The sequence below is a fragment of the Symphodus melops genome, assembly GCF_947650265.1.
Source record: "Symphodus melops genome assembly, chromosome: 6".
In the NCBI taxonomy this organism is placed as follows: domain Eukaryota; kingdom Metazoa; phylum Chordata; class Actinopteri; order Labriformes; family Labridae; genus Symphodus; species Symphodus melops.
Window position 1 is genome coordinate 5,471,277 of NC_136696.1, and position 72,089 is coordinate 5,543,365.

Genomic DNA, 72,089 nt, shown 5'->3' on the forward strand with positions numbered 1-72,089 from the left:
TTTTGAAATGTTTGAGAATAAAGTTTGTATTTAGATCTACACTCATTCACTTTCTCGTCTTGAAAGGGCTTGTCATAATCAATTTGGGATTAAGTTAAGATAATTCAACAAAGCTTTCCCATGTTTATGTTGTGCTACAATAGAAAAAAAAAGATGAGCACAGGTATATTGGGAATAGATAAAATGCTTGAATATTTTTGAGGTTCTGAAAAGGTTCAGAGTTAAAGTTCCTGAACACTTTCTGACTGACATAAGTATCAGGGTGTTCACACTGTGATGGTTTCAATCATCCCTAACGTGGCAGAAAGATGGCTTTGAAAACACAAGGTGTCGAGCAAGTGAAAAAGCTCACTGCTGTCTGTAGGTGTTTCCATTTCAGAGAAGCGTTTATTGGAGTGGTAAACAATCAAACAGAACACCAAAGCTGTGGCTGATCTGAGGGCAGTGCACTGTGTGGGCCTTTAAAAACAACAACCCGCCCACTGCCGCTTCCAGAGTGAGGCCCTGAACAGATTGGAAAGTTGTTGGGCTATTACAAACATTTCCTTAAATAACACGAACTGTATCGGACGAGTTGTGATGTATATGTCTCTGCCTGCAGCACAACCACCTCTGCTGTGTTTTGGTTTTGTTTTGTCTTACACAAGAACTCCAGCTAAATACATTGTACGATTTCTTCTGCAACAGTTTGACATTTGAATTTTTTTGTAATTGTAAAAATAATCTTTTACTCAGTCTGTGAAACCTTCTTTATCTTATCCTTGCATCTGCCAAAACGAAGAGGCAGAACGCTGCAGGGTTGCCAGCATGGATGTGTTATAGAAGTGGACTCTGTAATGGAGTCGGAGCCCTGTTCATTCATTGAGGCAGGAAGAAAAAAAGTTGGACTTTTGCGTGTTACACAGATCTTCTGTGTTATTGGGCCCATAGAGCATGATCACGTAAAGGCACCTGTGGCTCTGACACATTTTCATTAATAAACTCTAGGCACAGTTTTCCCGTACCGTGCTGGCCTGTGCTCACACTGCTAATCAGGCCTGATACACGGTTACCTGTTGTACATAATGTTTTAATACAACACACGGATGGCTTTACATAATTATGAAGTGTGCCTAGTTCACCAGACATACGGACTAAAAAATATAACAAATTAAAAAAAACAGAAAGAGCATTCGCAAAACACAATCAAAATAAATATATCAATAAATAATAAATATCAATTGATAATTAAATTAAATATATTTCTATACAGCTTATTTTTCATTTCATTCATGCAGCCTTTTACTGTCCTTTCTTGTCAGTTTAGAAGTATTCCTTCAGATGAAAATAATTCCACAAGCTCTCTTTCGAGTTAGCAGTCAATGTTTAAATAGAAAAAAAAAGAGAAGATATATTTAAGTGTTGTATTATGACTCAGATGTCTCAAGAGTGAATTTCAAACTTCTAATTTCAAACTAATCTCTTCTGTGACATTTGTAAAATTGTCTTATATACCTAAACAGAGCAGCAGATCGTCATCATTTTCGAGCAGCGTTAGTAGTCAGCAGAGCCAGACTCTATATGAGTTCCAGATCCGGGAGAGACAACGAGCCCCTGACTGACGAAGCGCAGCACTTCAGGGAATAGCTGAGGGAAAATAGAGGACTCAAAAAAAGAAAAGCACTCTCAGGCTAAGTGATGCTGGAGATGCTGCGCTGCTTTGAAAGAGAGGAATGGCGTAGATAAAAACAGCCCCATGTAACACTGTTTTTAACAGCGAACGTAGCAAATAAAATTAAGTTAAGGTCGAGCTAAGGTTACAGAAAAACTAGTGGTTCTTTGATGACAAGCTTTTTTTCTACCACAATCTGAAGCAGCATGATCTTTTTCTTTTCGACGATGTTGTTAGGATGTGATTATGGGCCTACAAACAAGCTTAAAGGGAAGGATGGAAATTCAGATCCAAAGACAGGCCAACAAATAAAATAAAAATAAACCCAAGTTTTCTATAAAATATTCAAAGTCTTTTCTGGATTGAATCAAAAGTTTCGCTCACTGCGTAGGAGTCTAGAGTGCTTCGAGGACAACGTGGCAGCTAAACAAACTAAAGCTGAATTATTTACCCAAGTCAGGCTTTAGGTAACAGCGGACATGAAGGTGGTTGGCATGAAACAAGCTGGTCATGAACAGTTCAACTGTTCACCTCTGACACAAAATTGTGTGGAACTTTTAAGACAGTAAACACCATGGACTCCTAAAATACGTTTGTGCAATCAATAAAAATGCATAACCATGCGGGTTTGTCTTATTAAAATTAGATCATACAATTCACTTTTGCCAGGCTGCCATCATGGATCCACATAAAGAAAGCTATATTTCAGGACAGTTTGTGTATTGTTGTTGTAATAATATTGAAGTTCACATAATTCCAGAGCAGGGAAAAGACAGAGACGATGGACTTCTCTCATAATCTGGGGTTTCTAGGCAGACTAGGGAAACATAGTGTACATAAAACATGGTATAATGAATTTTGCATAACGTGATCTTTAAGTCTCTCGTTGCTGGTGAGACAGTGTCATTTTTCATGTATTTGTTATTTAGGTGGGTCAAGAAAAACAGTAGGCCACTATTTGAAAGCCCTGAGAGACCAACAATCAGTTTGTTTTGTTTCATCTATAGAATATATAAAACATTCATATGACCTTATGGAGACACCCCCCACCCCCACAAAGGACTGTTTTCGCTGCTGGACTCTGGGAAAGGTTCAGCAGCCTCCGAAGAAGAACCTCCAGGTTCTGTAACAGCTTCTTCCCTTCAGGCCATAAGACTTTAGAACACAAAAAAAAAAAATCCCTTCATTCCCCCACAAACCCCTACAACCAGATTACCTCACTGGACTGTAAAAAAGACAATATAACATACATCAAAAAAACATGCAATACATTTATCAGTATAGTAAAGTCACATAACTTCTGTTTTTATATCTGCACCTTATTTTGTATTAGTACTTACTGTATGTAAATACTTGCTGTTGTTTTTTTATCCTACACTTCGGGCCATTGCAACAAAATGTTGTTCTTATCTGCTCTGTAAAGTTCAGGTTTGAATGACAATAAAGAAAGTCTAAGTCCGCGATGTTACCCATTTGTTTGTGGTGCAAAGTTTGGAAACCAAATGATGGCGATGGCCATATTGGAAATGCTCATCAATCAAACTAATTTTCACTCAACCTTGGAAAAAAAGCAAAGGGATAGAATTAGAGCAAACAGCTACAACATGCCCGGCGGTCACTCAGATCTGCCACGCGCTGAATTATGTCTAATCTGAAGCCTTGATAATCAAAACAGAAATGTAACAAATGAAATGGGGCTGTCCAGGTTGTTAAATCAACATTAGCAATATAGAAAAGTTCTTACTAGCGTCTTGGTTTGGAAATCAAAATGAATGCAAACTGTTTTTACTTTATGATCTTGACTGGCATTTGTACCTCTCAGGCGCTCCAGTTTAGTTTCTTTCTCTGTGAGTAACCGAGTTAAGGGTAAGGATTAAGCACAAACTTCTCAATAACCATTCTTTGTTATTCTTTTTATTTGTATTTGTACTAGCTTAAACTGAGAGTACTTAACTTCCTGTAGGAGTAAAAACCTGCAATTATTTTGAAATAAAATAAGGAGCTTTCGGATGATTGAAAGTCACAGATGTACTTAACAGCAGCAAAAGGAACTTGCTACTGGTGAAAAACAGAAAAAATGCAAAAAGAAATGGTCAAAGAAAAGTGAAAGGATTTGGGTCACAAGGTGCATAATTCTTTCGACGTGTCTGGGACTTTTTTCAGATTGAAATGAGCCATTCACAGGAGCGGTGGTGTTTTTTCCCCATCACTGTGGCAGCAGGAAAACACTAGGCTTCACTATGATGTGCTGAAAGATACAAAATAGTAGTTGGACCAAGCTCCAGATAAATGCAAAATTCAGCAGTTTCTCTCCCAGTTACAAGAAACTGCTTATATATAACATAAGATCTAGATAACATCTAAATTTTGATGGCAAGATTTGCATGAACCTTATGAAGGCTGCGAGCCAAAACCCATCAGTCATAAAATCCTTTTTTTTTTTCACTTTTTTTTTAAAGTGGCGGATAAAACCCTTATGAACCTTCGATATCACAGATATCACAGATGTCATGAAGGTATAAGTCAGGCTTATTTCAGCTATCAGTGTGACACTTTTTTAATAGTTTAATACCTGGACCAAAGAGAGCCGTGCCAAACTATTTTATAATAAAATGTAAATACAGTAATGCAAATCTCCTCTAATGTGATTAATCTTCATTGAAAAGGCATTTTTTGCAGAAATGAGAATCACTGGACGTGAGTAAAGTTATACAAACGTATGTGGGAATGTCAGTGTAATTTCAATCAGCAACATATTCATTTTTCAGTATGTTTAGGGTTTTATATTCACACATTTATTATTTGACATTATTACAAAAAAATATTATTATTTTTATGTTATTTTTTTGTCTTTAAAAACAGATCAGAAATACAACATTCCCACACAAAAAAACCACCTTACTTTTTCCATGAATGCACCAGACGAGTTTAACCTTGCAGGTTTTCAAGCATTTGTTGAGGAGATCCTTGTCATCTGCAGACCTCTCACTACTAACCTAAAGACATGACATAGGCAGACAGTCCACCGTACAAGTACAGTTGTCAGTCATATACAGGCTCTTAGACAGCTACAACTGTCAGTGTGCTGGGAGTCACAGTAACACGAAGTAACAGACACAAATCCTCAAAGGCACTGAGGCATGAGTCCATGAAGTGTAATCCTTCCTAATCCACACAAACAGCAAACAGTCAATGTGCGTTAAGTATATGTGTCCAAGAGTGTGAATATGCGTGCATGTGTGTGTGTGTGTGTGTGTGTGTTTGTGTGTGTGTGTGTGTGTGTGTGTGTGTGTGTGAATATATACTTTGCATTATTGTAAGGACAACATCAATTTATAGAATAATTTCATTTTCTGATATTAAAAAATGTTGCTCTGATTTACCAAAGTTTTTTAAAAAGGTTAATTTGCAAAATTGCAAACTGGTAAGTTAATCAAGAGGATAAGGGCAGAGACTTCCCAAATGTATATGCATATAATGATGTGGCCTGTGAAGCCTGTGATATGCAGTCTCCTGTGGTCTAAATGAAACATCTGTGCTGTGTTTGGGGGGGTGATGATTATAAAAACCATCAGCCTCAGATTCTCTGCCATGCTGGATTGCAGTATAGCAGAGACTGCTACAGATAGTAACAGGCAAAGATGTTTTTTTCTGTGAATATTGGATACATGGATTATGTATCAAGCCTGTCCCATGATGTGTGTTGCCATCTAAGCACACTACCTGATTGATAGTACGAATTTCTCTGATTACGTTCAGTTTGGATACATCTTGTAGAGAAGACTTTGCTGTTAGCAGACTATGATCTATTCGGAGAAGCTATGACCATATTTGAAGAGAAACACGATATATGAGGTACCACAAAAGTATAATGTTCGGCCTCAGTTGACAGTACAATGTTGAAGTGCTCCTCAAATAGAGGTCCGACATTTGAAGAGTAAAGGTCATGTGTTTCTTCATACCATGTACAGAAGTATCTAAAGTGGGAAGGAATTTGTGACATCTGTTGTGCTGTATATAAGGGCTCTGCAGCGACTAATAAAATTGTCTACCTTTCAGCCTGCACAGAGTCTCAGTGTGTCTGTCAGAGTAGAACCACGATCGTGATACGCTGCATTAATATTATCCAGTCTGTTGATAGATTCAGCTTTAGGGACAGTTATATTATTCAACCCATCACTGATATTTGTCTAAAGTAATGTAAAAAATAGTTGAAACTACAGAAACACCACTCTAAGAGGACATACATTAAAATGTGTCAAATGTTTACCATTATAATGAGGTAATTTGGTTATTTTCTAGAGATCCAGACCTCATTCTCTCTGGTTAACAATGTTGTTGTTTCCTGTGATAACAACTTGAGTTGAGCCATTTTCTCAAGCTCTCTAGAAATAAAAAATCAATCAATCAATCTTTATTTGTATAGCATCAATTCATAACAGGTGTTATCTCGAGACATTTTACAAAAAGCAGGTAAAGGACCTTACTGTTTGTCTGTTAACATTAACAAAAGAGCAGGTAACAAGAACATGCTCATCGTTATATTTACAAAAAGCAGGTAAAGGACCTTACTTAAGGCTATATTACAAGAGCCCAGCTTAATCCGTCATAGCATGGCAAGAAAAAACTTCCCTTTAACAGACATTTATATCTTCAGCAGACCCGGATCTGCTGAATTGTGCTGGGCTTGAAAATGGGATGGGGATAAATAGCCCACATTGAGATTTGCAGACAATCTCCGCTTAGGGCTTCCATATGAAACAACTATTATGCCTTTCACCTATTCAGTTAATATAATTCATTCACTTCAAGATGACTTTAAATGATGCTCCGAATTTTACTCTCAGAGCACCGTTCCCCTGCATTTCCCTCCATTTCTCACCACTGATAATATTCCATCTATCACTTGCTGACACGGCTCACCATGCTCAGGTCCTCTGGGCTGACTTTTCAAAAATGCAGCGGATGAAAGTAGAAAACAGAAACAGCCTGAACAGGTCTGTCACAAGATTAAAACACACAGGCATAAACAAACAGAAGCATATTCACATTTGGGGCAATTTTTGGAACAGGAGCACCCTGAGGAAAGCCACAAAGACACCGAGAGAACAAGCACACTTCTCACAGACAGAGCCCCACCAGTGGATTCAAATGCAGGACCTTGTTGCTATGTGAGGACACTCACTGAGCCTCTGTGGGTACATTGTCGATGATCACACTGCATACTAATAATTTTGTCCTGATTTCCACCTCACAAACACTCCTTCTGCAGCGTGATCGGTCTGTTCCCAACTTGTTTATCATACACAGACACAAACAGCAACAGGCTGGGTCTAGCCAAGCTCAATGTGTTACGCCTGGTTATTGATGAGAAATATAAACATCCATCCATCCATACATTTTCCACCGCTTATCCGGGGGCCGGGTCGCAGGGGCAGCAGTCTAAGCAGAGATGCCCAGACTTCCCTCGTCAGGCACCAATTAATATTGTTGTCATACATTAAGCACACAGTCATACAGATCCTGGTAATATACTAGCCCATGTTTCTTTGCTAATGAGCTGGTAAGACCACATGTCATTATTGTTAAAAGGAGGAAGATGCCTCTTTCTAAAACAAAAAATAACTTCCATTCATTTATAAATGGATTCTTTTTTCGGTCCTGATCACTCAATGTCTTGATCTTGTCTCGGTCCTGAAGCACTCTGGTCTTGGGTATGTCCTGGTCTCAGTTAAGGTGGTCGTGACTACAACACTAGTAAAAACAAAACTGTATCCAGGCAGCTCTTCAATATACCTGTCCTTCTGGCCAAGCTTTTATGCACCAAACTGGGACAATGAAGATTTTATTGATTCTTTCTTCAGTCAGCCTTAAAGACATTGACAGAAGATGACCCGAAACTTCCACAAACTTAATCGAAATACAACAGAGGTCATTGTGTTTAGAGAACCTGCTGCAGCAGAAATGTTTAGTCCTCTTGCTGCAAATGTGAAAGAAATCTTTAAAGACTCTTGGTGTGCACTTTGACCATGTTTTTAACTTGGGCAAACAGTTATCCACTGTTGTGAAATATAGTTTTTATTAGCTCAGACTTATAGCCAAAATAAAATCATACCTTCCTGCAAAGGATCTAGAAACAGTAATACATGCATCCATAACATCTCGCCTGAATTACTGCAACTTATGTTGGCTTGGACCAGTCATCCATCCAACACCTGCAGCTTGTCTAAAATGCAGCTGCTCGCCTGTTAAACACCTTGCTACTTAAGTGAACTTTTACGTGTTCATGCTCCATCCAGAACACTAAGGTCCTCCAAACAGCTGAATCCAGGACATACTCAAAACGAGGCTCAAAACGTGGGGCGATCGAGCCTTTTCCATTGCAGCTTATTTTTCTTGGCTTTTACCTCTAGTTGAGTTGTTTATTTTATCCTAACAGCAGTGTCCACTACAACTTGTATTATTGTTTAGCATTTTAATCTATGTCTAAATTTGCTTTTACATTTCTCTGTGATATTTTGGATGTAATGTATTTTGCCATACTTAATGTATGGCACTTTGGTCCGCCTTGGCTGTTATAAATGGGCCATATAAATAAAGTTGACTTGACTTAACATGACTTCAGTCTGCCAAATATAGACGGACACTCACTGTTAATAATGGTGAAGAAATCGTCTTTTACCTACTTGTTGTTAAATGAATAAATAGGCAAATCAAGCTATTTATTGAGACTAATACTGCCCCAGTAATGTCGCAATGTATCCTATGTGAAATTCTAAAATGGTCCTTTGTGGCCAAATAATTAGTTATGTGGCAAATCGTTAAAAAGAATCTATCTCTAAATTGAAGGAGCTCTCTGATGTATTAAAGCACGTCGGTAGACAACATCCTGAATCCCCTCTCCTGAGCTCTGTCAAAAAGAAATCAGCCTTCAAACTGAAAATGATTTGGCCTCCACAGCAAAAGCAAAGCAATTCATTCTTAAAGGCTGTCACTTGATCTTTGAGCATGCTGATAATTTTGGCAAACTCTTTGCTCAACAAGCGTGTCAGTCATGTGTTGCAAGGCAAATTACACAAATTAAGACCTGTGCAGATTTCACATCTCTAAACCACAATTTGATGAATGAGTTGTTCTCTGACTTTTACAACAAATCTGGATACCTTAGTGTGTGGGAACAACTTATGTTTGATCAATCTCTGCATTAAAGGCTTAAACTTGCCTCAATTGGATGACACTGAAATAATTTTAAATGATAGCCCTTTATCAGTTGAGGAGGTTCAAAAAACAAAATCAAGAGGATGCAATGAAACAAGGCCCTGGTGGATTTGAACAGAATTTTATAAAGCTCTTTAAAATGAGGTGGCACCTTTCCTTGCTCTTTCATTTTGCCTGTTAACATAGACTCCAAAATTAGCAAAATGTCTTGCCAAACAATTACAAAAAGTGCACCTGTGTTTTATTTCTCGAATTCAGACAGGAATAGAAGCTACTCCTATTTTAATGCTTGAATGCTTTTTAACGTTATATACACTAAGCTTCAATGGGCTATCCCCAGTGGGACTTTCTCTTAAAATCTGTAAAGTAATATATCTTTGGGCAAAGCTTTGTTTCTTGGATCAACTAACTGTAATCCTCTCTGTAGATGTGCGTATACACAACCAATACACAATCAAAGTACCTTCCGCCTAACTGGGGTTGTTAGCAACCCAAGTGGTCACCAATACCCTTCATTCTGTCTAATTTAGATTATTGCACTGTGCACATGCACTGTGTTCACTATATGGCCACTTTCACTTAGTGGGCTACTTTCATTTTTAAATGGAAATACTGATTTGAACTGTCTTAATTGCTGTGGAAAAGTTGTGTTTACTAGATCAATAAAGACAATGTCACTGTGTTAGTATAAACAGAAGGAGTATGCACTTTGTTACAGACTGTTTGACACCATACTAGCAAGCCTGGTTCATTTCACTTCTGCACCTTAATACTGGCTACTCAAAATGTCTTTCAGTAAAGCAAAGACAATTTCATTCAGAGATCAATCACAAGTTTTACATGTGCCTTATTAGATGCCTTTTGCCTACATTGATGCAGCCACACCATAATGTCATAAGCATATGACTCACGATTTGTTGTCCTGTTTTAGATATCTTCTGTTAAATGTACAGTATTGCTGTCTTGCTGTTCCATTTAAACCCCGCTCTCCTGCACACACACCCCTCTGCTCATCCTCTATTCAGCACCTGACAGCTTTTCCCTCCAATTCCTATTCTCCACCCATTTTCTGCATTGTCTCTCCGCCAATCGGCTGTCAGCCTGCTTAATCCTACCGCACAGCTCATTAACCCTCAGTATTTAAACTGACAATTTGTCTTGCTGGTTGCCAGATTGTTGTTTTGTGCTCCTGTCTGCTTCCTCTCCAGCCTGATTATTATTGCCTTTATGGATTTTTCGACCTGTGCTTGTTTAACCTTCGTCTTGTGTTAGGGTCGGCACCGACCCGTTTTAGTTTTTAAATGCATAAAAGAACCACGTAACTTTTTTTTTTTGCATCAAGGCTTTTTGACTTTGTCAGGAATCTCTATTTCAACAAAATAAAACATTTTTTTTGGTTTTCACTAAATTGTAAAATGCTCTGGTTAAAATTATGACCTTGGTGTTGTTAGGGTCGGTTTTGACCCAGTTATAAAAATAAGATTATAAAGCAATAATTAGAGCCAAAATTGAACACACACTGACAGCCAGCTCCTCTCCCAATCATGTGAGCTTTAGGGGATTCTCATTTTACCTTGTTATCCAGTACAAAAACAAAACAAACAACGGCAGGCATTTCCAGACATGTGAGGTCAATTCAGTATAGAGTTGGTGACTCTATACTGACTCTCCAATTTGCAGCATGCAAAAATGAAAAAAAGATTTACAGTGAAAGAAGTTCTGGATAATATTTTTGCTGAAAATGAGGGAGTGGACACAGAGCAGCATAGTGATACGGATGAACGGGTTTCTGAGGAGAAAGACAATGTGGAGTATCATCCAGAAGACACAGACACATCTGATGAGTCTGATGAGGAGGTCACCGGTGGTGAAGCTACTCCTGCTGAAAGATTCAAGTCCAAAAATGGTGAGATCTGTTGGAGCTCATTACATCATGATTTACATGGCAGGGTAGCTGCTGCAAATGTCATCAAAATGACCCCTGGAATCTCAAGGTTTGCTGTGACGAGAGTCACTGACATCAAGACATGTTTTGAGCTATTTATGCCATTGTCACTAAAAAGAGTCATCATTGCTATGACAAACCTTGAAGGAAAAAAAGTCCATGGCGACATGTGGAAAGACATGGATGAGGAATACCTGGATGCTTATATTGGTGTTCTTTTTTTTGCTGGAGTGTACAGATCCTGCAATAAGGCCACTGATAGTCTCTGGGATGCATCGACAGGTAGAAATATTTTCCAGGCAACAATGTCACTTCAGACCTTTCATATGATATCAAGAGTCCTCAGATTTGACAACCAGAGCAAGATCTGACAAGCTTGCCCCTATCAGGGATGTCTGGGACACACGAGTGCAGCTTCTTCCACTGATGTTCAACCCAGGGCCATAGGTGTTGTGTTTTACAACATCCTCGATGTATCTGCATATAATGCATTTGTGTTGTGGACCCACATCCACCAAGTAATGGAAAAATAATAGTAAATATACATGGGTCGAAATTGACCCGTAACACCATAGATGTTACTATAGTTAAAATTATTAAAATGAAAAAATAAATAAAACAAATTTATTTAAGAGATGTGTTCTAATACCCCTCAGTAATAGTCAGGTAACACAACAACCTTTTATTTATTTATACAATTCTCTTGAGGTTCATTTTACCATTTTTTTAAATTGAAATCGAGGGGTATACTGACAAAAAAAGGCCCAATGGCCCACACCAAAAATATTAAAACCAATATTTTCATGGATAAGGAAGCCTAACAAGGTAACCAAGAGATGAGAAACAAATTGGATGATAGATAATTGTTTTCAGTGTATTTTACAGCTGATTTAAGACACGGGTCAAAACCGACCCGTTAACATAAGAGATGGTAACAGAAAGCTAACACAAGACGAGGGTTAACCTTTTTGAATTTTTGCCTGATGCCTCTGTACCTCTGCCTGGTTCTCTTGATTTTTGGTTTCCACTTTTGAAATAGACCAGGGCCCTGGTTAACTTTTATTTATTAACTTTTTGTTTCAGTAGATATCACCATTGAGCACCAGCATTAAACCAAAGTAGACTTCTGTTTGGCGACACCTCCGCCATACTGAAACAATTACAAAGGATACACCTGATTACTGCTTGTTTGTAAAGCATTGCACATGTGAGAGATCCAGGCCTTCTCAAGAGGGAATCTAATCCAAGATGTGTTTGATTAAGTACCGAGAATTTCAGATGTGAATGATGGATAAAACATCACATTGTTTTTACTGCAGATCACAATCATGATTCTTTTATATGTTAATTTCCATTCCCTTTGAAGAAGCTTTATAACTACACAAAACTGCCACTGTTTGACCTGCCGCACACTGTTTGGGACGCTGTCTCTTGAGGTCGTTAAAATGTTTGTTGTGTTGCCATCTGAAGTGACTAGTTCAAACTTTGTATATTATTGTTTTCCCCCCTGACAGTTTGGGACCATCTAAACCAGTTCCATTGAATTTAAGCCAAATACAGTTCTTTTAAGGTTAGTTTTATTTTTCAGCCATGAATCCAGCTTCATTGTAAAACACTACCTTCTGTCTGGAAGGCTTGACATTTGACAGCTACCAGTGTAACAAAAAAAAAAAAACAACCTTTGGATGAACATAGAAATGCAATGGGTAGAATGTGCACTGCAGCCCCATAATACTATCTCGCTGCTTTGGCAGATCATTCACACATTCCCAAACCTTCACGGTTTATTATCGTCCAATTAAACACCCCTACCTCGAATACTTTTCCTTCATCTGCGGTCGTCACATTAATTTTCCAGTTCTGTCATGTAATTTGTCAGTAATACCAGCACTATCATTTTGAAATGAACATGACTTATAGTTGCTGCTGACATTTTCCATCGAGCATAAGAAACACTCAAAGAACTGTCAAACGGTGGTTTCTAAACTCATATTGAATCCATGATCTAAATAGTTAAATAGATTGTGGATCAAAGCTATGAACATAAACAATAAACATGACTGCAAATGAAGAAGAGAACTTTACAGTATACAATGACAACGCTGAGTGTATGATGAATTCAGAGTATGTAACCTTAAGATGTCTGTCTTTTGTAACAAACATAAATCATCACTTATTCTATGTTCCCGTCTTGTTTGACGTCAGCAGCTCCATGTCTCTGGCAGCTCGCAGCATCCTCACAACCAGAACAGCTATAAAAAGACATTTGCATGAAAAATGCAGAAGAGTTTCAACCCTCATGCCCCAGTCACATCACATTGCTAAACCTGACTTTTTTTTTTCTTTTGAGCGCACAGAACTGAAATCTTGCATGATGTGTTCCTTGTGTTTCAGTTGCACAACTTCAAAGACAGAAAAGGGAAATGAAATCTGGCTTTTAAAGAGAACAGAGAGATATTTGAGCTGCCAAAGAGGCTACGAAGCTGAAAAACAGAACCAACTTGATCAGGAAGAAAACTACCAAAACACGTCAAGATGCAAATGTTTCAACAAAAGCAGCTCAAACTCTGTTTTTGTATCTATTGTGATTTCATATCCTTAACCTTTATAGACTTGTCAGGTTTTTTTTTTGTCTGTGCGCGTAATCCAACAAGCGAAGCGTGTATAACATACAGATGACCATTTTAGCAAACACAAAAGATGCAGGACCTTCTAGTAACCCTTCAGTCTTTCTTTGTATTTCGGACTTCTTGATGCCTTAAGAAGTCATAAAAAATGCAAAGATGTTTCTGCTTTTTCCCTCTCTTTTTTTTGTCTGTGGTGCAGCACGCTGTCCCTACTCTGTGTTGTCAGGCTGTGGCGCCTCCAGATTAAATTCCTCAGCTTGGTGCTGCTGATAGTTATGAATAAAAGACGCTCAGTTCTGTTGTAGTCTGGCCCCACAACTGCCTGCAGCAGCGGCTTAAGTGATCTCTGAGGACCGCGAGGTGGGATTTGGGGGAAGAAATATAGAAAAGAAGAGTGAGGAAGAAGCATATGTGACATGATAACTAAGAGAACTTCTTAACAGTCAGCTCAATAGCTGCAGCAAGATTTTAAATGTATTTGTGTGTGTGTGTGTGTGAGGTTATTCATGAGTTTGACAGAGTGTATGTGTTTGCAGCAAACCGATGTGGTGCATGTTTGTGTGTTTCTGGTTCAGTCCAGGAGGTTTTGCGTGGAGGGGTTAAACTCTCGAGTGATGCTCCATGGAGCGCGATGAGAGGAGAGGTACTCAGGGACAACACAAGCCATTCCAAATAGCGCTCAGTCTGAATAATGCAGCAGTATGGAGGGGGGGAAGGAAGGGGGTGCAAGAGAGGGGGAGGAGAAGGAGAAGGAGAAATAGAATGAGAGGATGTGAGATGGATTGAGTGGCGAGCCAAATTGTTCCAAAATGAAGTGATCACAGGAAGACTTGGGGGTGATAAGTGAGGAAATAAGGTGCAGAATGAAGGGTGAGGAAGACATGGAGGAACATTGTAAAAATGTGAAGGACAGTTAATCCACAATGACACAGAAAAAATAGACAAGATGGAAGAAGATGGAAGGGGAGGATGAGAATTCTGGACACCCCCTGTAATATTGGTCTGAAAGACAGAATAGAATAAGGGGCAGTCTGGGGGTAAAGACCATATGGGAACTGAAAACAGGAGGAGAGAGTTAGAGGAAATGAGAAGGGAGGGAGGGAGGAGTAGAGGAGAGGAGAGCGAAGACAAAGAGGATGGGAGAGAGAATTATATGGGATCATTTCCCACTTGGCTGTAGTTCTAAAAACATTTTAAAGGCTTTTTCAAAAAGGTCTAATAATAACTCTAGAATAGCCCAGCTCTACTATTGGTGGAGCTGAAACTATTGAGAATCAAATATCAGCTTGTGCACATGAAGTGAATTCATTACTACTCCATGATCCTCTTATATAGTTGAAATTACACAATAATAATGCATAACACAAAGGGCTGGTGATGTCTGAATGCAATGAGGATGAGGACGCTTCTTCAGATTTTCCACAATATTTTCAGTGATTTGACTGCTAAGAAATACTAGGATGTTTTTTTTTTTTTGGAATACAGTACTTAGTTCTGAGATGGATAACAATCTTAACCTGACAGTTCCTGAGTTTTTAAAAAAGTTTTGCCTTCATTGGATGGTACAGCTGAAGAGAACCTGTTGGGAGCAGAGAGTGGAGGATGACATGCAGCAGATGGTCAAGATTGGATTTGACCCCTCGGCTGCAGCAACAAGGAAGGCAGCCTCTGTACATGGACGTGCAAGACAACTTTTGCTGTTTGTTCTGCAAACGGGGTTCAGCATCATCAACCTTTAAAAGAGTCTGACGTTATTTACCTTACAATAGAATCACATTAGCAAATCTGCTTATGGTAATAGTCTGCATGAAACTGGCTGAAATTATGTCTCTATATGACCGACATAAGAAAACAAAACCATCAGCCTAAAATTGATGATTTCTGCATGGTTAGAAAGGACTGCTGCTGGGTAGGTGACTCCAGAACTGATAGCATAGTTTGGGAGCAGGACTGCACCTCTAACACACCTCTTCCAGTGCTCTTCTTCCAACCTAACCCTCTCTTCCCCTTTTTGTTCTCTCGTTCGACACCCTTCCCTCTCACCCCTTTTTGCTATTTTCTTTCTTTCCTACTTTCTGCAGGGATCTAAAGGGGGACTGTCTTTCAGTCACGCCTGATTCAGAATCATCATTCAAATATAATTATTAAAGTATATAATTAATAATGACAGACTCGATACTCAGACTGTGACAATTAACAGTTCAAATAAAGCAGATTTTGCCTTCTTTAAAAACTAGTGGTGGGACTTGATTAAAAAAATTATCTAGTTAACTCAGGGCTTTTAATTAATTAATCGAAATTAATCACATTTTAAGTGCATCACAATATTATAATATTTGCCCTAAAAAGCAACACTAATGTGAACTGTGCTACACCAGCTCAAGTCCATTTACCATTGACATGTACGGAGCAAAATATGCAATCAAAAAAATCATTCCTTCACCAGGAATCACCAAATCAGCACAAACTAAAAGCTCCTTACTGGAGCATAAGAGAATAAATGAAAAGTCAAATAAAAACTTGTTCTGTTAAAACAGCAAATTGCAAGTCAAAGCTGCTTTTTATAGCCTGAGCTGTTCAGGTATATGAGCCCTAAACTGCAAAGCAAACCAGAGACAGCTCAGCAGCAAAGATAAACAGAGCCTTCCAGGTCACAGTGATAAAATATTTGCCACACAGCTGCTGAACAGACTCTCACTCCAACAAACTTTTTACTTTCAATATTTATGGCCTTGGAAGAATAGAGGAGTCAGAAGATCCATGGGTTGACAATTTGTTTTAAAACAACAGAGGTTTTTTCAACTGTGTAAATTCAATTAGCTGCAACCACTACAACAGATGATTGCAGATTCAAAATTTAAAAATAAGACAAACAGGCATTTAAGAGATTTTCAAATCCCCAAAGAAGGAAGCTTTTTCACAGTAGTTTTCTACAGAAGCTTGTGTGTTACTTTGTTGGAGTCTTGTTTTAGATCCGACTCCGACTCCACTGACAAGTATTAAGGAAACCAACATTTTCTGACATCATCGATGAAAGATGATTCAGACAGTGGTGTTACCACTAACACTCTGAGGTCGATGGCTGGTTGAAAGGATGGGAATCTAATTTAGAGGATTCATAAAATGTAATATGTGCTGCATCAGTAACAGGAGAAGAGTGCAGCCTCACTCACAAACCAAACAGGGAAAAGAGACCAAGAGACAAGACCAACAGAACCTGAAGGGAACCTGAATTCAGTAGAGAGAAAAAACAGGGACTGATACACCGTGTAATTTAAATCAGAGAAAAAAGTCACTGCATGAACCAACATACTAGTTGACTGACTCTCATTTCCTTCCTAACCCGGAGCCCTAAAGTATTAAGCCTGTGTCCTTAAGGATTTAATTGACACCTGGAAAGTGTACAAGCCTGCAAGGGCTGAAATAGGTTTAAATAGGAATGGGGCGTAACCCTGACAGCACACTGTCATGTTTCTCACCTTAGCATTTGGAGTTTGTATTTGATGTATTTACTTTCCTCTGAGATAAATTGAAGGGGGTAAAATAACTGTAATTCTAAAAGTTAAAGAGAGCTAGTGTGTCATGATCAATGCTGCAAAAACAGGAGCAACATGCTTTCACTTTCTTGTTTAGCAGAGTTCTGAATTAGCTGCTTCTCAACATACCTTTTTGGTAGAGCCGTAAAGAGAGTGTTACAAACTGCAGTCTAGAGAACAAAAAGCATGGATGAGCTTTTTCTGAGGAGCTAGCTTTCATAAAGAAGGATATTTTATCCGTCTGGTTCAGAGAACAAAAAACTACAAACACCAAACGAATCCAGAGGAGCATGCAGGCAAAGGGTCGAGAAACAGGCACAAATCATACAGAAGAAGAAATGCACAAGAGAACGCTTGGATGAGGTTAGAAGGAGGAACACAGGATACAGGAGCATGCAACATGAGAAAGGACACACACAAGGGCCCTTTCTGAGAAGCCACACTTTTTAGTTGATGTTTTGGGTCCACCTCAGTAGACATGAACATTTCAGCATCAATGCTAACTCGGGTTTTGTGCAATATGGTTTAGATGCATCTTTTCAGGACATTGATTTTAATACCCACAATGCATTGCGAAATTAAACATTAAACATCACTTTGTGCGCCTCAAATTCAAACGATAATGGAAATAATAAAAAATTTATCAGATGAGACCGGTTCGTTAACGTGCCTTTCAAATGTTGAGTTATAAAATAGTTTACATGCAATGTGAAGTTTTGTATTATTCACTGAGTTATCGTGCATATCACATCTGAGTTGTAGTGTCAATAACATGAAACGTTCAAATGATGCCATTTCCACACTAAGTCAATCAGAGGAAGTAAAGGAACAATTGGTACGGTAGGTCTGAACAGTTTACAGCACGGATTGTTATTCTATGTATGGTCAGATTGTTTCGGCACTTTGCAATTTGAAAGCATCCAAAGAATAAATACACAGACAGTCAAGGGAAAACAAGACACATGTGAGTGCCATCAGTGCCGGGCGGACACGCAAATACAGGAAATATGAGCAGCAGGATCTAACAGAGACAAGTGATGAGCATTCAAAATAAAACAAGAAGTGACACTAAATCAAACATGAACCAACAAAAACAACTCAGAGGTAATATTTGTATTATTGTTGTCGGTGGTGACCGACAAAAAGAAAGTCTTGTGACCAAGTAAAAAAAAAAAAAAAAAAGATAAATGTGGTCCCACTCCCATTAGTGGAAACGTTTGATTTAATTTAAAATTATTGTTTAATCTGTCTGTGATTTATCACAATAACATTTTTGAATGAGGTAAATTCGCTCTTTACCCAGAAATGTATATTTTAACTTGTTAGTATCACCAAATATTGAGTAGTGAGTTAAAATCTTCACCTTGGATGGAGTTTTCCAAAACTCTGTTTCCCTCTGGGCAAAAACACACAGAAAGGCCTCTGTTTTCAAAGGCATTAAACTTGTTTTGATTCCAAATCTGGAGTCGCCCAGTCTGAGCCCGAGACAAGGCTGGGGAAAAATACTATTCAACTATTCAATTCAATGCGAAATCAATTTCCAGACGAAACTGAGATCTTCAAAAAGGGTTTTCAAGACCGGTCTCAAGACCCAGACCGAGTTCGAGTACTACAACATATCGGCTCAAACAATGACAATAATAGATGATTTCACATGTTTTATAGAGCTTTATTTAACTTTGTGTGTTTTTACAACTTAAATATTTCATATACATTTGGAATACATGTTATTCAAGTCTCTGTTACATTACACTTTAGCCTTTGCAAAATGAATTCAAAACAGTTCACATTTTCAGTGGGTTACAGCCCATTTTCTAAAACATCTTAGCACTGAAATGTGTCTTGTCATGAGGAGAAAGGGTTTCGCTGTCTCTTGACACTACACACAGCATTTAGTAATGCATTTAAATGTTGACTGTTCTCAGTGCAGAAATGCTTTTGGAATTGCCAGGCTTTGTTAGATCTGTTCACTCATTTAACAACAATACATCCTTATCCATCTGCAATTCTGACAAGCATAAATGTCATTGAAACACACATCCATCCATTACCAGTGCAAATGATTAAAAGAAAAAGAATAATTTAAGAACACAACAGCAACTGAATGTATATTGTCATCAATCCTTCAATAAAATCATAAACACTCATATTATCATGAGGAACATGAATAGGAGCAATGTCTATAACAGTCTCAAACTCATACAACTGTGATTTTTTAGTGCAATTTCACCACTACCTGCTTCCTCCCTGAAGCATGCACTGAGAAGGAGGCCTACAGAGGCAATAATGATAAGACGTAACAAACATGTCATTTAGTTCTTTAAAAGGTCACATATTATGCAAAATACACTATAGCATGTTTCTGGACGCTTGTATGTGTCCCTAATCTTTCTACAAACAACTCTACTTAAGAGAGAAGTTCATTGTCTCCTGCTCTACTTTTCAGATAACGTGTGCTCAAACAGGCTGTTTGGAGATTTTCCCTTTATGACATCACAAAGGGCAGTAACCCCTCCAGGTGGGTGACACTCCTGCAGCTAGGTGTTTGTTCTGCCCTCTGAGTCTGCCCTCTCACCGTAAACTATAGGCTTGTTTGAAGAAAGCCCAAGTCACATCCCCTTCCAGTGGGGTGTGGTCAAATAATTTCTCATTAGCATTTAAAGCTATAGGCAGAGAAACAGCCTGATCTGAGCAGGGCTGAAATTGATAGGATTGGCAAGAGACTTTACAGACAAGTTTTGAGAGCTCTGAGACGTATATAAACGTATAATATGTGACCTTCAAGATACTCTTCCAGAGAATATTTCCTCTCCGAACATGTTCAGACACTTAAATTATCGTTATCGTCTTTTCTTTTCCAGTTTCGGTGTCAGTGTGAAGAGCTCGCAGATCTTTTGGTCTCATTGTCCTTCTTCAGTGCATCTTTCTGCCGTTACTTTATAAGTCCACCACTCACATTTACTTTTACCTACATTCCTATGGTCATCCATGTATTGCAAGTTTGAGATCCTCACAGTTCTGTACAGTATTGCACAATTCAACTCATCTCCAGTAAGTTTCCCATTAATTTGTATTTTCATTGTTGCAACCAATAACTATAAACCATTATTTTAATGTTAATGTCATTTTCTGTTAAAGCTTGTAATGATTCTTTTAAGTCGTCCTGAGAATTTAAATGCATTTTAAAGCAGGTTTTCATTGTTCTATAAGTGATCAAATTCTCAAGTCACCACCTCACCATACTTTTAATGAAACCACTCCACCGTGATAAATGTTCTCTTTTAAAGACTGGCTCCTCGGCAGCTTAGTGTCGTTGGTTGTTTCTGTCCTTTTGTTTCATATTTTGCATTTGGGGGCCTTTACAATCATTCTACGTCAAACAAAAGTGTCATTATAAACTATATATTTCTTTTGTGAGTTTTGGAAAACCCTGTAATTGAGGCCAGTATCTCTTTAAGACGTGTGCATATGTCTTGAGCAACAAGTGCTGCTTATTTACAAACAGAAATTAACACTATAGCTAATGACACACATTGTGCAAAAATGCAGTGGTGTTCATGGTTTTATCAAATGAGAAGTCTATCTTTTCATATTTTCTCCAAACTTCACATTTAAATGGACAGAAGAGAAGTTACTCTAAAAGTCTCGGGCTACATGTCAGGCCTGTGCAAAGATACATTAGATGAGTTCTTGAGTGTTGTTCGCCTCATATCATGATATGCTTCAAAACGACAGTTTGGAACGTTTTTTTTAACAGATTTCACAAAAAGCTCACTCACCTCTGATCTGTCTGGACACATTTATCGTCATTTAAAATGCATTAATAAGCCCTTAAAATGTCTACAATCTTACACTGACCAAATAAAAAAATTATATAAATTGAATATACAGTATGCTACATTGGCCCTTAACTTCATGCCAGTTCCTCTCTGATACAAACACAGTATTTTTGTATTAAGGATAAGATAGCAAAAATATGAATTGGTACATCGGTTATAAATTCTTCATACAGTAGGAAGAAAAAGTCACTTCCAGAAGCAGAAACTCCCTTTCACACAAAGACTAAAGTGCTGGAGCCAAGAATGCACTGTCTGCATCTACCTGGCTTATTACTGGAGTCAATATATGATTATGTCAGAACGCACTTCATTTGTTAAATGAACAACTTGAGAAAAGACCAGTATTGTTGTTCACGGCCAAAGAACCAGTAGATAATGGATCCACTGGCAGTCTCCAAGCAGAAAATATAAGAATGCAGGCTTGTTTTTAACGCTGCATGATGTAGCTACATGACTGTGAAGAAAAATAAATAAAGCCACATGTGGGAAACAGCCTGGCAGGGCCGGGGATCCAGCTCATGCAGAGAGAGTAATAATGATGGGAAACCTCAGCTTCTGTGACCTGAGGAGAGAAACATAAAGGCATAGATACAGGTAAGAATAAGGAGATTTTATGTGTAGTATCACAGTTTGATTTACCTTTCATACTATTGTTAATGTAATCATCCATCTCTCCATACTAGTATGATTAACATGACAACACTGTAACAGGAATGGACAAAAACTACAAAAATCAAAAATAAATAGTTTTGGGAACAACATGCGAAAGCCCCAACCCCAACATGCTTACGAGATAAAACAGATGGGTTGATCTCTGATAAATAAGCTGTGTGTTTCTTAAATGGATGATATTTGAAACATCTCTTTCACATGTTCCTGTTTTTAAGAATATCGTATTTGGCGAGGGATATTTTTCTTTTACCCAACATATCCCGTGCTGCTTTGCTGTCCCAAACGCATCTCAAACACTTAGCAAAATTTGACTTGACTCAAAGAATTTGACTGGAAAACTAAAATGAGATCCTTCAGGACTCCTCTAGTCATTTCTAAGTTTTTCAAAAATATACCTCCGCTATGTTGGAGAAATTGTGGAAAGATGGCAGATCACTTGCATGTCTTTTGGGACTGTCCAGTACTACTCCAATATTGGCAGGACATTAAACTTGAGATACCCTGACGACCCCTGACTGTGTCAGTGCTCTTCCTGCTGTTTTGTATCTCTCCTCTCTCAGGTAGTCTTCAAGCAAAAATGGGTGGAGCCAATTAATGTGATCTGATGCACCTGAGCAGGCTGGGCCTGAGGATTAAAGTTGGCTCTGTCTCTCACTCGGGGGTCAACACTTCACACATTCAACATTGCTACCACCACTGATTTCCTGACTGAGCATTCTTTGCATAGAGTTAAATAAATACTGGAAAGATTTGAATAACTTAAGAACTGTGTGGTCTCCCATACTTTGTTGTGACCTCCTGAGCCGGGTCGTGACAGAGATCATATTATCTGTTAAAAAATACCTACAAACCGAATGTTCTTTATTTTAGGAACTCCTCCTGAGAATATTATTGATAAAGACCATAGATATATTCTCCGTATTCTTTTGATGATTGCAAGAAAAATGATCACTGTTAACTGGAGAAAACCTTTTAGAATGGACACAGAGACTTGAACAAGTCTACATAATGGAACACTTGACAGCAAAACTTCAACTGAAAATGGACTCGTTCCTACAAAGATGGACTCCAGTGATACACTATCTGAAAATGTGAATGTAAAACCCTCTGTCAAGACTGTATTCATCTGTTTGTGTTATTGAAATAAAATAAAGTTCCAAAAAAAAAAAAAAAAATTTGACTTGACTCCTGCATACACTATCCTGCTGCTGCAGTAAATATTCTCTATTACACCATATGAGGATAAAGCAGCAGTACAGTCACAAAAAATCCAATTTATGAAGTTTTGGTTAGAAACATGACTCGAGTCCTTACTCCTGTCACTCCCTTATTGTATTAAAATATATTTATGACCAGCTCTTTTGTTGATTTGGGAATCATCTAAGGCTGAGTTCTAGTGTGGTTTTTTGACACATCAGTCTTGTCCTTTACTGACCCGGCTCTGTATGACTAGCATGTCCTTAACTTTTAAAAATAATGAGAATATGTTTACCTTTAGAAAAGATGGTCAAAGATTGATCACTGTTCCTCACAGCCAGTTGGTGGAAAGGCCTCGGCTTCCTGATTATGGAACATGTACTGTGGATGGAGAACACACACATTCAGTACTTTAACCTCTGAGCCTTGATTTGATGACAAACAGTAGAGCCTTTGTGCTCATTCAATCATTTTTTAGGCTTTTTTTTAAAAGAACACATTTAATTGCAGAGGCTTTCAAAGGATTCAGTCATAGAAGAAGCCCTACTTTAAGATTGTCACGAAAAAAGCAAAAATAAAAATTTGCTGCTGATTACAGGCACAAAGACCTTTTGAGGGAGATTTTCTTGGCTGGATAAGACAACACAGAACTGTTCAGCCACAGTGATCAGTGCTATGCGTGAATGGAAAAAAGGGCGAGGCTTTCCATCCAAATAACATCATTTTAATCATAAATGTCTCTGGGGGAAAGATTATGTTATGAACTTGTTTTGGTAAATGGACTAATTTAACCTGGAAAATAAGACCCAGTTTCGGATTGCGTTCCCTTTTTGCTGCATAAATGCAGATTTTATAAATTAACTTTAGTGTTTTAGCAGCTCAATCTGTTTTTACATTATTTTACACTTGAACTGACAGCAAACTGCACACCGGAGTTATTGTCAATAAGAAGTACAACTATGTCTGTATCATCCTAGTATTTGACGCACTGTATGCAGTAAGTGTCATTGGTATAAAGTTTGTACAGGAAGGGACTGGGCACACAGCCCTGGGGGGCTCCAGTGTTGGCGGTGAAGGTGGAAAATGTAAAATATTCTTATTAATTTATAAAAAAAAGCAGATGTGCAGACTGATGCCTGTGTAGGAGCTGTTTGATTAAGACTCGTCAACAGTGCAGTCTGCTTTGTTGCTTTAAGACATGTGAACTGAGTTACATTTAGACAGAAAATGAAATTACATTTTAGTTGTGTAGTGGTATGCTCCCTCACCCTCTCTCATTACATAACAATATATTAACCTTTAAAATGCCGCATATTAAACCCTTAAGCAATTCAAATTTATCTAAGCTCTGTCTTTGTATAAACAACAGTGCACAGTCTCTCTGACAGAAGTGTAGTCACGCTACAGAGAGGACGGCGAGGTGAAAGGGTAACAGCAACAGTAATGAAGAGGCTGAAGATGAAGAGAAAGAGCTGAAGACTGCACAGGCAGGGAACACGAGGAAGAACTGCACAAAGACTAAGGAAAAAGAGGAATGGTTTTCCCCCTTGACCCAGGACTGTGATCAGATTCAAGAGGGGATGGAATTGCCTCTGAATGAACCACTTTAAAGACTGGCCTAAGACATCGATGTAATACTAATAATAATACTTTCTGATAGCTCGGATATTAGAGTGGAAAATGAGATCCCAAAAGCTCCTAGAGATGGATTCAGACTATTTTTGTGTAAATGGAACAGATGATAGATGACCATGTGGGGTAAACAAGGCACCACACAGACTTACAGGCTGTAATGGAAAATAAAACAGCAGCACACTCTAAAGAGTGACTATCAGATCTGACAGTCAGCTGCACAAACAGAAACAAAAGGGAATAATTACTGCTCTATAGGATTAGGATTTTTTTATTTTCTTTAATGAAGTGACTACAGCTCTGGATGATGGTAATGCCTTTTAGGTGTTCAGTAGTGGTTGATAAATAATGATCCACTTTTAAAGAAGGACAACGAATTAAGTATAAAAAGATAGCTATACTAGCGGTTATGTTGGGATGCCCATGTACAGAGGCTTTAGTCCTCAAAGCATCTTGTTTGACTCTGACCTTTGTCACTACACTCTGTCCACTGTCCTCCTTAATGATGAATTCATCACAGCTCTTCAACCAGAATGAGCTCTACACTTTCAAAGATATAGAAGAAGAAAGATTCAAACACCAGACAAATATAAAAAACTTCATCTTAAGACTAAAATAATGACTGGACAATTCAGTCCAACATTATTACAGGCGATTAAACTAACAATACATCAAAAAATAAACTATTGATAACCAAATTCAAACATGATATAAACCTATTAGTTCTTCTTTGCAAGAACTAATTTAAAGAAGGTTACAGCCTTGTCATCTCTCCTCACAGGTCTGAAGATTACCCCTGTATTTAATCTCTCCAGTGAATGGTTGGTCATGTGTGCATGATTTATTTACTAAGGTTGTCGATAAATCTGTAGCATTTTGCATTGAACAATACACTAGCTTTAACACCTTTCCTTTAATGCACGTGTGAAGACTGAAATTCTTCACAAATGTAAGAACTTCCACCCATTGAATCAATAGTATAATACAATTTGCAGATTGTATATGAGTCTCAACAGACCCTAATAATCACATAAAGGGTAAAGTATATAGGTTTTTTTTTTCCTGCTTGGTGGACTTCTTGCAGCCCACCTACAGTATCCAGGCGAGCCACCAGGGGGCCAGGATCCACACTTTGAGAAGCACTGGATTAGGACATTACAAACAGCAGGAATCACACACAAAGTTTGACATTCAGTGTCACTGATAAAGACATGTTTCATTTTGCTCAACAGCACAATTTCCCTCCTACTCTCTCTTAGCTCTTGAATTAAATCTTCAAAATGCAGACACCATGTTTTTTTTTGTTGTTGTCTGATGTCTTTTGTACTCTTCCTGCGACATTTGCTGGTGATGCAAGAGTTTTAGCAAGGTGAGTCACATCAAACACTTAATATGTCAGACAGATTGATCAGCATTAACACTCTGTATAAAATGTGACTTTAATTACATCACTAGCTTCCTTGTCAACATGAAGATTTAGCAATGGACTTGTTCACCTTTTAAGTACAAACTATTCTAATAACAGACAGCACTTTCAGCAATGCCTTTTTGCAATGTTGTGCAGTCAATGTTAAGTGCTATGACATTATTAAAAACAGCTACATGTTGTTTTATTTTATGAAAGTAACTTATTAAAGTGCTGGTAATAAATAATATATTTCATTCTAATATCTCTGTAAAATATCAAATACAACATTATTAAGGTCAGGGTGTCTTACAAGGACTTTTTTCTGAGGGTGTATTCCTTGTGCAGGATGTATGCACAAAGTTCAATCTTTTTCTGTATTGTTTTTTTTAAATTTTTATTAAATTAGCACAGCATCATTTTTCCCAATCAAAACCATGCACCTTGTTTCTATTGCAACCTGAATCTACACTCTGGGTAACCAGCTGTGTCACACCAGTAAAATTGGCGTGACTCAAATTGAGCTCAACGTAAGTCCAAGCAGGAAGACTATTTATTCTCTCACACATTCTTTCATTTCTTCGTTCAACTTAGCCACTCCGTCTACCACTTCCTGCATCCTGCTGCTCTGGTGATCATCTGATTGTGGACATTTAGATATTTTAGTATTTAACCAATCAAATTCTGCCACAACCTTTGTCAACCAATCATCCTGCCACTGTCGAAGTTTAAAACCTGCTCTCTCTCTCTTCCACAGTCAGATTGTCTTTTTTCAGATTCAGATTCAGAAACCCACTCCTCATCACATCCTACATCTTCACCACCAGGGTCTAGACTTCACCAGTGGGGAATTCCTTTTCTGCTGTCAGTCCTTGTAGCCCCTCCGGGTGCAAGAAGTCATCATGTTGGAGTCTCAACCCCAAAGACTTTTCTTTTCTAAATTGTGTAATAAACATCTGGTTATTTTTAATTAAGTCTCTCCTGATTGAAATTAAACCAAATGGTGCTCCTTTTGTTTAATTAGAAAACGATTTGCAACATGTTCCCCGTACTTAATGCAGCATTTAGTTTTAAGTTTTCCAGCAGTGACATTTCTTTGTCTGCTGTATAACATACTATCATGGGTAAATAATCAAATGTATACAGTTTTCACACTTTGACTTACTGATTTGAGGTTGGACTCCATCTCTGTGAAGTTCCACTCTGTTAGTGGCAGGCTTAAACTGAAGGGCTACAGGAAGAGACGGAGAGAGAAACAAAGAATGAGTCGATGCAGAAATGATTTGAAACCATCGGCTGCCGTGTGCTGTATAAAATGTAACATCGATACATCTACTGGTTTAGAAATTGAAATTTAAGCTGCATTTAAGTTTGAATGCATGTAAACCTGTTTGTTCTTTTAGGTGTGTGTGTGTGTGTAAACTGCAAAATCTACTGACATCCATAACAGCACTGGACCCAGCTTCCACAGCATTCTGCTGATGGCTCCTGAGCAGCAGCTGCTGAAGCTCCTCCAGGCTCATGTCCACGTTCTCCACTGTATCTGAGACCTCCACTCTTTACACACAAACAAATAAAATGAGTACCATATATAAACACCGGGTCACTTTCATCACGGCCCAGTTTTGTGTCTTTTCAAAAATCTGTGGTATGATGTTAGCACATACCTTTCCAGAGCAGGTCTCTTACTCCTCCTCTCCACCACAGAGCCCCTCCCCTCCAGAACTGACTGGACCATTGCGACAGGTAGGACTGGAGGTTCAGAGGAGCACACCTCGCAGGAGGAGGAGGTCAGTGCTACAGCCTCTCCTCCCCCCACCGTGCCTGCTTTCCCTGCTCCTCTAACTCCTGGACTCACAGGCTCCTCTTTGATAAGCAGCATGCACTTCTCCCTAATGATGCAATCAAATGATGAGAATGAAAAGAATTTAGGCTGGCATTCAGGCAGAGAGAATCACCAGTAAGGCAAACAGGATCAGTTTTGTGCACTCACTCTCATCTCTAATGAGCCCAAAATATGTTTGACTAGACTCCCTATACACCCAATGTGTATGACATATAGACTATTGATCAATACAAGACTGATCATGATACTTGTTTGGTTGTCAGATGCTGCTGATGGATGTTATTTTGATTATAAATGACTTGTTAATAATAGGAGCCTAAATTGTATTCCCTCACCTGGTCTCATCAGGCTGCATTTGGAGGGCCATGCTGGCCTGAGACATGTCAGTAACATCTGATATGATTGGTCCTCCTGTCAGCCCGCTGGTAGAGCAGGAAGCAGTGTCACTGGATGGCTATCGAAGAAGAAGAGAAGACTGTACTGTAAGATTTATCTTCTTTTTTGGAATGTAAATGCTCTCTTTCAATGCCTCATGTCAAAAATGGAACCAAAAATGTGACCTTTGGGGGAAAAATCCCATCTGAAAATATTGCCCAGAAATGTTGTTTCATTAGCTTGGTCTTATCTGGGCTGTAAAACAGATTGTTGCAAAAAGAGCCCTCTCTCACACAGACACAGACAACACAGACAAAGGTATGTGACAATTATAAACAAGCTGAAGAGAACCAAAAGCTAAACAGCTTTTTTGCTCACTAGCTCCCCCTATTGAAGAAAAATATGTATGAGACTAAAGACATTACCCACATATAGTGGGTAAGTGGGGATCTAAATAAAGAAATGAACTGAAATCAAACACATAAAATGGTTATGGTAAAAAATAAATAAATTTTTAAAAAAAAGCCTCATTTAGCTGACTACGGTTGTGATTTCTGTCTCAGTGTATGAGTACAGTTGGATGTAAATATTTGGTTTGGTCGAGCAATTTTTTTTAACCGTTTATATATTAAAAAGTTGACAGAGAAATCTTACACAAAAAAAGAACCAAATCTTCAAAAAGGGCACTGTCCAGGTGCCCTTAGTAAGGCCCTGAACCCCTCACACCAGCTCAGGAGCGCTCACTGTGGGCAAGCTGACATCTTCTCATCCGTGCATGTCCATGGGATCCTGTTTGTGCATGTGTGTGTATTTCAGTATGCCAGTGTGTAGCATGGTCAACAACAGTGTGTAAAATGTAAATTCTTCTCTGGGGATTAATGAAGTATATCTTTTATATCTTCAGAACAGTATAGTACTTGACTTGAAGATCACCAGCCTCTCTCAAGCGTACTGCTCCAGAAGAGCCCTTTCCCTCTTTATAAAAGGGAGTCTGTTTTTTTCATGATTATTCCCGACAAAAAAGGATACAATCAAATCTGTTCAACCCAATCCAGTGCTTTAGGTACAGCCTGTAGTAATGTAGCAATCTTAGGCAGCAAATCATCCATCAAATCATTGCAAGCTGCCGCCCTCTAGTGGTGGTAAAACATAACAGCAGGACTGTTGGCAGCAAGTTAAAGTGACTTATGTCCAAACAATATATTAACTTTGACATATTGGACAAGCAACATTTTAAATACATTAGAAATTAAGTATTAAAGTGACATAAATGTCTTGTTTTCCTGTAGAAAGTGCTGACTTACAAGAAATGATTGTGTATTAAATCAACTGGTTTAAAGATTCATTGTAAGTCCCAACAAGGCCAAGAACTCAGGAGGGCCAGGCAGTAAATTTAATGTTTATTTATTATGGCTTGGAGCTGCCAGTACTGTCTTTGCTGAGTGTGAAGTCATCAGCTCAGTAGTTTACTTAGAACAGCTCCAACCACGATCACTGAGGCTGCAGAAGAGTAACAACAACCTCATACAACTGCTGAAGAATTATGTGTGGAATTTGTTTTTCTACCAATTTCATACATGCATAGTGAACTTAAAGGAATCCCAAACCAACACAGAACTTGTAAGTTCTAACTTCATATTTATAATGTTGTGTAGACAATATAAAGTCTCTTAGAGTATTAGAGGTGACCTTCCGACTGTTTTTTAGATTTTCTCATTTCAGTTCTTGAACATGTTTAGATGTTGGGTGTTATGTGGGCGGTGTTCGCTCTGAGATTTATTATGCAATACAGTTCAAACCAATAATAAAAAACATACATGCATGTCCTGTCCAATAAGTGCAACAAAACTTACTGCTGCTCAGCCTTTATGCTTGTGTGTGCGGCACATCTACTGGTGAAAAAAACAGCCTGTCTCGTGGTGGATTTGGAGAAACAGTTGGCTGTGTTTTAGTGAGTTAGAAATCATCTAACACCTGGAGTGGTGTTAGATGAAGCTACGCCCTCCATCATCACTGGTCACTTGTCTTAAATTTAAGTTTCTTTTCAAATAAAATCTGATGCTCATCAAAATCTTTGTTTTTCTAAAATGGTGACCTGACACAACCATGTAAAATGTAAAATACAATGTGTTTGTAATTTGGTATTTTCTCACCGACTGGATGTAGAAGGTCTCGTGCATGGCCTCCATTGGGTGACTATGGCTGAATTTAGAGGCAGGGGGACTGGGAGAGCCATCGTCCAACATCAAGGGTCTGGAGGGAACATTTGTATTTCAGTCAGTTACACTTCTAGCATGATGTCAGCTATGAAGTCAACAGCAAAGCATCAAGTACTAGCATTTGTGGGAAAAACCTACTTCAGATGGAATGATTATATTCATGTAGTTGCTTTTTTTGCTGGATAAAATAAAAAAGGTCTCCCTAATCTACTTTACTACATTTATCTGACAGTAGCTACCTCATTCTAAAATCACTGCTGTCAATCTTTGCTGCAAGTTTATGGCTCTGACTGTCAATATCACATAAAGATTAAATGCATTACAGCATTTGTAAAAGGTTATCAATGCCTACTGTACATTGTTGTTTTTTTCTAAAATGTTGGGTGATTGAGCACTAAAAATGGATAGTGAAGTCCTAAAATATTGCATTAGTTTGCACATTAGTATGGTTCGCGCTAGCCTCCTGGCTAACATTAGCTCCCTTTGCCTTGGAGCTGACTGGAAAAAAGTTAACAAGCTCTTGTATGGGTGTAATCCCAAATGGCAGTATACATTTAGAAACACACTACATGCTTTATGAAGTAATTGGGGTTTTAAGGTGTAAAATAAAATGTGGTCATTGTCGGTTATAATTAGGATGGGCTTTGATGTTTTTGGTACTAATATGTTTTTTCAGTCCTCCCCATGTGTCCGGGCCCCAAAAAGCTTTCACCTTTAACCCCCCTTACAGACGGCCTCAAAAGATAAATAGAGGTAATTACCATCAGCATTTAATTTAGTTATTTACTGCATATAAACATAATCAGCATGCTAAAAACACACTTTTGAAATGACAAATTGCTGACACTGAAATTGTTAATGTCAAATGTTATTTGCTGCTGATGTTAGTGTCTATATAGCTGTAAAATGAAAATCTATTCGTAATCTATTTGTAAGAATTTGAATGGAATGAATTGTATTTCTATCTCACTCAGGTAAACTCATATCATATGATCACATCGTGAGGTGGACGTATCCTTATAAACAGAGATGGTGGGCATTTACTTTTTAAGATAATACATGATCATCATTAAAACATGGGGTAAAACTGCAACTTTTCCAGGAAGCACACTGACCCTGAAATACAGTTTCTACAGCACTTTTTGTGTTCCAGCATGCCTTTCCTTTCTCGTGTCGGCCTTGTTCACACTCAGCAGCAAAGCTGAACCAGCATTTTACACACACAGGCTGCAGCAGGGTCATGCACTCCGCTCTGCCTTCACTGGGCATGAATGTGTGTGTGTTTGTGTGTTTGTGTCTGAGTGACTGATTCAGCACTTGTCTCCATTCACAGCGCGTGTTGAGTTAGATTGTTCAGTTTGTCAGCTGAGCCAGCCCTTCCCTCTGCCCCACTGCAGCCCTGTTTGTGTCACTTTTGTTGATTGCTCTGCTGTGTGTGTATACGTGTATGTACATTTGTGTTTGTTTGTGTGTGTGTGTGTGTGTGTGTGTGTGTGTGAACTCACAGCTTTCTCTTCAGGCCAACAGTGCTGGGTGTGTTGGACTGCATCTGGCTGAACAGAAATTGGATCAGCTGGCAAAGAGAGAATAAGCACAGCATGAATCAGCATCCGCCCCGCATACACAAACACGCACACACACACACACACGCAACATGAACAAATGAATGAAAAAAACATTAAAGCCCCATCATTTTTTAACTTTATAAAGTTGAGTTTTTCTATATATTTGTTCATTTCTTTGTTTAAATATTCCATCAAAGTTGATGCCTTAAGGGTCGATCCAGTATGATCTCCTGCAGTGGCAATGGACTGTGCTGCATTCAAAGTCAAGAAAGAAAATATTCTAGGTCTACAGGATTTACTATTGTTCATGAATAAATGAAATAATGAAAACTAGATTAACAAAAGTTAAAATTTTCAAGAAAAAGCGTTTTTGTATCTCCACATCTTTGAAAAAGAAGGAAACCTCAATGATTTTGAAGGCTTAAAGAAAGGTTTATGATGATGATGACGATGATGAGTTGTCTGTTTTATATTTCAAATTAAACTTTATTATCTATTATTATAATTGAAGGAGGGTGCTATAGAATAATAATAAACTGAAAACATTTTTTTGAATTAATGGGTTCCTTTGAATCAAATCAATCCTAAAAAAAAGGTTAGATTTAGAGAACATAGTTGTTTTCACCCATGCACTCCTGAAAATGTTTAAAACATCAACATTTCAGCCAACCAAAAAGGAGGAGGCTGGAATGACATAGGCAACATTGGCGATGCTATCATAGCAATTTTGGCCTTTATATCAAATTGTGACAAAATCCAGGATTAACAAGAGAGAGAAGACCACACTGGAAAACAGAATGAAGCAGTTACATCACTTCTGTGGAGAATGCACAATGTACTCTGCAGGTTCTTTATGCTGATGATATTCAGTTGTATGTGTCATTTGAACCACATAAAATGGAGAAACTTAATCTATTGCATGACTGTTTGGCTGCCATTGAAAGCTGGATGAATGATAACTATCTCCAGCTAAATACTGAAAAAACAGAATCTCTTATTGTTGCTTCAGAAACCATTTCCCCCCATGTTGGTAAACGTCTGGGTTCAATGTCTTCATTTCTGAAACAAAATCTTAAAAACCTTGGGGTAATTTTTGATCATGCTATGTCTTTCGATCAACATGTTAAGTCACTGACCCGCTCCTGTTTCTTTCATTTAAGGAATATGGCAAAATTTGAAATCAATTGTGTGTCGAGCAGAGCTGGAAAAGCTTATTCATGCCTTTATTTCATCCCGGCTTGACTATTGCAATTCCCTTTTTACCAAATACCAAATTCAATTCAAAATCCTTCTTCTAGTTTACAAAGCCCTGCATGGACAGGCCCCTGATTATATTACTGATCTGCTTCAACCCTACATCCCCTGTAGATCTCTCAGGTCCTCAGATCAGAGCTTCCTTGTGATCCCGATGGCTCGTTTAAAAACTAACTAAACTGATCGGGCTTTTGAAGTCGTGGCACCAACTCTTTGGAACTCGCTTCCATCTTAATTACGCTCAGCTGCTTCGGAAGATGCTTTTAAAAAGGAGCTGGAGACACATCTTTTTAGATTTGCTTTTGTGCTGGTTGTATAATAAAAACCTGCTTTTTTCCCCTGAATATTAAATACTACATTGGCTCAACCTATCACATGGGTAAAATGTACCAGGGGGTGGAAGTAAACAATCCAAGTAAAGCCTGGGTAAAGAGTTTGGTTGATCAAAAAGTTTTCTGGAATTTTGTGTATGGTTCAAAGGAGCACACGAGAGAGATCCGATTTGTGTGGGGAAGAAAGTAACTTGATATATAGATCCCCCCCCCCCACCCACACACACACACACACACACACCACCACCTTTAATCAGGAGTAGAAGCATTATGCAATATGAAGGAAACATGCTGAACCACACACACAGTCTTACACACACTGAACATACTGTACATAAGAAGACTGACCTTGTTCATGACTTTCTGCTGCTGTGTGTGGTTCTGTCTCAGTGAGACCACCTCTCTCCACAGCACTTCATTCTGCCTGCAAAGATAAGGAGGGTAAAAATGAGGAGGTGTCGAGTTAAAGCTTGTTGATCAGAATCACACGGGTCCATTTTAACTTTAGTGATTAAGGTGACAAAGCTCAAAGTTTTAATCCTGGTTGACATTCTGCTGTGGTTGGTTGTTCTGTCTTAAAGCACCGTGTTTCATCTGGGGGGGTCCAGACCCCAAAGTGAGTCCTTAAGTCATTTTCGGGTAAAAAAAAAAACGTGTCTAAAAGTCTATAAAGCAATTCATAATCATTGTTGTTTAGTAACATCTCTGGTTCAGATTCCAACATTTTTCAATGAATAAATGTGATTAGTTGAAAAGTATTAGAAATGTGGGTTACGGTTTGTCACTAAGGAGTTGGTGGTGGATCCATGGTTCTAGACCAGCTTAGACCGAAATCATAGCCAGATTTTTGATCAGTTAACTCTAATTGATTCCTTGAAGCTCATGTGAGGAGTTGGAAAGGCTTAAATCAATACTGATGCACCTTTACAAGCACATAAAACGACATTTAGAGACAAGATTTAGAAGTATTAGTAAAAGTAATTTTTGATGAAAGTATGTATCCTCCCACCAGGGGTACAATAGGTTTAGATGTGCACACTGAAGAAAAAGGCTTTGGTTATATTTCCAGAAAATATCAACAATGAGGGGCACCAGTAGCCTAGTGCTTAGTGCGCACGCTACACATACCAAGGCTCGTTCCCCGCCCAGTTTTAAATCTGTCCTACGACTCTGATTTCTGACTCCATCCACTGTCCTTTCTCTAAACAAAGGCATAAAAAGCCTGAAAATAAACATTTTTAAAAAGAAAATTTAAACCATACTGTAATTGATCAATTCGACTGTTAAAGCATTGATATATAGGAATTCAATTTGCTACGGTCTGGCGCCCACCAAGGTCTCAGAGTGCAACTGCACTGCAAAAAACACTCAGTGCTGTTAAGCCTATCTCACTAACTCCCTCAAACTATGTGCACTTTTCGTGAAAGAACCGAACCACAGCCAAACAGAGACACAGAGAGACACTATTCTGCCTGTTGAAATCTGTTGCTGTTGCTATCAGATCTATTTGGAACTCCTATTGGTGGGAGAGGTGCATTTCTTTTTCTTAATAAGGAAGCAGGATTTGTTTAAACATTACATGTTGTAGAGCATGGAACGATCAGCAAAGAGATAAGATGAACTGCTTTATCAACAGATAGGAACCAAAATCAACACAAACAGAAAGTTACCCAAAGGAGGTTTAATTGACCTTTTCAATTCACCAGAGGACTTCTAAAGAGTATTTATCTTTACCGCTATTGTCAAAGGTGGGAATATAGAGAGGGACATGTTCTATCATTCTGATTATGTTTGCAAAATATAATATATATTAAAAATATAAAAGGTTCTTGTAACAATTTTTTCTTGCCCCTCACATCCAAGATCAGCCTGATCGATGATATTGTGTGTGCGTGTGGGTGTGTGTGTGTGTGTGTGTGTCAGTCAGGTGAGCAGGTGAACATTCTCTCCTCTCATTAGACAACAATGCTGTGCACAAAGCAACTCCAGCACACAATGACACTCAGCAGCTATTTTCAGCAACAATGGCCTCCAGAGAAAAAAAAGTCAGTTCAAAAGCTGGGCCAGGTGATCTGTTCCAACTTAGTCAGAGGAATAACATTGTCACATTTTGCCTTTAGATGATGTATTCAAGTGGACAAATTCACATCTCAGTTTCAGAGTTTTTGAGGAGAGTTTTCTAAATATATATGTTCTGTGTAAAATGTTCAGTCTGTTGCCCTCGTGTTCCCATTAAGCCAACATTCACACGGTTGGTAAGGCTGTGTTTTTTCAGGTGTTGCTGAGATAATGAAGTCAGATCCAGGAAGCCCCGTATGACATATGTATGAGCTGGTTTCAAACTCCAAACATTTCACTGAGGTTTATAGTACTATTATATCGAGCAGAAACAAGTGCTGACAGTTATCAAAGCAGCAACTGTCTGATCTTTTGTCAAAACGATCCTTTAATAACAGTAGAGTTGTAGTCAAGATTAAAATACCCGAGACAAAGATAACTGAGACCAGGGTGCTCAGATACCAAGCCATTTAGGGGTCGAGTCTGAGTCAAGAACAAGACCAAGGCGAGATCGAGACAACACCAAGACCAAAGTAGGGGAGCAACTACAAATAAAATGAAGTTATATCTTGTCTTAGAAAGGGCTGTTGTCTTTCGTATCACAGTAATGATATGGAAAAATAGCCCATCAGTGCTGGTCTTAACCTGTCCTGATTTAATATCTGGAGTGAGCCCAGTCAGACACAACAGAGACTTTTAAAAAGTGGTCTTGAGACCAGGACCGATCTAGTGAAGTACTACAACACTAAATAAAGAGTAAATTTAGTTTTTTTCTACAGCACCAGGACTTACATTAGGGTGATTCTTTTTTTAAAGGACTGCAAATATATTCACAAATTAAAACCTGATCAATTGTCAAGATGGCCACAGACCCAGGGGTTTCTTAAAATGATCAATGAAGGATAACCACAAAAAACAGACTGGAGAGGGAATAAAAAAAGCATAAAGCCAGAAGACCCATCTAACTTAAATAATCCCCCGAAAACAATTTAAAACACCACTGCTGCCTCAAAACTAAATAGTCCAGGAGGCCTTAACATTCACACAAACACACTATGGACCCAAATTCCCAGAAAGTTACATAGACAATAAACTTTCTGAGACAGCGCAGGAGAACCTCTCACTACCTCTGAAGGGGAGATTATGAGTCAGCACAGAGTGCTTCAACTGAGATGCATAATATAAGTGTGACGCACCTGGTCCAAATCAGGGCCAATCAGTCCCACACACACCTGCCCCTGCACAGAGAGATGATCACACTCAGTGAGAGACCAGCGTGATCACTCTCATACCAATAGACTCAAACTGAATGTTATATTTTTGCTTTGACTGCTGAATTAATTATTGTTTTTACACTTTTTGGGACTTTTTTCATTTAGCTGCTTAAATCGCTAATTTTAATATACTATTAATAACTGAGGGGAAATCTGGGTTACCTGGGTCCCAAAGTACAAACATGGACTAATATGTGTGGACTTGCACTATAGCGGGGATGTCTGAGTAAGCAGACTGCACACAGGCAGTGCTCAGAGCAGTTGGAGGTTCAGTGCCTTGCTCAAAGGCATCTTTGGAAGTGAACTGCTCTTCACTGTAGCACAACGATTTTATTCAGCTCAGTTATTCTTTAAATAATCAAACTAACATGGAACAAACATTCTCGTCTATCACCATGTATAGCCAAGCTGCTGAGCTATTTCTCAGTAGAGAGGCTACACTGACCAACAGCTTTAGTGGCTAATACACTTATTGACAAGAACCCTATATAACCCCACTTCAAAAATACTGAACTATCCCTTGAAATGTAATGTAATTATTTATAGCGAGTGTGAGAAATGTTTAATTTATTTAGATTTTGGCGACCCCTTTGGACAAAGCAGGAGGATTTATCTGTCTTGTAAGTAAAACATAAACATCCTTTCTTTAAACATCTAATGTGCCTCTCACAATCTTTGGCATGGAAACATTTCTTTTAATGCTTTATCGGCTGCACGCTGTTTATCACCTCCTCCGACAGCTTCCATGCGGCTGGGTTAACAGGAATTTTTAAAAAATTACATAATAATCAATCTTACCTCCCATTGTCTTGTTTGCTTTTATAGGTTGTAAGGCATCAGTATTAATCACACGAACGTCATGAAAGGTGAGGACTGTGTCTGAGGCCATGACACACACACACACAAAACTTTCTACTCACTGTTTCATGTCCTGCATCTGACACTCCATGTTGTCCTGTTGTGTTCGGAGGAGTTGAACTTCATACAGCAGTTTGCTGAGGTCCTCCTGACGGACTTTGGTCTCTTCACTCTTAACGATGGATACCTGAACACGTAAAGCAAAGCCTGGTTAAGATAAACGCTAATAATTCTGGAGCATTGTTTTTGGCTTTCAGAATCTGATTCTTTGGTCTCAACATCTGTTGGATAGTTGGACATAATTTTTAATACGAGATCCCAAGAGGATGAAAAGGTTTTTTCTTGCCACTATAACTGTTGCTAAAATGTTGCTCATGATGGATTCATGCTGGGTCTTTGTAATATAGCAACAAGTAAGTCTTTTTGCCCAGGACGGCTTCGGCTTAGTTGGTAGTGTCGTCTCTCAACTGGAAGGTCAAGGGTTCGATCCCCAGCTCACGTGTCCGATGTGCCCTTGGTCAAGACACTGGGGTGGGTTACTTTACATATTGTAGCAGCCTCTGCCATCAGTGTGTAAATGGGTAGGTGTGACATATGATGTAAAAGTGTTTTGATTAGTCAGAAGACCAGAAAAGTCAAGTCCATCTACCTGCTCTTTTGTCATATTAAATAACAAAGACTAAGGTCTTTTACCTGCTTTTTGTAAAGTGTCTCGAGATAACAGTTGTTATGAATTTCAGCTAAAGTAATACAGATTGATTGAATGAACACGACAAGCTAAATGAATTAGCTTGTTTTTCTTAGCACCACCATGAGGTTGATATTTGGGGTTTTGAATTAAACGTCTCAGTTCTTTTATTTAATTTTTGGGGGAAATTGGTAAACCCCCTCCCTTTTCTGCCTCTTATTATCTTACCATATTTTAATTGACCTATAGTTTATTTTTGCTTCACGGTATCTTAGATGTGATGTTTTAATGCCGAGGGACTTCAGGTGGAAACTAGCTAAAGCTAACTTTGGCGCAATGCATAAAATGGCAACATTTACCTTGAATATTGTTTATGTGGAATATGGGAATATGATTCCTTAATGAAGTTGAATAATTGTATTACCAATCCTTCAATTGTTTATTTGGGACTTTATGTGCATATATTTAGCAATAGAATATAGCCAGAAACAGGGGAGAAGGAAAGGAGAAACAGGTCAGAGTTAAACAAGGTATGCCCGCTGGGACATGGGAGGCGCATGCTAACCACTACGCTAACCACTACGCTAACAGACCCTTATTTTATTACAACTTCAAATTCCTTAAATTCTCGTCCGATAGCCACGTTTAATGGTTTAAATCCCTATTTTACTGATAGCTAAGTGATGACGATAATGAGAGGATTCCATTCTCTTGATTACAAAGAACCGACCTTTTAAGTTTGTTGGGCTAAAGTAAATCATCTGTCATTTTTGTTTAGCGTGCTGTCCGTGATTTAGATAAACATCAGAGCTTCTGCTGTCAACACCAATGTTTTCACTTTGGTCTGGTAGCAATATGATGCATTGATGCCACTGTTGCTTGAGAACACAACACAATTAATCTCTGCCATCTTAGCCTAAATATTTTTGCTCAAAGGCTCTAAAGGTTGACACATGCAGAACTTTGTGATTCATGGTTGTGTACATGTATTGGCCGGTTTGTGTTGTTTATACCTTCCTCTTGATGTGTTCCAGCATGTGTTCATGTCCCTGGAGGAAGTACAGATGTTGGAATTCTGTGTCGTCTCTCTCCGGCTTCACCAGACCGCTCTGCTCTATGTTCACCACTTTACGAAATCCATCTAGACACCCACATACATGTACAGTATGTATATAAAATATGAAAACTTAGTAATGGCAAGACTGAAAGATAAGAGAAATAGAGAGTGTACTCACACATGTTTAGCTGTCGAACAAAGCTTGCCATATTATTGTGTTTAAAATACTTCGGCAGGACTTCCTTGGCGAAGCGTCCCTGGTCAAAAACATGAAAGCTTGTCCCAGTCTGAAATGGAGAATTATGAAAGCACTTGTTAAAGGGAACATATTATGCAAAATTCACTTTACCATGTTTTATAACACAACAGTAACATGTGTCCATAGTCTGTCAACAAACCCCGCAAATTATGAAAAGAAAGTCCATCTTCTCTGTCGTTTGCCTGAAAGAAAATGTCAGTGTAAAGATGTTCCCTTGATGACGTCAGAAAGGGCTGTAACCCCGCCCCAAGGAGGGTTACACGCCCACAGCTAGGTGTTTGTTCTGCCCTCTCACTGTAAACAAAAGGGCATGGAGAGAGAAAAAAAGGAGCCAACCAAGGCCTTCTAGAGGGGCGTGGTCAGACACAGCTCATTTACTTTTAAAGCTACAGACACAGAAACAGCCTGTTCTGAGCAGCACTGAAATAGAGGTGTTTAAAGGCATGTTAAAATAAAGAGTGTATTTACAACAAGAAACTTACAAACATGTTTTGGAGCTCAGTGACTTCTCTGAACTTGTTGAAAAGGAGAAAAATATCTGACCTTGAAGTGTAAATAACATCATAACAAATCAAACCCATTCTCATTTCCATATTTTAGTATTAATGCCAAAATATTGCTGCATCATTGTTTAATGCTATTTAAATGTCAGATGACAAAATAATTTAAACGATGATTAATGTCCACGTAACTGTGCTGAAAAATAAACACATTTTAATTGTTGGTAATGAGAGTGGTTGGAAGTTTTTCTTGTTTGTAAAAATAATGAAAATAAAATGTTTTTATATTTATTTTTACATTTGTTTTATGGTATTTAGGGCTGAGATTGAAACAACTATATTTAAACATTTCTGTAAGTGCTGTTAGAAACCGTTCTTCAGAGATAATGTTCTTCATTTACTGTTTAAAACTTTCCCATGTTCACTTAATGATGACAGATCATTGGTAAGGTGATTCTCCCTGAAACACATGATCTATTCAGCAGCAGCCAAGTTCAGCTCAGTCATCCAAACAGACTCTCTCTCTCCCTCACCATGAGTGATGAGTAATGCTGCCTGTCCTAAAACAAATGTATTACTAAGCATCTGCAAAAGGTTGGTTTTACTCTGTAAAACAGTATTTTTTTAGCTTTAAGCATTGGGAGGTTACAAAGACTTTCCACAACAGATGAGACATGCACAGAAAATAGTTTTGTTCCAATTAGATGTTATTTCCTCATATTTTGTGATTCTAACTTTTTCAACTATTTGCTGACAATGCAACAGCTGATGCTGCACAGTCTTTCCGTAGGTGTCATGGGACTGGACAGCATCTGCCTCCATGTTTGTTAACTTCTGAAGAAGAACAGAAAATATGCCTGCTCCCTCGTCTTTGTTTAACAACTAGTAAATCTAGCATTCCCAAACAGAAAAACACCTTAAAGAGCAACATGTGCTCTTTGTTTCATCATGGACAAAATCCACCTTTAAAACTGTGAGGGATCTATATAGTCCATATATTATTAGACACTCTTCTTTAACAGTATGAAAAATGTGCAGTTATTGTTACAGGTTGTGAAGTTAATCTAAATTCATAAGCATTTCAACACCTCTGTCTTTTACTCTAAATTTTTTGAGGACCCTTGAGAGAGGTGACTGACCTTGATGTTCACAACCAGGGACTGAATTGGCTATTCTCTGGGTGCCTAAATGCACATATACATAAGTGGTATCACTTTATAAAACAATATTCAATTCAATATTCAATATTAGTAGCATATTGGCTCCTTATTAGTCATTATTATCGGCTTATTAGAACCTTACTCTATACATTATGAGCATAGTCTGTAGCTACTAAACCACTGAGAAAAATAATAAAAAAGCAGAACTACATAGTATAATGCAGTTATTGTTACAGGTTGTGAGGCAAACTCTGCTTCATAGACATTACCAACTTTATCGTTACGCTGCATTATTTGGGGACCCTTCTCTTAATATGCTTCTGCTTACTTCTATACCTGATAAGGGCTGTACTAAACCAAATATACTAAAATCATAATTCATGTTTGATAACTTCCTAACTTACTCACTCATGCAACCTTTGTCTTTGGGGGTACATTTTGGTGTTTTTGTTTCATTTTAACATTTGATTTTCATTTTCTATTAGTACAAAAAAAGATCCTTCATCCAGCTTTTAATATGGCCCTTTTGAAGGACTTTGACAGCAAACATTGTACCTATAAAGATGTACCTTCAAACAATCAAAATAACCAGGCAAGATAATGTTGTGTTTATCTCCTCTGGGTCCTTCATTTATCTGTAAATACAATTCATATTAGAATTATAAAACACTGATTATACTTCCTGCTAGTGCTGAGTTTTAATACTACAGTAGGTCACTTAGCTTTTCATACGCATGCTAAGCAAGCAGCTAAACAGGCCTGAAAGTTTGTGTGGCTAACTGTTAGCTTAGCTATATGGCAGAAAGTGACATTAGTTTTAATTTTCTTTGAGCCCATCAAATAAACAATCATTGACAGACAATTGTATTCAGTCAAACAACTAAATAATCCAGTCACTACGCCAATGTTCTGTCACTTGCTGTTTCAAACTAACTACTTACAATATATAAGCGAATTAACCCTGCTTTTTTAGTTAGGCTATTGTTTCTTTTAATAGCTTCAAACATTACTCATCCTATTTAAGTTGACAAATCCTACAATGTGTGTTGTGTGCGGGGTTTTTTTTACTGAAGCTTAGCCTACTTCCTGGTAAGTCCTGGAAAAATGTCTAATAATTTCATCAATGTTTTCCTCATGAAACTCATTTGAGAGACATTAATTTCTTTTATACTGTGTTACAAATCTTTCTTCACTTAGAGTTGTGTTGGTGTTTTCTGCTAATCTAATGAAAATTGGCTGTTCCTCTACAAAGAAGATAAAACATAAAACTACAATGTGTTAGTAAAAACAAAAGAAGGTTAAGAAGACACAGGACACTGAATTGCTTTTTTTAACTCTTAAAAACTAGCTTCCTAAAAGAGATACTATGCTGAAATGTTGAGAATATAAGACTCACAGCGCTCCAACAGATGAGGTGGTTGGTGTCTGGATCCTCCACCAGGGTCCACAGCTTGGTGAGAAAGGCTGGAACGTTGCTGGCATAGCTGCCATCTACTCCCATGGCACCTGGAGACTCCTGCATTGTGACTCCTATCCACTGCTGAGACTGCTCAGAACAGGAAACCAGATGTGTGTGTATGGGTGTGTGTGTGTGTGTTTGTGAGTGTGTGTATGTGTTTGTCAGTGAGTGTGTAGAAAGTGTGTGTGTATGTTCAAACTCCCAGGCTAGACCATGTTTGAGAAAGTCTGGCACAGGTGATCTGTTACTGGTAATCCCAAGTTTGTCTCAGTTTGTTTGATTCCATTTCAGTGGGTCAAACTGTTCCTTTGTTCCAATCTCACCTTGTCTCTGATGTCCACTTTGTTTTTTTAACCGTTTCTCCTTTTGTCTTTAATAGATCCTTCTTTAATCTATCTTTGGGACTCTTTCAGTTTCGTCTTTGCTTTTGCTCTACTCTTTCTGAGTTCCCTGCCACACTGGTCATCCAAATGAAAGTCATCACAGAAGGTCCACGTCAGCACACACACATTCACAGATTCAAGCCCACCCCTCTATACCCCCGGCCTCCAGCTCACAATCAGGAGACCGCCCAGTCAAACAATACAGCATCAACACAAAAGCGTCAATAAAGCACCACTGTCCCTCCATCAAAAGGCTGCCGGTTTAACTGAACAGTGCAGCTTGAAAAAGACAGCTCACTTACTATATCTAAGAATTACACTGATGTTGTTATTGAGTGGACTTTGGAAAATATTTGTGAAGTAACTCCAAAGCAACTCAAATAATCCGTCCAGTTTTTTTCTCAAGATCTCGAACGCTGGTTTTCCCATGAGGACAAGTTAATTTGTCAAGACGTTGAAGAAAATAGCTGAAACTGACAGGTTATCACAGGACAGCTGGCATTTCTATTTAAAAAAAATATTTTCTTATATTTAGTAACTGCTTATAATTGTACAGTAATCAGTTTAATCTTTATATCATATAATTCTGGGCGTAGAAGCATTTAAAAAGCTAAATCATTTATAATGTCATCCCAGATGTTGGATTCAAATCCATGATAAAGCTGTGAGGAAAGGCCAAAGAGAATGAAATAACTTTGAATATATGGCATCTTTACAAACACTGGTTTTTAAAGTACGTTGGCATACAATGAAGGGATAAAAAAGAAAAACAAACCAAACAAAGATGAGCAAACAAAGGCGAGAATAAAGAATGGATAACCAGAATAACAAAAGAAAATCCAAGCAAAGAACCCATACAGAAAAATACCAAGCAATACACATTAACACATTTATCATAAGAACACAGGAAACACGAGAACCCAACAACACGGGCTGAGAGCAGACAACCAAAGGTTTAAGAAGATGCAAGGAACTAAAAGAAAAAATTAAAACAGATGACAGTCTCAAAAAGGTAAAGGGAATACAACAGGGGAGAAATAGAAACAAGGACAGCCATTAGAGCGGTTAAAGGACAAACAGTAACTTAAATAATAAGACCGTAAAAAACAAAACAAAAGGGAAGAAGGGCTGTATCAAAGAAACAGAATGAAATTGAGGATAACTTTTTAAAATAATGGTCAGTAATAAGACAACCTTAAGAAGTCAAAGAATATTCACATTGTAATGGCAGTTCAATCAGGAGAGACTTAATTAAGAATGAACAATTATTTATTAACAATGAAATGTGCAGTCTTTTGGGAGCTAGACTCCATCATGACGACTTCATGATCTCTGAGGGGTAATGAGGCCGACGCAGGATAGGATGCCCCCCTGTGGAGTCTAGACACTGGTGGTGGTGAAGAGGATGGAGGCTGAGAAGAGGAGTGGGTTTCAGCCTTGGCCTGGACTCTGATGAGCTGGATGAAGGTGACTGGGGTGGAGGAAGGTTGCAGTGTTTGCCTGAAGCAACGGAATGACTGTGGAAGAGAGAGAGTTTTTAAACTGTTGACAGCAAGCCATTGATTGGTAGAGACAGTTCGTGCCAGAGTCTGGTTGGTTAATTCCAGGAAAATACACGCCCGTGATCAGCTGCTCGCTAGAGAGAGAGAGAGAGATATAGGGTGCATCCCAAGTGTCTTATTTGCAGTCTCCTCGGTCCTCGGCCGAACCGGAAGTAGTTCCAAAGCCGCCATGTTGAGGATCGTCCCAAAGCTCTTCGAGGAGAGAGGAGGCTGATCTGAGGAGCGATGACCGAGGAGACACGAGAGCCGACTTCAAGGAAGTCTTTTCACTGACAGACACGCCCCCTTCTCGTATATCACTCATTGATTGGACGCTGCACAGGGTCAGACTTCAGTGAAATTTCTCAACATGAGCAGAGTTTAATACCGGAGAAAAGACGGACATTAAAAAGAGGCTAAACGGAGTGTCGGACATTTAAACAGATTATGAACATCAGTGAGTTTGTAAAGAGTTGGTCTGTGATGAGCTGGGATTAAAAAGAGTCTGATGAAGAGGAGTCCGTTTTATATTCTCACTTATTTATCTTCTGAACGTTTCATCATTTAGATTCTAATCAATCATTTTCAGTATCCTGACACATAAATATCTGTTTATAAAATACAGAGTTTGTTGTCTAAATACAGGCTAGGTTCAGTCCAAACTGTTTAATAATAATCAATAATTATAGACAATTCAAAATGAAATCTTTTAGTCAGTAGAAACTGTCCTTTTGGTTATGAGCAGACTGCAGGTTGTTCTTCAGGTGTTTTATCAGGTAAAAACACTAAACACTGTAACTGTGTGTTTGATTAGAAATAATACAGTGTGTGTGTTTGATTAGAAATAATACAGTGCGTGTTTGTGGGGACATAAACAGCAGTTCGGCTGATTGACAGCTGAACGTAATCAGCTGATGTCGCATCATGTGACGCTGTCGAGGAAACTACGTCTCATGTGTCTTAAAGCTGATTTCCTCGGTCCTCTCTCCTCGGCTTCGTTTCCTCCGTGCATCTCTGGTGGGCGGGACTAAGACGCAAGTGGAGGAGACAACTCGGAGGACACTCGGTGCAAATAAGACACTTGGGATGCACTCATAGAGGTCGTAGTAGGGGGTGTGGTTTAAGAATGAATGAAGAGGTAAATGAATGAAAGAACAACACCAGTCTTCCTCTCTGAACTTACGCTGAGCTCCATTAAGAGTTAATACTGAAGTACCTGAACATTATGCAGTGCTTTTGTAGATGTATTTCGGTGAATTCAGTTGGTTAGAGTTTGTATATAATGTTTAAGGCATCTTGACAGCTGGTTTTAATATCCTATATGTGCTTTTAATGAGTTCATAGATTGACTGTTTGGAATTGTTCTGTCTCCTCGGCCTTTTCCTTTAGTATCACCATCAGGTGATTTATTGATTTTTATTTCTACACAAGTTCAATTAAACCTAAAGGGCAGATACACATTAAATTTATAACACAATTTGTTGCTTTAGAATTTAGCACTAGGTCCTTTCACAGCCGGGATCCCACTATCAATCACTTTTCAAGTTGAAATTGGATAAAAAAAATGTTTTTATGATTGTGATGACCATTTTATCAATAACAATTTTACTAAACTCTTAACATGATTAGCAACAAATCTGCCTTTTACATACAACCTCAACCAAGAACAAAACAATGGATTTGTACTGCCAATCTTACAAATGCTTTCAAATGGTACATCAGACTCAGAACAGATAACACCATCTTCTAAACCTAACTTACAAACTAAAGCGAAAGTGAATAGCTGTTCGGATTTCAGATTGACACACACATATATACCCAGTATTTTATTCCATTGCTACTGAGAAACAGCTGATTGTGTCACGGATCAGATGAAAAGACCCAAACGCACGACTCCAGGGCAAAAGGCAGTTTCAAAATCCATTTAATTCGTCCAAAGGGTCGGTAGACAAAAATCCAAAGCTAAGGTACAAAATCGACAGGCAAGACGTGGTCAGAAAACTAACAAAATCAGATCAGGAGTAAAGACAGAAATAAACTGGAACGCCAACACTAGGAACGAAGGACATGGAGACAAAAACGAACTGGCAAAGAGTGAGGGGAAAACACAGACATTATATACCGAAAAAGGGGGTGGAGTTCTCAAGACACAGGTTAGACACATCAGGTAATCAGCGGAGTGGAAAACACTGAGGAGAAGGACATGTAGACAACAGACCTGACAGAAGAGGGAGGTGAAGTTAAGACACAGGTGAGACACCAGGTAATCAGACAGGAGGGAAACAAGGAACAAAAAGCACAAGACCAGAAACTGAGGACAAGAACAAAGTAAAACACAAACACAGGACATGATACAAGAAGAGACAGAAATAAACTAAACCCTTAACCAGGGAATATGACAGATTGAAGTTATTTAAATACATAAATCACAGCTGATTCCCATCTGGGGAACAAACTGAGGTGTATAAAGTAAAACATCAGCTCTTTGTGCTGATCGTTTGTGGAAAGGGAAGAACAGAGCAACACAAACAAAGTGAGAAAAATGCCTGCAAGAGGGAGAGGAAGATGAGCCAACTAGGATAAGAGAGAGGAATGCCTGGATGAGGACAAGGTAGAGGGAGAGGAGTCAGAATGAGTGGTAGTGATGTGTCGGTCGCGAACGTAACGGCTCTAAGACTCGGCTCTTTATAGTGAACGACAGGAGCCGGCTCGTCATCGGGAGCCAGATGGGAGCCGATTAGTTTTTTTCTTGTCTTTTTTCTGTTAAAGCCGGATATCATTGGTGAAGATGTGCGGTGGCGTCTGTGTCGTCACAGAGCAGGGGGAGGGGAGGGGTAATACCATAGACTGTGGTTATACACACAGTAGACGAACAGGAGAGAGAGACAGAGACAGAGGTTGACAGCTCTGTTATGTCCTCCTCGTATTTTTCTTTAATTTTCATTTCATTAAAACCGAAAGTAAACACGGTCGCGATTCTAAAAGCTTTAACCCAAGCTAGAAAGATTTTGACTTTTATTGAATTTATTGAGAATACAACATACATAATGTAAGAAGAACATTTCAAGATGTTCATGGTGGATAGGATTATTGAAAGGCAGAAACAGAACACACCTTCAACAGCAGGCAAAAGCAGTCTGATGAGTTGAGTAAAGGGACACCAGAGAGAAGATCAGAAAACATGAAGCAAGAGGAAGAGAGGAAAGCTCAAGGTAGAACACTGCCGGAGACTCCTAATAACTCTGACATGACCAAAAAGGAGCTACTTATTATTGTTCAGCTACAGCTCTCAGTGACTCTTAACAGTGAACTTATCCAAAGAAATCATACCCTTATCTAATGGTATTTTTTTGGTTGTGAGCTGATCGGATCGGATTTCGAGGATCGGATTTGAGTGAAACCACAGTTTGAAAAACGCCACAAATTTGTTGCGTGGCGTGTATTTTCGAGTTGTGCCTATAGTGTGATTTGTAGTGATCTTGCATGACAAGGAGTCTTTTACTTGCCTAATTTTGAACTTTAAGGTTTGCAGCTGAAGCTTGTCTCTGATTGGATAATAACTTGAGGGCGGGAGGAGGGAGAAGCGCAAGCTTCTAGTTCACTGCTGCAGTTAACGTCACTAACTAGCGAGTGAGTCGAAGAACATGAGCAGAGCAGAAACATCTGCAGAGTGGAAAACACAGGATTGTACTATTTAACACAACTTTTTTGAGGATCTGAATCGGAAAGTTGAAAGTTTGCAAGGTAAGCTTCACATAGCCGACTTTTTTTTTTTTACCAAAGGAAAATGTGTGCTCATGTTGTAAGCTAGCACCAGTTGATACTTAGCAGGCTAAGAGCAGTAGATAAACGATATATAACTTAGTTCAGCTGAAAAACACAGTTAAACACTTGAAATCCTAAAAATGATGACCTATATTAAGAGGCTATGTTCTACATTGCAGAGTGCATAGGAATGAGCCTCTTTGTCTTTTCAAATGTGTTGGTGTAACCCAGGGGTGTCCAAAGTGCGGCCCGGGGGCCATTTGTGGCCCTTGACTTCAAATCGAAGAATCAGAAGTTTTTGGCCCCAGGCCTCATCAGATGGCACATTTCATTCTTTTTTTCTTTTTCATGTTAGCGAGGGAGACCTATAAAAGCCTGACTACTCTAACTCTAACAACAGTTTCCCCACTGCAATTAGTTATTGTGTATTTACATTATTTTATGAAGAGGTCAAAATACAAAAAGTTCCTTCCAATATTTAAAAAAAACAAAAAAACAAACCCTGTGGCCCCTGAGCGATTCTAACACAACAATTTTGGCCCGCAAGAAAAAAAGTTTGGACACCACTGGTGTAACCCCTCACTTCTGGTTCTGTCTCAGCAGACTGAAGCGATCACACGACAACTTCTTATCAGGTTCATGGTGTTCATTACCAGCACAGCTATCAGTCAAACAAAACGTGATTAGTGATGGTGGTACAGTACAGCTCCAGCCACGTAATGGACTGGTGTAGTTTTGAGTCCTAAAACCAGGAAGTGAGTTAGCATTTCAGCGCTGTGGTTCTAACCACTAAAAGTCAATGGGGATTTTGAATGGGTTTGTGTTTAGACGCCTGAAATAAGGTCTGTGGTTAACACAAGCTGAAGAGATGTTGATGTTTTGTTAGACGAGATAAACTATGTGCGCTAAGATCCCACTTGTGAATTTTAAAGTTTTTACGTGAACTTTAAACGGCGGTTGCTAACAAGTAGCTAACTGAAACTACAGTGGTTGTTGCAGACATTACACGTCATCACGCTGGGAACTCTCTCCCTAATCCTCCTTACAGCCTCTAGTCATGTTTTTCAGTGCTCTTGTAAATATTAGGTTAATAAACAACTTATTAAGCTAACGTTTAGCTATCTTGTCAAATCCGCTGATTAGATCGATGAAGCATAACGGTCGTGATGTCATTATAAACCGACCGCGGTGTAGTTCGCTAGCGCATAACGTTAACTTTTTACTTCTCTTGGCTGCATTAACTCTTCAAATTTCATATAAATGATGTTCATCTGTAAAGATTATCCCGCTTATCAAAACAGCAACGCATCAGAAACGTGTGTTTGACACAGAGCTTATTTTCAGCAATGATCCAAAATCCAAAGCAAAAATCCCATGGGCGAATTTTCGTAGGAACCACCGGCGCCATTTTTTCGGGTTGGCCTACAAAAACACGTCATTACTATACCAGTTTATAGAGGTGGGCTGTAGAGGCTTCGCAGCACGGTCACTCTGCAAAGCATAAAGCCTGTTTGGCATCAAAGGCGGCTGCATATGAAAAAAAAGCACCTAACTCTAAAAAAATTCTAACAAAAGGTTTTTCAACTGTTTTTTTGTAGTATTAGGTGTCCTTAACATAATAAAAGTTAAACAAAATTAGACCACTAGAAAGGTGTAATTTTCAAGATGGCGTCCAAGATGGGCAGGAAACCCCTTCATTATTTGACCTAGCAAAGTAATCTTGGTGTCTAACCCCATGTTTTAACCCCTATGAATTTTTTGAACTTGTCAAAATTGCACTGACATGATTACAAATGTATGTACGGGATTTTGTGGGATCATTGTAAGGATTTTTCTTTGTTTGGGGTGAACAAATTACCGATTTAGCCTGTCATGTAAATCCTACTCAGTGTGTGTTTTTGGACACACCTTTTTTCTTTTTTGCTAAAACACAAACTAGATATTGTATGTAAAAGTTATTGCACTCAAAAGTAACTTAAATTCAAGTTGTATAACTTTGATCATAGACAACTCTGAGTTAGCCCGAACAGAGGCCTACACGTGAACCCACTAAAATGGTCACTCATTTTAATTTGGAAAAAGGTAATATATGTGTAATGCATCATCTATAGATGTTTTTTAGTTTAAAGGTGAGAATAATTGAAATGTTAGCAGCACAGTGAATATGACTGAGTGATAGAATTTATTTTCGTGTAATGCACACACGAAAATCATAAACTGTGAATTAGCCCGAACATAGGCCTACACGTGAACCCACTAAAATGGTCACTCATTTTTATTTGAAAAAGGTAATATATATGTAATGCATCCTCTATAGAGATTTTTGAGTATAAAAGTGAGATTAATTGAAATGTTGGCAGCAGTGTATATGATTGACTGATGGAATTTATTTTCGTGTCATGCACACACGAAAAAGCCCAACCCATGAGGGTGGGGCTTATAAGACACCGGAGAATTCAGTTGCAGTGGTTCAGCATCTCAGTATGTTATAAAGTTTCTCCAGTCACAGTTCAGTCTTTAACAGCGGTTTCTGTCTTTTTTCCCAGGCTTTTTGTCTTTTTTACAAATAAAATCTGAGTATACCATTTTACTTAATCTAAAATCCAACATTATTACATCATTACATATTATGGCCGTGATCTACATGCTGCAGACTGTTTGCCACCACTTATGCAGTAGTAGTTTTCGTAACGGATACAACATACCAATACAGTTCCAGAAAGTCCCAGAGGCAAAGCGCAGAAAGTCTGGCCGGCCCAAAAATGAAGATCAGGAGCAGGCACTCATTAAAGTTTGCTCTTACCTTGAGAGTAATGACGAGGAACAGTTGACAATTACACATCTTTGAGACAAAATGAAGGAATCTCTGTCAAACCCAAACCCATTTTTGTATGAATAATCTGTTAGACAGTGTTCAAAGTGTTCTATCTCTTTATTCAATAGTATGATTGCCAGTAACCTGTAGAACAAAAACGTCAAAGTAAGAATGAGGAACAGCAGATTAAGAGTTCAGGAGAAAGCAGGTATAATGGATTTACCTTTTCACCCTTCTCACAATGCCATAAATAAACTGGCTGACAATTGTTATTTTTTTTATTAATGAACAAACCCTTAAAAACGAATAACACACTATGCCTACATGTTTACTTAGCCATTAACAATATGAAATGCTTAAAAGAGCCTTTGGGTGCAGTGAGTCATGAGCATCAAAGCACTGAAGACAAGGCGGTGGAAATATTTCGGGCAAATAACTTATTCCCATCTAAATTTAGGTGCGTCCCATCCCTGTGTAATTGACCCAAGCCAATGTTGGCATGCCTTAATGCAAGCCATACCGATGTCTGTCATGAAGCCAGACATAACCCCGTTTAGCCATTTAGCCAAATAGGCATCTTTCAAGGCCGTGTCCACTTCGAGCGGTCTGGCCCCTCCAGTTCCAGCGAGGGAGGATGTCCGAAAACATCAATTTGGTTTAGGGAAAAAGGTGTTGGATTTCCCTGATTTCTGCCTTCATACGACGCATTAGGCTAACCCGATTGTGACCTTGCCCGAAGCTGTTCCCTTCAAGGTGAATTATCATTACATCCGGGTCAGGCAGGCCTGCGGCCTGCTTGAAGAGGAGAAGCGGCAGGAGCTGCTCCCAACGCCGGTCACCTTTCCCATCCCAGATGATCTGGCAATCCGTCTCCAGATCTGGGTCCAGTCCATGGGTCTCCAAATAGACCAGCAGCCTTGCAATCAGTGAGCTCCTGATGACCCAAACAAGTGGTGACCTTCCTGTCATGCTGCAAGAAGTTAAAAGAAATCATTTAACTACTAAGGGCCAATCCCAGTATTTACAGTTTGATGCAAAAATTAAAAAAAAACATTTCAAGTGCTCATTTACAGTATAAAGAAGTAATCCATCTTAATGATGAAGTGTGTGTGTGTAACGGCATGAAGAGTGTCTAACTGCAGTCAGGTAACAGCATAGACAGTTATATTGCATTGATTTAGACAAAATAACCACTAAATTGTTTATGACTCCATGTTTTATTTGAATGTGATCACAGTGGTCCTTATTGGTTTAATAGCACAGTTTGCAGTATTACATGTAAATTATAGGCTTTAGAAAACATTCAACAGCAAAACGAGAGATTTGTATGTATTGATGGCAAAGTCATGATCGTGTGTGATTCATGCTTACTCTTCTGATTCGGGAAAGGAGTCCAGTCATTTGGAAAAGTGGATGAGGTTATGGTAGAAGGTAGAGCGGTGTAGACGGAAGGAAGCAAAAGGAACATCATTTTAGTTTTGCATGTTTGAGTTTTACTACTAAATCTCAATATAAAAACAATACAATCTGCTGTTGTGGTTTTCAGGAGTGAATACCTGACCAACGGTTAGTTTTTTTTATAAAATTTGATTGTCAAAATAAATTTAATAATTAAGTTTATTTAATTATTAATATAAATCAATAATTATTATTAAACTGAGTTTAATAAACCTTGGTGCACCACCCTGTAAACAGGGAACAACCAAAATATTACAAATATCAGTCTCAAATTATTTAATTAAATACCAATATAATAACCATTAATAATTAATAAGTCACAAAGCAAATTCACAGTGATCACAAACAACTGCTCTTTAAATTATAACAGAATTTATTTAACAAAGCAACATCAAGTTAATCAATGAAACTCAATCAAACAACTATTATAAACTAAACTACAGGTAACAAACAAACGTGGCACGTGTGTGTTTGTGTTTCTGTGTGAGTGAGTGAGCGAGAGAGAGAGAGGGAGAGACAACACTGCTTTACTAATGTGTGTTCTGGGTACATAAAATAAAGAATACATTTTAGGTTTTGTGACAAGTATTTTGTTGATTTAGAGAAAACAAGTAAACAACAACTTCAGTCAATTTTATTCAGGCTTCTGAGCACAATGAAATGATAGACTACTGTCGCGGCGCTGGGAGTGGGCGTTAGAATGGGCAGTTCTAGTGTTAAAGTAGGCTATGCTTGATCTGAGCAGCAGCTTACGGATCAACGAGACGTGTTTCAGCACAGAGCCTTCATAAACGTCATCTTTTTAAAAATGTGGACAACAAAACAATTACCAATGTAAAAAAAAAAATTTAACCGATTATTATTTAATGAAAGTACTCGTTTGCACATCATATCAGCATTATTGACCTGCCTGACTTCTGTCCTTTGGTATTATACATTCTTGATGGATACCAAGTCATTCCACTAAAACACAGTATTGTGGCTAAATAAAGTCCTGATGCATGTCCCTACTCTGTTAAGTGTATACTTGATGAGGAAGCAGACCTGAATCACTCTTGTGATTATTTCTCCTCTTTTCAGGTATGTTCATTATCAGAAATACAGCTCACGTGTCCGAAATAAGTTACTAACAAGTGAAGAGTTTCATGACGTCATTTTGATATTTGAGTAAGATAAGAGCAAAGTTTTATGAACAGTAAAGGCCTTTGCACACCAGACGCGTATTTTTCGCGTGAATATTTCGCATGTTATTTATTTTTTCGAACCTATTGTTTGTCAATGCACGCTTTCACATCAGCAACGTTATGTCGCTGAGCGAAATTTCGGCTTTTATTTTTTCGGACCGAGGTCGATTTCTACAAAGTTTCGCTTGCGACGAGTACACATCTGGCCAATGAAAACGCTCATTGTTGGCACGTCACATACAAAAACATTCAACATGGCGGATCGCTTAATCGTCTTTGTTTCACAGCACCCGGTGCTTTTCGATAAAAGACACAAACACTTCAAAGACAACGATTTGAAAGACAATGTTTGGAGGAGAATAGCTTCGGAGATTGAATGTGATGACGGTGTGTGTATAATCAAGCTCATACTGATGTGAATTGTCTTTGTTGTAACGATAGCCGACACAAAGCTAACCTTCTCGGCTAACTCCAAAACGATCTTTTGTCACTGTTTAAAGTTATGTCGGGTGTCTCAGCTGTTACAAAAGGACGATTAGTTTTATGCAGTGTGTTTATGGATTAATTGTAATGGACAGGACTCAACAGATGCTGAGTCTGGGCTCAACTGCCCCATCAGGAGATAATAGAGTCCTACTCTGTATAGGATCCTCCTGGATTTCTCTTTTAAAGATATTTGTCGTTTAAATACAAAATACAGAACTGTACTGACAACAGTGTGATCTATTGTTTGATAGTAACATGATATAAACCAGCGAGTGTCTAATCAGAGCTAATCATAATACAATTCTGTTACTGTTCAGTTGAGGAAGTGAAAAAGCAGTGGAAGAATCTGAGGGACACGTACGTAAGAAAGAAGAGAGAGGAAGGAGATGTGAAGAGTGGTCAGGCAGGCGGAAAGCAGAAGAAGAGATGGAAATTTATGGAGGCTTTGTCTTTTTTAGATGAGTCTACATCTTTCAGATGGTGGGCTATAAACATTCTAGCATAACGCCTCTAATTATAATTGATCAGACCGGCATAGTACTAATCACATGCTTTTTTTTATAGCACTCAGAGCAATGTTGATATTGAGGAGGAACAGGAGGAAGTCACAGGCAATGTTCCCTCTAATTTTTCATGTGTCTGGGCATACACACAAGCTCCCTGAGCACACTAAGGACCACTGTGAGCAACATCAGATGTGCACGCTGTGGCCACACACCAGTATCATACCTGTCCAAAACCTTGGATCAAAGCAAGTTACATGGCTTATTAAAAGAATCGAATTACAGCAGCAATTTTCACTAGTTTACTTTTTAAAGTGATTTGACAAACTTTAAAGGAAAAAGACAAAAATCTTGTTGTTCATGAGATGTGTAGTATGTTTTATGGGAAGAGTCTTGCTTTGGCCATGTGAAGAGTCTTGCTTTGGCCATGGGAAGAGTCTTGCTTGGCCATGGGAAGAGTCTTGCTTGGCCATGGGAAGAGTCTTGCTTTGGCCTGGGTGAGGTCCAGTTGTGGCCTGGGTGAGGGTCCTGTTCTGGAAGAAGTGATACATATACACCTTTCAGACATAACATTTTGTTCACATTAAAGGCCTTTGCACACCAGACGCGTATTTTTCGCGCGAATATTTCGCACGTTATTTATTTTTTTCGAACCTATTGTTTGTCAATGCACGCTTTCACATCAGCAACGTTATGTCGCTGAGCGAAATTTCGGCTTTTATTTTTTCGGACCGAGGTCGATTTCTACAAAGTTTCGCTTGCGACGAGTACACATCTGGCCAATGAAAACGCTCGTTGTTGGCACGTCACATACAAAAACATTCAACATGGCGGATCGCTTAGTCATCTTTGTTTCACAGCACCCGGTTCTTTTCGATAAAAGACACAAACACTACAAAGACAACGATTTGAAAGACAATGTTTGGAGGAGAATAGCTTCGGAGATTGAATGTGATGACGGTGTGTGTATAATCAAGCTCATACTGATGTGAATTGTCTTTGTTGTAACGATAGCCGACACAAAGCTAACCTTCTCCGCTAACTCCAAAATGATCTTTTGTCACTGTTTAAAGTTTTGTCAGGTGTCTCAGCTGTTACAAAAGGACGACTAGTTTTATGCAGTGTGTTTATGGATTAATTGTAGTGGACAGGACTCAACAGATGCTGAGTCTGGGCTAAACTGCCCCATCGGGAGATAATAGAGTCCTACTCTGTATAGGATCCTCCTGGATTTCTCTTTTACAGATGTTTGTCGTTTAAATATAATCTATGTTACAGCAAAATACAGCACTGTACTGACAACAGTGTGATCTGTTGTTTGATAGTAACATGATATAAACCAGCGAGTGTCTAATCAGAGCTAATCATAATACAATTCTGTTACTGTTCAGTTGAGGAATTGAAGAAGCAGTGGAAAAATCTGAGGGACACGTACGTAAGAAAGAAGAGAGAGGAAGGAGATGTGAAGAGTGGTCAGGCAGGCGGAAAGCAGAAGAAGAGATGGAAGTTTATGGAGGCTATGTCTTTTTTAGATGAGTCTACATCTTTCAGATGGTGGGCTATAAACATTCTAGCATAACACCTCTAATTATAATTTATCAGACAGGCATAGTACTAATCACATGTGTTAAAAAGGCCAGCTCAAGTTGGACTGTTCCAAACCTCCCCTACAACAGTGGTAGGTTCCGGCTCCGTAGTGTCTGTCAGTGTTTTGACGGAGAGAGACCGGAGAGTTTGAAGTTTAGTTGCAAGGATGACAATGTAACAGAAAGGGTGCTGCTTTGTTCTTTTTCACGTTTTGTGTGCGTCCACTGAATGTGAGTATATTTAAAAGTTAATCAATGCTAAATCATCGAAAGTGAGAGTTAGCCACTTGATGTTTGATGTTTATATGGATCTTTATGATCACGTGAGTTGACGTAGAGAGTTTTCAAGTTTGTAATGAGCCTCTGCTTATTTGATTGCTTCATTGAATTGTTTAGTGCACCTTTCCAACATTATTTGTTATCTTAAGCATGTTATGTTGGAATATAATGTCATTTAGTTTCTTATACTGAAAGGAATTTGTTAGCTTAACACTTTGTATATTTCTCTTGTTTATTTCCTTTCAGAAACCACACACACACACACACTCATAAACATACACAGCCAAGAGATGTTACACATTCCTGTGTATGTACACCCTTTCAAGATTTTTTATTAAACCGTTATAACTGGAACCTGCGACTCCTGCGTGATTCACACATTCACACCAGTGGTGGTTGGATTTTTTTCTGAACACAAGTTTTGAGTGAAGCCTCAGTCAGCTGATCTTTCTTTTATGGTCCTTCGAGCCGGAGTTCCATCCTACCACTGATAAAGATGTCCAGGTTGCCAGAAGAACAGCGCAGTGTGCGTGTCAGGAGGAAGTCATCCCTCCCTGCACACCTTAAAGATTATGACCTCTCAGGATTCCCTATCCAGCATGCAGAGAACCTTCCTCCTTCAGCTGCTACTCCTCTTCATCAAGAGGACATTGATGAAGACAATGCATGTGGCGGAGAGCGCTCACCGTCACCTATCAGTCAGGAAGAAGTTCCTTCTTCACGGTGGGAAGTTAAAGATCAATGGCCTCCTAAAAGAGACTATCAGACAATTGATCCTGAGAAAACAGCACTCTTTAACGAATTAGAGGAGCTTAAGTTGCAGAATGCTAGACTTCGCTATGAAAAGGAGCACAGTAAGATTAAGCTAGAGCAGCTCAGCCATCAGAGTTCCCATGACTCGTATCAGCTCCACAGACAAGTAGAACACTTAGGAGTTCTGATCCAGCAGCTGCAGTCGGACCGCTCTTCTCAACAGCTAAAGTCAACCAGCCTTCCTAACATAGAGCAGCAGACGCAAAATCGCAAACGCGAACCCATCAGTGTAGAAACACATAGACAGTCTTACCCTAGCTCTTCAGATAGTGAGGAAAGCGAAGAGCGTCGTTACAGGACAATACCACGCAGAGATTTAACGCCACGTGAGGGCGATGATACAACCAGGAGGCTGGGTACACCCCACAGGCTTCGTCACTCCCGTCACCGAACGCCAAGCCCAGTAGGTGGACAGGAGCGGACCTACAGGGGCCCAACACCCACAATCCCTGACATGAGCCACCCGAACCCCCGAGAGTTCAACCGGCTAAGTATTGCCCTAGACAATCTTCTTCCTCGAGATGCTTCTGAGAGATTCAAGTATCAAATACTTGTTGACCACCTTAAGACTGAAGAGGCACAGTTAATTGCTGACTCCTACTGCAGCTCCAAATATCCATTTACCGATACCATGGAAGCCCTCAAGATGCAGTATGGACAGCCCCACCAGTTAGCTTTACAACGCATTGCTGAACTGATGGATGGGCCTAACATTGCAAGTGGCGATGCACGTGCCTTTAGAATGTTTGCCCTGCGTGTGCGCTCCCTAGTGAGCATGTTGGAGCAACTTGGAAGAAAAGGCTCAGTTGAACTAGAGTGTGGCTCACATGTCTCCCGACTGTTGAGTAAACTCCCACATGATCTTCGCTCCCATTTCCGCCGTTCCGTACACCCCCACAGGGTGCCTGTGCCCACTCTCATTGACCTGGCTGATTGGCTCGAATTTGAACTTCAGGTGCAGGAAGACAACACCCGATTCTGCAGTAGCTCATCAAGGGAGAAGGAGACAAAGACCAAAGGACAACCGAAGATCTCCAAGTCTACTTCATGGCCTTCAGCAGTTCTTATGAACACCGCAGCTATGCCTCAGAAGGTGGCAGCTCCACTACCAATCTCCACAGAGACAAGTAATAAATACTGCCCCTACTGTGATAACAGTAAACATTCCCTCAATAACTGTGCTAACTTTAAGATGCTCAGCTCCTGCCAGAAACAGACCTGGATTCAGGATAACCATCGCTGCTGGCGCTGTGGCAGAGGCCACCGGGCGGCTGAATGTAATCTCAAGATGCTCTGCAAAAGCTGTAACAGTAGACACCTCCTAGCCCTACATGACATCAACAACCGGGCCAAAGACGGTAAAGAGCAGTCTTCAGGGAAGATGGAGCGCATGAAAGAACCCTTCAGCACGGCCACGGAAGAAATCTTGTACATAGATCGACCATTAGAGGGACGCAAGGTCCTTCTCAAAATCAGCAAGGTGGTGTTGAGGAATGGCAATAGAACTCTGGATGCCTATGCCATTCTGGACGATGGTTCTGAACGTACTATTCTCCTCCAGTCAGCAGCCCAACAACTAGGCCTCTGAGGAGAACCTGAGGACCTCCCTCTCAGAACTGTCAGACAAGAGCTCCAGATTCTACATGGTGCCATGGTCTCCTTCACTGTTTCCCCCGCAGCGGAACCACATCGTGTGTTTTCCATCAGCAAAGCCTTTACTGCAAAACGCCTAGGGTTAGCTGAACACACACATCCAGTTGAGTCCCTGCAGAAGAAGTACAGGCACCTGAGAGATATGCCCTTGCAGCCGTTGCACCTTGTACAACCCGTTTTGCTGATAGGCTCTGATCACCCTCATTTGATCACACCAATAGAACCAGTACACCTTGGCCCCCCTGGAGGCCCTGCAGCAGTAAAGACCCGCCTCGGATGGACTCTCCAAGGCCCAGCACCGGGATTAAGACACTGTCTGTCTGAACAGCAGTGCCTGTTCACTTCTATTCTGTCACCAAAAGCAGACATCTACAGTCATGTTGAGAGACTGTGGCAACTGGACAGCCTGCCCTGGAGAAGTGAAAAGGCCTGCACCCGCTCACAACAGGACAAGGAAGCCATAGCTCTTCTGGAGGGCAAAACCGTAAGAGTCAATATAGAAGGTGTCCAGCGATATGCCACTCCTCTCTTGCGTGTTCAGAACATGCCTCCAGTCAAGGCACCCAAGGAGGCAGTCCTGCCTCAGCTCAGAGCCACAGAGAAAAGACTGACTAGAGATCCAGAGAAAGCAGAGGCCTATAACGCCGAAATTACAAGGTTGGCCACTGCAGGCTACATCAAGAAGCTGGAACATGGCACTGAAGACACTCCAACCAGCTGGTATATCCCCCACCACATGGTAACCCATAATGGGAAACACAGAGTGGTCTTCAACTGCTCATTCGAGTTTAAAGGCACAAACCTGAACAAGCTCCTACTCCCAGGACCAACCCTGGGACCCTCTTTGTTGGCAGTGCTACTAAGATTCCGCGAACATGCTGTTGCACTCAGTAGCGACATTCGGGGCATGTTTCACCAAGTCAGGTTGCTCCCTGAAGACCAACCCCTCCTTAGATTTTTGTGGAGAGACCTGAAATGCGAAGAGCCGCCCAACATCTACGAATGGAGAGTACTCCCATTTGGCACTACCTGCTCTCCCTGCTGTGCCACGTTTGCTCTCCAGAAACATGCCATTGATCACAGTATCGAAGGTGAGGACATCAGAGAGGCAGTCCTGATGTCATTCTACGTTGACAACTGTCTACGAAGTCTGAAATCAGAGGATGAAGCCAAAGCCCTCGTCGACAAACTGCAGAACACTCTAGCAAGTGGTGGTTTTGAACTGAGGCAGTGGGCTAGTAATAGACCTTCTGTTATATCTCATCTCCCAACTGAGATCAGATCAGAGAAGACAGAGCTGTGGATAACTCAAGGTCAACCAAACACCTCTGAACTAGCTCTTGGACTCCTCTGGAATTGCTCCTTAGACATGCTTTCTTACAAGCACCGCCCCATTGAGCACCCAGCAGTCACTCTCCGAATCATTTTCAAGTGCATGACCACGAGGGCAGTGCATTTGGATCTCCTCTCCAGCATTGATGCAGACTCCTTCCTCATGGCTATGAGGAGGTTTGTGGCACGGCGTGGCAAGCCTTATGAGTTACTCTCCGACTGGGGCACTAACTTTAAAGGAGGAGAGCGTGAACTACAAGAGGCATTCCATTCACTGCAGCCAGAACTTCAAGCACTACTCGCCCCCCAGCAGATTAAGTTCAACTTCAATCCACCGAGTGCTCCCCATTTTGGTGGCTGTTGGGAGAGAGAGATAAGATCACTCAAGCAAGCCCTCCGAGTCATCATTGGATCTCAGTCCCTCAAGGAAGAGGTCCTCCAAACATTGCTCGTGGAAATTGAGGGGATCCTCAATTCCAAACCATTAGGCTACACCTCCTCTGATGTGGCAGACCTTGATCCTGTTACCCCCAACATCCTGCTGATGGGGCGGCCAGATGCATCACTGCCACAGGTGGTTTACCCAGAGTCAGAGCTCCTCAGTCGACGGCGGTGGCGACACAGTCAACTGTTGGCTGACCACTTTTGGAGGCGTTTTGTTAGATCTTACCTGCCTGACCTCCAGAAACGGCAGAAGTGGTGGTCTGACTCCCAAAACATGTTGGAGACAGTGTCATGATCGTTGACCCGCAGCTTCCTCGGGCCTCATGGCCTATTGGTACGATTACTCATACTGTTCCGGCCCCTGATGGTAAAGTAAGGACTGTGGACATTAAAGTGGGTGATCGCTCCTACACCAGACCAGTAGCCCGCATCGTCAGTCTTCCAAAACTGCCAGACTAAAAGATCAAGACTGTGGCTTATTGCCTTTTTGTATTGTTCAGATTTCCTACAGAAATCTGGGGGCGGCTGTTAAAAAGGCCAGCTCAAGTTGGACTGTTCCAAACCTCCCCTACAACAGTGGTAGGTTCCGGCTCCGTAGTGTCTGTCAGTGTTTTGACGGAGAGAGACCGGAGAGTTTGAAGTTTAGTTGCAAGGATGACAATGTAACAGAAAGGGTGCTGCTTTGTTCTTTTTCACGTTTTGTGTGCGTCCACTGAATGTGAGTATATTTAAAAGTTAATCAATGCTAAATCATCGAAAGTGAGAGTTAGCCACTTGATGTTTGATGTTTATATGGATCTTTATGATCACGTGAGTTGACGTAGAGAGTTTTCAAGTTTGTAATGAGCCTCTGCTTATTTGATTGCTTCATTGAATTGTTTAGTGCACCTTTCCAACATTATTTGTTATCTTAAGCATGTTATGTTGGAATATAATGTCATTTAGTTTCTTATACTGAAAGGAATTTGTTAGCTTAACACTTTGTATATTTCTCTTGTTTATTTCCTTTCAGAAACCACACACACACACACACTCATAAACATACACAGCCAAGAGATGTTACACATTCCTGTGTATGTACACCCTTTCAAGATTTTTTATTAAACCGTTATAACTGGAACCTGCGACTCCTGCGTGATTCACACATTCACACCAGTGGTGGTTGGATTTTTTTCTGAACACAAGTTTTGAGTGAAGCCTCAGTCAGCTGATCTTTCTTTTAACATGCTTTTTTTTTATAGCACTCAGAGCAATGTTGATATTGAGGAGCAGGAGGAAGTCACAGGGCCAGCTCAGCATGTTGACCAGGCTGAAAGTGAGGGCGAGTGTGGTGCTGTAGCTCCTAGGCCAAAGAGAAAAAGCAGTGACGGCATGCTGGAGGATTATTTGAGGAGGAAGGAAGTTAGGGAGGCAGAAAGAGAAAGAGAGAGGTCACAGAAAGATGACATCACATTTTTTCTCTTGAGTTTGGCTCCCTCAATGAGGCGTCTAAACCCAGAAAAACAATCATGGGTAAAACTAAAGATGCAGGAGCTTTGCCATGAGGCAGAGTTTGGGGCTGTATATTCCTCACAGCAGTTCCCAAATTTAACCTTTCTTTAGTTTTGTTAGTACTTTTTAAATATTCTTGTTAGGTTTTGTTATTTATTACTCCATTAATCTTTTTTAATTGTTCTCATTGTTTCCATATATTATTCTTGTTAATGTAAATACTTATTGTAAATATTTATAAATTGCAATTATTCATTCTGATTTATTGTTCTAATCTATTAAATACTAATTAATTGAAAAAACATCCTGTGTGCACTGACTGAAAAACAAATGGTGAGGTAAGACACATAGCTTTTTATTATTCCTATTTACAAATCACAGTTTAAACTTTGAACAGTTGCTGAACACATTTACAGAAAGGTATGCACATGACAAAAACAATGAAGGGCATTTGATTTGATTTAAATTGGCTGAACATTAAACTAACTGATTAGGGTGAATGAAAATGGCTTTACAGAGCAGAACCCCTGCGAACATGTGCATATTGCCAGGGAACTTCTCCTGCTGGGGAGTTGAAGTATTGGCGAAATGTCTCCCGTGCTCTCAGCGCCTCTGCAGAGGCCCTGTTTCCCCGCAGGTTCCTGATTGGTGCTAGGATGCTCTCTCCAGCATCATCATCATCACCTGGTTCTCCATCATCTGGATCGTGATCCCTTTCATCAGCACGCAGGAAGTTAGAGAGGATGCAGGTGGCTTTTATAATGCTGTCTGCTGCTTCAGGACAGACTTGCAGCCGTCGACAGTAGACCCTCCAGCGCTGTGTGAGGATCCCAAAACAGTTCTCCACAATTCGATGGGCTCTGGAGAGGCGGTAATTAAAGACACGATAGTCCTCCTGTAGGTGACGTCCTGGATAGGGCCGGAGAAGATTAGGCTTCATTGGGAAGGCCTCATCAGCCACAACCACAAAAGGTAATGGCCCTAGCTCTGGTGCAGAAGGAAGAGGGCATGGTGGCGGGACATCAAGCTCACCTGCCTGGAGGGCTTTGCCAAAATTGGACTGAGCAAAGATCCCTCCGTCACTGTTGCTGCCAAAACCACCGATATCAACCGCCAGGAATCTGTAATCGGCATCAACCAGGGCAAGCAAAACAATGGAGAAGGTCCCCTTGTAGTTGTGGAACTGTGACCCCGAGTTGGGAGGTGCCTGGATGACGATGTGTTTGCCATCTAGGGCACCTATACAATGTGGGAAGTTCCACCGCTCTTCAAACCTCCTGGCTGTCTTCAACCACAGATCCTTGTTAGGAGACGGCATGTGGGAATCTTTCAGCTCCTCCCAGATGGCTTCACAAGTCTCCCTCACAATTTTTGCAACCGTTGAAATTCCCAGCCGAAAACTTGCAGCAATTGTCGTGTAGCTGTCACCAGTGCTAAGAAATCTGCAAAGACAATCAAAGAAACTGTCATTATTTCTTAATAATACAGTAGCACATCATTTCATGACATGGAAGCTAAATACATTTGCTATAAAATCCTTATAATCCTTAAAGAGACGCGTGCTACACTTGGTCAATGGTAAGAAAAAAGGGTAATTTATTGTAACTAAATCAGGTGCTCTTATGTTGAATCAATATAAATGAGCAAAACAATTACTTTTATCCTGGGACTCTGATATGGTTAAAAACTGAACCATATCGGAATCTGAAAAAAACGTTATTAATCCCAGGGGCAATTCTGTTATTAAATGACAACAGTTTATCCATTTACTAATAAAGGACATTTAACCAGTACAGAGAGCCCCACATCAGGTATGATTTTAAATTTTCCTTTTCATACAATTTAGCAAGTGCTGAGTTATTTTGTCTTTAATATCATATCGTGTAGCCTAGTAAAAGATCGAGACATTAAACAGACAGCCCATCACGAATGAATGAACAAGATGCGCTGTGCGCACAGCTGGAGCTGTTTACAAACAAACGGGACTCAACACAAGTGATACATTTTACACCAGAGTATCTTCTTACCTCAGACATACGGCTAATCGCTGCTCCGGGTCGATCGGTTTCCTGAAATTGTTGCTCTGCCTCCTCAGCTTTGGAGCTAGCTGTTGAAGCAGTATTTCAAAGTGTCCCACAGACATCCTAAAGTAGGTCCTGAAGCGGCCGTGGTACAGTTTCAGCTCCTGAACCAAACAGTGAAACTCGCCAAGTTCTTCTCTCCTCTTCAAAACGGATGTACCCACTTTCCTCGTTTTTTTCTTTTGTTATTGTGCAAAACAAGCACCAGATCATCATCGCTTGATGTTGTCGAGTCCATGATTGTTTGCTGTGCCTTGACTTGCGTGGCGCGATGTTTTTTTTTTTAGAATGTACATGATTTATTCGTAAAATCGCGTCGCTCCCGATGTGCATAGACAGGCGCGTCAAAATTCGCCTCCGAATTATTCGCAATTTCGTGCCGCTTATTCACGTCGCCCTTGGTGTGCAAAGGCCTTAAGTATGCTAATACACAAGCCTGTGCTCCGTGCCTAGGAAACCCCATAGCCGCGTTGTGTGTAGCGTGTTTTGTTGTGAGCTTCTGTTTAATGTGAGCAAAGATGACTTCAATGTGTTTAATGTCCTATGGATCTTGATTTATGCACTTTGACAAGCTCAGTACAAGTTTAAAACTTACATGTTTAATGTTTGAAAAAAGAGTGAGAAAATGATTTATTACAGTTAAATACTGTTTTTCATTTCGTTTGTTTAAAGGAATGTGTATATCCAACCTCCACCTCTATTCATTGTGATGTAAGAACATTTTGTAAATGTGTACTTTTGTATATTGTTACCTTTCTGTGAATTTTGTATTCATTCTACTAAACGCTCTTGATGAGGAAGCAGACCTGAATCACTCTTGTGATTATTTCTCCTCTTTTCAGAGTGTAACACATACAGTGTGAGTCACATTTTCATTTGTTTGACATTTAAAGACCAAACTCACGAGAACAGCTCACTATCACCCAATCCAATCGCTGTCATTGCTCTCTGTTTCACTCCGAATTCCATCGTCAACCTCCTCCAGGACTTGACACACAGTGGGACGACAACTTTGAAATTCCATGGAGTAAACTTCCTGCAGCAGTGATGCATTCTCTTGAGAGGGGAAAAAGGCCAGGCCCAAAACTAAGGAGGCAAATGGTCTGAATTGTTGTGACTGAGATGATGGAAAATGCCCTCATGTAGGTAAAAAGCATTCAACCGACATTGCAAAAAAAATGGTGGCGAAATATCCCAATTCCCTGCAAGATGTTATAGAGGGCGATATAGTTAAATCAGGCTACCTTTCCCTTGTCAAACAGTTGCAAAACAGATTTGAAAATGAGAGGCGCACTTCAACACCCAAAATAAGAAAAAGAAAACATCAGACTGGTGACTCAGACTGACGAGACCCCAGTAGAAGAGAGAGCAGCAAAGCGGGACACTTACGGATGCATTACATGGAATGTAGAATTTCTGCCCCGTGAAGAAACTCAAGAGAGCCAGCAGCAAAAGATGGAAACACTCAAGGTGATGTTCCAACACTCTGATGCCAGTCCAGAGGAGGTAAAAACCTGGGGAAAAGTATTAAATGTCTCAGAGAGGAGTGGCCGTTCTGGTTTGATGAACTTGGCAGGTCAGTCCACTTCAAGGAACTCATTGAGATTGACCTCAAAGAGACATTCACACGAAATTTGGATTTGAAGAGAAAAATGCTTCACAACTACATGACCACAGTTTGTGTCAGCGAGAGCAAGAAGTTCCTTCAGACTTATGCAAGGATGGACAGCAGAGTGGCTGCTCAGATGATGTGAAAGAGATGCTGTACTTTGATGAAAAGGAGGAGTCCATGTTCTTCCATGTAGAAGATACATGTCAGGTAGATGGGGTCCAACTGGAGCAAGTGCCTCTGACACCCACTAATATTGTCTGTGTAAAGTTTGTTTCATATCTCTGTTTTTTAAAGGTTAGTAATATTGGCTTTTAAATCATTTCTCAGGCCTGAGACTCTGTGACCTGGATTTATATATTTTAATATGCTTTTATTCTAAGCGTTTCTTCTCGATAAACCCAGAAAAAGGAACCAAAGCGGATAAAAACTCGAAGTGTCATCTCAATGTGAACCCTCGAGTCCTCACCCTGATACAGGATCTCGCTGATCATGAGTGGAGTTGAGCCTGAACTCGTTCTGTGGACTCTGACTGTTTAAGAAAAGTTACTTTAAGTTTTTGCTTTGGTAAATCCCAATGTGTATTATGGTAATCAAGGCACGCAAAGTAGCTTTCTTGTAGGCCGCCACCAGCTTGTGTAATAAAGATGTTCTTCATGTTACTGCAGTGTTTCTAGACCGTTTGTTTCCCTACAGGTGGCTTTCCTGACGTGTTCTGACCCACAGGGATGGGTTGTGTTGCGCAGCACAATTCGGAAATGTAAATACATTAGGTAGCTATTTCAAGTCAATGTTCTCTCGCTCAATCACTCAACTCACTTAATAGCGTGCGCACAGAGCTCCTCGCAAATAGGCATCACCATTCCTCAAATGCTATCATCACGATGTTTCCAATATGTTAATCTGTTTCACAGATTTCCCACAGGAAACAAGTAAATTTTTGTGATATTTCCGCGCCAGGCCTGGCTGCCTCCGAGATACTGGGAAGCAACAATCACCTCTGAGTTGCCTGACTACAGTTTTTGGCTCACACTTGCAATGCCATCAAGCACATTAGGCTGCGTTTTAGTGTGAGTGTGTGTGTGTGTGGTGGGGGGGGGGGGTGAAGCATTAATATGGACTGTGTTTGAGAAGTGGTATTTTTAGTTTTTGCTTTATTAAATTCACAATTTGTATTATAGAAATTAGGGCACAATATGTAATTGTACTTTTAAAGTCTTGCTGTAGCCAGTATGGTATAAAACATATTTATCTTTCATTTGTTCAATTAGAACTGTTTTATTGGAGAAAAAAAAATACCTGAACAAATGTGCATTCTTATTGTGAGGCAGCTCGCCTCTCCACAGATCTGACTTGTAACTTGGTCCGTCGGCATCACCTCATTGTCTTCATAGAGATACATACTGTACGTTTTGTGCCATACCTTGGCAGACCCTACACGAGAAAAGTTACATGGTGCACCTTAAGATAAGCATGTAAACAAATGTTTGATTGAGTTAGGTTGTTGTTGTGCGTGTTTAATGTTTTGTAAGTCACCTTGTGTATGTTGGTTTTCTTAGAGAAGAGACTGAACAAACCAGAAGGTTTAATAAAGCAAGGAAATGGAGACACCAAGGGTGTTGTCACAGCTGGGGGTCTACCTCGCTAACTTGCAGGTCAGCTACCAAAAGCAGAGAGTAGACCATGAATGTCCAAAGTCAGAGGATTATACAGCTGCATTAAGGTACGTCCTCTAAAATGTTTGTGTGCTGTGTCAAGTTTTAGCAGAGGTGGGTTGATGTTCGTGTTTTAGTTTCCTTGAAATGTTGCACATTGAGAAATACAGAGTCCGTGCTGCAAGTTTAGAGCAAAAAAGGAGAGGTACACGGGGCTTAGAAAATAGCTTTAACAGTTCAGTAATTTGATATGATTGTTATATATGCATCTGGCACTTAAATTTTGTTAAAGTGAGTGAAAAATGTCCAGATTTAAAGAGGCTAATCTTTGATTCTCTTTGACTCACCATATTTATATATAGCTAGGAACTGATAGCAGATATATATTTATATAGTCAGGAACTGACCGTGATGTATCTCATCCTTTGTTACATACTTTGTCATCAAGTTTACATTTCAAGGACACCTTAAGAACACAACACGATGATTTGCCTCCTAAAGTACGTTGCCAGATACATCAGGTCTGTGCATCAAATCCATGAAGAGAACATTAAGTTTTGGATTGAAATATATTTTAAATATGAACACACTGTGGCTTCCGTGCAGTAAGCTTGTTACAAATTCTTATGATGGTTTGTTGAAGTGTGTTTTCTGATCACCTTCAGAGAAATGTCTGATTGCCAAAGTTCCTTATTGTTGCTTCAGGAGCTGGGGATCAAACCCTCAACCTTCTGGCTGATAGAGACATCATACTCTACAAACTGAGCCACAGCCGCCCCTCAATAACTGCTTGCTGAAGTGCTTGTATGTAGAAAAATGAAATTAAACCCAATAAAAAATGTTCCCACCAGTGTGCTTTACTGCTTGTCACATTCACGACAGTATTTTTGACCTGTATAGCTGTGATGGACCATCTGGCTTTGTAGACTTAGATGACTGTCACCCCTGATATTGTCACATCCCCGGTTTAAGTTTTCTGTTTATTTCTGTTTTGCGTCATGTTTCATGTCCTGTGCTTGTGTTTTACTTTGATACTTACCCTGTGTCTCGTTTCAGGCCTGTTGGCTGCATGCCCTTCCCCCAGTGTCTCCCGCTCTGCTGATTACCTGATGTGTCTCACCTGTGCCTTGTTCCTTGTGTCAGCAATCCAGCATTTTTTTCTGTCGAGTTTTCTAATCTGATCCTGTTAGTTTTTGACCACGTCTTTTGCCTGCCAACTTTGATAACTTTGCCTGGATTTTTGGATTATTGTGTACCGACTTTTGACTGATTAAATGGATTCTGAAACTGCCTGCCAATCTGAGTTGTTGCTTTTGGGTTTTCTGTGTTCAGCCGTGACAGATATAGTCCGTGATATCACCTGATACATTTGAAAGGTCTTGTTTTCTTCTTTCAAGGCCAAAAATCATAAGATTATCCAGCAGGGGATGGTGACAGTGAAGACTAAAATTACTGGGACACAAGTGATTGACCTTTATTAGCGCAGTCATCAGTCACTATAATGACTTACTTATTAACACACTATGATCAATAGTAGAGGCAGCAGCAGTCAAATGAGATGACGTCAAAACACATTCAAGAGTAAGGACCATTTTTAGATCATGATTATCTCCCTTTACCAAATGATTTAATAAATGACAAATCAGTGCATGAACACGTTAGGTTGATGGGTGACTCTAAAAGGTGTGAGTGTGGCTGGCTGTCTGTCTCCCTATATGTCAGCCCTGTAATTGACTGGCGACCAGTCCACTGCGTACCCTGCCTGTTTCCTGATGACAGCTGGGATCGGTTCCAGCCCCCTGCGACCATGAATGGGAAAGGCAATATAGATAATTGATGGATGGATAGATCTGCAATGGATCTTCCTTCACTGAGCTGCAGCAAGTAACAATCTCCCTCCTTCTGCAATCATAGCATATAGTTGCACATTCATGATGAGGCCTTGAGTTTTTGCATAATGTCTTCACGTTATCTGATATAACCTGAGACTGTCTCTGCAGGGCAAGAAGTCCTTCTTATCAATATCAAGCAATAAAAGTGTGCACACTTGGTTAATTTTAACCCTATGTGGGATTACTCAGCAGTCTGTTGGGGTAGGCACTAGCCCAGTCTGTAGGGACCTGGGTTTAAGTCCTGGAGTGGCCTGAAATATGGAAGTTGGTATGGTAGCTTGAGAGGTGCCAGGTCATCTCATACAGCCGATGTGCCCTTGAGCAAGACACTAACCCCCACCAGTTCTGGTGCGCTCCTTTTGTAGCAGAGTGTAGCAGCCCCTCTCTGGCATCTCTCCACAAATGCATGTCCACAGGTCCTGTTTGTACATGTGTGTGTGAGTAATCCAGAATTTCCCCTCAGTGGTTATTAAAAAAAGGATGTGACTGCTATGGTGGTTTGTCCTTTTAAAGACCAATTGTATTATCAATTTCTTTGATGATACATATTTTATGGTTTGGTTCTGTGTTTTGTTGTGTTTTAGTTTTCGTGACGCAGGGAGCACCCGTGACGACATACTGTTTATGTTGTGACCAATCTATTTTAATAGTGAAACTGTAAATGAAAAGCTAAACAATAAGGGAGGAGGATACAGTATATCCACTACTTTTACCTCCAAGTAGATCACCTACCTGCTATGAGAGCCAGCTTTTAAAGAAAGAAACCAGGACATGTTTATGGTTTAAAAGTTAATACATTACACATTATAGTCTGCTAATGACACACCATTGACCAGAATGATCACTGGTTTAAATCCCAGTGCGGACCAAGTTTTGAGAAAGAAATTGGTCTGGTAGCTGGAGAGGTGCCAGTTCACTTCCTGAGCACTGCAGATTTGCCCTTGAGCAAGGTTCTAAACCCCCCCATCTCAGGAGTGCTCACTGTGGGCAGCCCTCTCACTCTGTCCGTCAGAGCATGTCCATAGGATCCTGTTTGTGTATGGGTGTGTATTTCAGCCTATGTGTTTGAACTAAAGCATGTTTTAACAACAGCGTATGATTGAATCTGTACTCTGAATTTGAATCATGGGATTAATAATGCATATCTTTGATCAGTGAAACAATGGAATTAAGTTTTCACAGTTTTTCACTCTTTTAAATTTTATAGTATGAGACGCAATAAAAGACTACAGATATTGTTAAACTCATTTAATTAATATTGACTCAATGATAAGGAATGTTACATCAAACTTTGAAAAAAAATACAAGTTCATCATAATCCCCCCACAAAATCCAATAAATTCCATCACACGTCCTTGAATAAATGATTTACATTGAATACACAACATAGTGGTTGGCATACATACTGAATTATATCAGTGTAAGTATGTAGTAAGTACATAAAAGGATTTCAAGAATAAAGTCATTAGTTTCGTCAATAGCTATATCAGAAGAGCAGAGCCTGTACGACATGAGGAACATGGAGCATCCTGTGACGTTACACTTGAGTCTAGGTTTCACGTATAAGGAAATACTGGATCTTTTGGCACATCAGCATCACATTGTCATGACGAATATCAGGACCCTGAAAAAACCCAGAGAGAAAAAAAGAACCGCACCTGACTTGGGGGAAAGGGAAATCCCTTTGAGGGCTGCTCTTCTGATTCAACCTTCCAGAATGATCATTATAAACATATGTATATCAAACAGTGCATCATTATATTCATACTGAATCATAAGCAGCTACTCTACAGCATAAGTATCCCTGTTTAAATTCTGAGGTTGTTGTTTTAGACCATCCAATGTCCCCATAACTGCCTCTGATTTAAAAGGTCAGCAGGGTCCGCATCCACACTTAAAGTGTGTCCTTAAAGCTTAACTAAAAATATGCTCCAGAGAGCTTGTTTTTTTAGAGGCTTAGTAAGGTAGCATTAGTCTTAGGGTCAGTGTTGTTGGTCTGTGATGTCTTTTTTTTTTCCTGTGTCGCTCACACTAAAATGGAATTCAATTAAAAGGACAAGGAAAGAGATAGATAGATAGATAGATAGATAGATACTTTATTGATCTTTAGATAAAGATCGTACCCGAATCTTCAAAATGTTGTTGTCATCGTTCACCCAACTGCACGTCATGTTTTTGTTTGAGGTATCTGAGGAGACTTCGTTGATTTTGTTCTGTTGCTTTAGTCTTTTTTATGATTGTTTTGGTGAGAGAGCCTTTTCCATGTTGTTGGTTCAAATTGAAAAAGTTGCCAAACGCTGAATAGACATTGAAAAGTTGCATGACCTCCTACACTCACATAAAACAAAACCTTTTGCTCTTTTTAGGGTGAGGTATAGGTCAAGGCATTTTTATTTTTTTTGAATCTCCTGACAAGGAGGTGGGAACCAGAAAGACAGCATAGTTGGCTAGGTTTCTGGAATGTGTTATGGTGTTCAGATGAATGTATAGTAG

The 72,089-nt window shown here is 39.6% G+C and overlaps 2 protein-coding genes and 1 long non-coding RNA gene across 3 annotated transcripts; 2 read left to right on the plus strand and 1 right to left on the minus strand.

Moving 5' to 3' along the window:
* Positions 1–18,622: 18,622 nt before the first annotated feature.
* hsf4 (heat shock transcription factor 4) lies at positions 18,623–43,490 on the minus strand. The gene is made up of 13 exons (XM_079345600.1): positions 42,564–43,490; positions 39,427–39,535; positions 39,205–39,332; positions 37,566–37,690; positions 33,662–33,737; positions 31,668–31,735; positions 30,097–30,196; positions 27,904–28,022; positions 27,390–27,614; positions 27,162–27,279; positions 26,888–26,953; positions 22,981–23,066; positions 18,623–21,378 (listed from the first exon to the last, which is right to left on the minus strand). The coding sequence occupies exons 1-12, from the start codon at positions 42,687–42,689 to the stop codon at positions 23,007–23,009; spliced, it is 1,320 nt and encodes a 439-aa protein (XP_079201726.1). The 5' UTR covers positions 42,690–43,490; the 3' UTR covers positions 18,623–21,378; positions 22,981–23,006.
* A 12,897-nt stretch (positions 43,491–56,387) lies between these two features.
* On the plus strand, positions 56,388–59,027 carry LOC306825828 (uncharacterized protein; the record flags this gene model as incomplete). The annotated part of the gene is made up of 2 exons (XM_079346782.1): positions 56,388–56,522; positions 56,621–59,027. The coding sequence occupies exon 2, from the start codon at positions 57,123–57,125 to the stop codon at positions 59,025–59,027; it is 1,905 nt and encodes a 634-aa protein (XP_079202908.1). The 5' UTR covers positions 56,388–56,522; positions 56,621–57,122.
* A 2,151-nt stretch (positions 59,028–61,178) lies between these two features.
* Positions 61,179–61,988, plus strand: LOC306825681. Its single transcript, XR_013779304.1, has 2 exons — positions 61,179–61,530; positions 61,629–61,988. It is a non-coding gene; the product is annotated as an uncharacterized lncRNA (long non-coding RNA).
* The last annotated feature ends 10,101 nt before the right edge of the window (positions 61,989–72,089 follow it).

Excerpts from the sequence above, each read along its gene's own strand:
- hsf4 (XM_079345600.1), bottom strand. The coding sequence starts at position 42,689 with ATGCAGGAGTCTCCAGGTGCCATGGGAGTAGATGGCAGCTATGCCAGC. Across the intron at positions 30,197-31,667 it reads GTTGGCCTGAAGAGAAAGCT|ACCCTTGATGTTGGACGATG; the intron begins GTGAGTTCACAC and ends TGTTCCCTCCAG. Across the intron at positions 26,954-27,161 it reads GGTCCAGTGCTGTTATGGAT|CCCTTCAGTTTAAGCCTGCC; the intron begins GTCAGTAGATTT and ends CTCTTCCTGTAG.